The sequence below is a fragment of the Hevea brasiliensis genome, chromosome 1, assembly GCF_030052815.1.
Source record: "Hevea brasiliensis isolate MT/VB/25A 57/8 chromosome 1, ASM3005281v1, whole genome shotgun sequence".
Classification (NCBI taxonomy): Eukaryota; Viridiplantae; Streptophyta; class Magnoliopsida; order Malpighiales; family Euphorbiaceae; genus Hevea; species Hevea brasiliensis.
Window position 1 is genome coordinate 103,303,319 of NC_079493.1, and position 72,089 is coordinate 103,375,407.

Sequence of the window (72,089 nt, forward strand, 5' to 3'; positions counted from 1 at the left end):
AGACTTATGCATTACATGGCTGTGTCTACACCTCTTAGGCAAACTTATGCCTTAGATGGTTGTGTTTACATCACTTGGGCGGACTTATATCTTTGATGCCGCTTAGGTAGTCTTATGCATTGGATGGCAATGTTTATGCCTCTTGGGCGATCTCATGCATTAGATGGCTGTGTCTATACCATTTGGGCAAACTTAGGCCTTAGATGGTTATATCTATGCCACTTGGATAGATTTATGCATTAGATTGTTTGTGTATACGCCACTTAGGTTGACTTATGCCTTAGATTATTATGTTTACGCCTCTTAGGCAGATTTATGCTTTAGATGGTTATGTCTATGGCATTTGGGCAAACTTATGTCTTAGATGATTGTGTTTATGCCACTTGGGTAGACTTATGCCTTGGATGGCTATGTCTCCACCACTTGGTGGACTTATACCTTAGGTGTTCATTTAATTGTATTTGCATGGAACAACATAGTAGAAAATGAGTATTATCTTTATTAATAAAAAAGGGCAGTTTACATAAGCTGTGAGAAGTAAACTAGCCTGCTGATAATATTTCCTAAGTTTGGACATGTTACAAGCCCGAAGATATTGTTTGCCATTCATGTTAGCTAGCGTGTAGGCTTTTAGGCGAATGACTTAAGTGACCAAGTAAGGGCTTCCCAATTTTGACCCAACTTACCTATTATAGCCTTACCCTTTTCTATGCCCGCTCTTTTCATGACTAGTCCCAACCTAAAATGCTCGGCCCTTGTATTTTGAATTAAACATCCGAGTCATTTTGTGCCTGTATGCTACCATGTGAATGAACACCCATTCCCTTTGAGTTTTTAATTGATCAAAGGCAAATCTAAGGTCTTCTTCATTGGCAAAAGCTTTTGGATTTTCAACTTGAATAGTTAAGGCATGGAACTCAGTTGGGATAACAGCTTCAGCACCATATATTAAGGAAAAGGGTGTCTTGCCCATACCATATCTTAGTGTTGTTCGGTATGCCCATAAGACACTTGGCAACTCATCAGGCCATTTCCCTTTTGCTTTGCCCAAGCGTTTCTCAAGCTCTTGAATAATGGTTTTGTTTATCACCTCAGTCATTCCATCAAATTGAAGCTGATAGGCTAATGTAAGGCAAGGGTTGATTCTAAACTCTGATGTGAACCTTTTAATTGATATAAAAAGCTAAACATTTACGTTAAATCACAGTTATAACTAGTTCCTTTAAATTTTTGTGTTATAACTAAACTTTTATGATTTATCACAATTGTAATCAAAAGGGTTAAATTGAATTTGCAAAAATAAATAGTAAATTACAATATAGTCCCTAAAGTTTTATTTAATTAACAAAATAGTCAATTAATTTAAACTTTATATATAAAAAGAAAATATATTTTATACTTATTATATATAATAAATAATTTTTATTTATTATATAAAATATATTTTATAATTATGTTCACTTGAAATTTTATACTAAAAAAATACTTTTTATTAATTGAAATAAATGTACTTATTTTATTAATTAAAATTAATGTAATTGTCTTTTGAATTAAGCCAAATAGATCCATGTATAAAAAAAATAAAATGTAACAATAAATTCATAACATGTTATAAAGCAAAATTGAAAAGAATATATAATTGAAAAAATATATATATAATTCTAAAGAATGTTTCCGATATGAATTGTAACATCTATTAATAAAGTATACATGTTAATTAGAGTAAACTATATATTAGACGCATGATCAATAAATCTTCAATTATAACTAAAATTTCTTTTTTCATTTTAATTAGATAACAAATTAATTGTAAAACTAAATTCTCAAGCAAACAACAACTATACTAATTAATAATAAACTACAAAATTATAAACATCAAAACATTTATGTCGTAAGTTTTTATTTACATATATTTAATTTATGATCATACCAAAAGGTCTTCTTCATGTGCCCTTAAGTCCCTGTTTTAACCTTCTATTGAAAAAAGTGTTAAAATAATAATGATAATTAAAAAAAAAAAAACCAGTAGATAGCTTATGATATATTCGAACTGTCTTCAAATAAAAAAAAAAATCAAATGCTAAATTGGAATTTTGAATTTAAATTATGTTAAATGTTATGAAAAGGAAATAATTCCTATTATATAATTAATATAATGTTTTTATATTAAAATATATTTTAATCAACAAAAGTGATTTTTAGTATAAAATTTCAACTAAAAATAAATATAATATATTTTATATAATAAATAAAAATTTAAATATAAAATTTACGTTAATGAACTATTTTATTAATCAAATAAAACTTTAGAGATTATATTGCAATTTACCATTAACTTTTTCAAATTCAATTTAAACCTATTTGTTTAAGCTCTATAAAATTCATTTACGAATAAATCTTTTTTTTTGGCATATTTTCTATTAAAATATAATTCATTTCAAATAAAATAAATTTTGTGTTTGGTATGAGTGAAAAATTTAATTCAAAATATTATTTTTCAAAAATACCCTTCTATATCCATTATTGCATTTTTTTTTATTACAAGAACCAACATTTAAAATAGTTATGATACCATTTGTTTGTGTATCCATTTGTTTGTCTATGTCCTCATTGTATTCATCTATTTCTATTTCTCTACATCTATGTATATCTGTGTCTATGCCTAAGTTTGTATTTATGTCTGGCTATTTGTCTATGTGTGTATATGTTTGTCTATCTATTTTTGTGTCTGCATTTATATCTATGTGTGTCTGTCTATATCTATATATTTTGTGCATGTATCTATGTTTGTATTTGTATATGTATTTGTCTGTCTATCTACTTCTGTATATATCTAAGTCTATATTTGAGTTTGTGTATATCTATATATGTCTATATATATTTGTGTATATTTATTCCATATCTGTATTTATATTTGTGTCTGTCTATGTCTGTACATGTCTTAGATTTATGTATGTGTCTATATTTGTCTACTTATATTTGTATATGTTCATATTTGTATTTGTAAGTCTGTATATTTGTTTATATCTATATATGTCTTTGTGTATGTTTATGTCTGTATTTGTATCTGTATTTGTTTGTGTACTCTATATATATCTATTTTTATTTAAGTCTATGTCTACGTGTATCTATATCTGTGTTTCTATTTTTGTTTATGTTTGTGTTCGTTTCTATGTTTGTATCTGTTTGTGTTTGTCTGTATCTGTATCTGCATGTATTAGTGTATGTGTGAATGTCTATTTATGCTTGTGCCTATGTTTATATATATATATATATATATATACACAGAACAAGTAATACAGTAGTGAGCAGAGTATCGTTCCTGTGAGGAATTTATAGGCATAAGTACTAAGCTAGATAACAATTTTGACTGTTTAAATTACTGAAAATATTGAGAGATTAATTCTAAACTATTGCTACATATGCTAAGAATTAAAAGAAGATAAAGTTATAAACTTAAACTAAGAAATTAATTGACTAAATAATTTCATAATTAAGATTTTACACTTCGACCTTATTATGGACTTAACTTCACCTATTTAATAGATTGAGAATTGTTACTTTGATGGAAATTAATCCTAAAATATCTTAAGCCCTCTCTCAAGGCATCTAAAGTGTACTTTAATTAATTTGAACCCTATTTTCGTGGCGATCGATCTTAATTAAAACCTTTTAAGCTCTTTGTTAATTATGAAATTACATAAAGGATTTCAGCCTATTTTTAGGTCAGATTTTTCAGGTTCAAAAATCTTATTTTCAATACTAATATTCACCTTTTAGTTCAATTTTTTAACTAGTATCTTATATCATGACTAAGTAGGTACCAATACATAGATGCATTAAGAACACAGAATATTGAATCAAAGAACAAAACTCAAGTCCATTAAATAATCTTAGTATATATATCCATAATAAAAAGTGAATGTATTACTCTCCTAATCCTAGAATTAAATAAACTACGCATTCATTGTGAGTTTAGTAAACATACTGAAATTAAAATAAAATAATATAACAATTTGAAGAAATATAACAAAAGAACCCATAAGAAAGACTCTGCAATCTTGAACTTTTAGAACTTCAGCTGAGAGTTATTCTCCTCGATGTTGATGCAGATTTTCTCCAAGTTGCTTAGAAAAGTAGGATTTGTATGTAAACTAAAACCGGCTCTAACTTTAACTAAAAGCCCCCCCTGCATGATTTGGTCTTCTAGTATTTATATCAGGTGCCCCAGAGTCATATTTCAGAGTCTCAAAAGTCTTAAAAGTCTGTTCGGAACGAGTGAAAGGGAATTGGAATCCAAACAGAAATCTATCTGCTGCAAAGTATACGGCCCGTGTGGCACTATACGGCCCAAGGCCATGTAAGTCTCTGAACTAATTTGGGCTTCGTTCACGAGAGAGATAGCAAGTTACACGGGTGTACGAAGGTTACACGGGGCTATTAACATGGCCTGTGTATTGTCATTTCTCCACGGTTCTCCAGTTTTTTGACTTCCAAAAGGTTACACGAGATCTAATGATTTTACACGGTTTTGTTACACGACCCGTGTACTGTGGTTTCTCTATGCCTTCTTCAAATTCTCTTGACCAGGAAGTTACACAAGTCAAGCTCCATACTTACACAACCCGTGTAATATTATGCATCACCTCTTCTAGTTTTTCCTACTTTCTAAACTTTTCCAATTGACTTCATGCCTTGGATCTTCCTTAAAACACCTGAAAAGATACAAAAAATACGAAATTAAGCATAAATTAGCAAAATTAAAAAAAACTAATAAAACTAAGTAATATGTATATAATTAACTACTTAAATGATATAAAATATAATGCAATAGTATTTTTAAATATCTATATGATACAAGAATATGAGTCTGTTTAAATCAAACATTCAAATTTAAAATTTATAAATAAATTTTACAAAATTAAAATTCTTTTATATCAAGCATTATCCATTTTACTAGATAACATAGGGCCTATTTAGTATTACTATTATAAATGTTATAGAGAAAAATATATATTTTTAAATATATTAATTAAAAAATATTAAAAAATAATTTTAAAATAAATGTAATAAATTAACCATTAAAATATTAAAACAGGATAATCTAAACAAATTATTTGGAATCATCTTAACATATATGGAGTATGAGGATAATAGACCGTCATCCAACTAAGGGCTAAAGCGGCTATTCAGAAGGCAACGCGAAAACCGTCTGCTGCTGTGGCATAGTTTTGCAATTGCAAATGAACGTTTCGAATTTGGGAGGGAAGGCAAGGGAAAGCGTGGCCGTCTACCAGAGTAAAAATGGGAGGCCAAATGGCGAGCAACCTCTCGAGCTTAGTACACGAACTTCGAGAACGCATAGCGGCAACCTCTTCCACTCCACCCAGCAAAGTCGATGATGATGCATTAGAGATCAGATTTCGCGCCGTGCTTCCTAATCTCCTTCACGCCTACGTCGTCCCCTCTTCGTCTGGTTAGTAACCCTAACTTTCTGTTTGTTTCCCGCGATATTTCCCTTCTGGTTAGTAGAAATTTCCTTTTGGTGATAGAAGTTTAAGCTTAAAGCAATTTGCGTTGCGTGCAGCTAGTGAGAGAGAGGTTATTGCTGTTTTGAAGCTAATTTCTCACACTGCGAGGAATTTTCCCGGTGTCTTTTATCATGGGAAGGCCAGTGCTGTACTGCCGGTGATTGGTAGGATTTTGCCATTCTTTGCAGAACCTGCATTTCGGTGAGTGGGTTTAACATTTCTATCTAAATAATATTTGATAGGGTTTACAATTAACATTATTCCTTTGCTTTGATTAGACAATAACGTCTTCTTCAGGGTAAATTGAAAGAAAATAACTTAGCAAGATTGGGTGTGTAGAAAATTTTTTTAATCGAAATACCAAAAATCTGTTTTCAAATGGAATTCCATAAAGCATTAACACTTTGCATTTAAGAGGCTAGCAATAGTTGGGGTTGCAAATGAAAAAGAGGCCTCTTTTTTATTTTTTTTTTGGCAACTTGCTAAAAACGCCATTCCTGCAATGTAAATCAGTTAATGAGATTGAAAAGAAATAATGATTTAAGAAAGTTTTTATCAGATACTGGTATTTGTATCTTTGATATTATGGCTATAAATGTGTACATAACTCGCTAACCATCTGTTTGAGAATTATCATGTTTCAGCTCACGACATGGAGTTATTTTTGAAACGGTTGGATCTCTATTATCCTTGCTTCGTACTGGCGCGCGAGATGCATACTGTCAATTTTTCATTGATGCCATGTCAGTTGTTGAAGGTAAGAAAGAAAAATCTTTCTTTAAATGTCCCTTTATAAATAGATGTTGTGATCAATTTCTTTAAGTTGGCTTAGGGACCTTAGTTTCTGGCTGTAGCTTTGGGCATATGGACTTCCTTATAATTAGAAATTAGAATAATGAATGCCACCTCTCCAGTCTTGTATCCGTGGTGTTTTTTCTGGTCTTTATAAATTTTATTGGCATGGTATAAATATATTCAAAAGTTTACATTTCTTCACCTGTGTACAGATCTTTTGTATGTGGCATCACTTTCTGCTGAAAAGACAAGCATTTCAAGTTCTGCTGGATTAACTTTGAAATGTTTCTGCAAGTCCTTTACTGGATTTTCTGGAGATCCTACTTGTCTTTGTGATCTTCCTGCAAGTAGTAAACCAATGGATGGTGCTGGCATCTTGATCAACATTATGGACAAAAGGAGGTGGCAACCTTTTGCAACTTGGATAATTAGGCTTCTTAACAAATGCGTTACTGAAGGAACTCTATATGTGGAGGGGCTCATCAATATATCAAGTGTTTTGGCTTCCTGTTCTCTCTTATGCTACGGAGATGCTGACTTGCATATGGTAGGTGGAAACATTTCAATTATTTGTTGACTCTCTCTTGTTGAAGTTATTATATGGTTTCTGGATGTAATTGTTGCACAAATATTGTTATTGGTTTATTTGTGTGTGTACGTGTGCGTATGTGACTATTGTCTGACAGTTGCAATTTTGTGGAAGGCATGTTTTGATTTTGCACGCATCATTGGATCAGTGATAGATAGTGACATCATTCCTCACCAGAATATAATTGAGTCAATAGCCACAATTTTAAGCGAGGACAAAGAAGGGCTTCCTATATTCAGGTATATGCTTAGGCTTAAAGTAGGAGAAGTCTTATTGTTGATCTTGAATGGTGTATTGAGAAAATTACCTTGGTAGGATAATGTCTGAAATAGCATTGCAGTTTTTACAACTGATGCTATTTTTTTTGAGTCTTGATAACAAATCCTTTATGAGAGTGTTATTTCTATGCTATAGCATATTCATTGCAATGTCATGGTTGGTGAATTTAACTTTGATGAAGGTGACATCAATCTAGGGCAGTTTGCAACTATTTCACTGGTTGAATACTTGAATTGTAAATAAGTCTTGAATAAATAGTGCAGTCTACCTGTCATAAAGGTGCTGGCCTACTCTTGCTGTTTTTGATTTTTATATGTTTATGTGGTATCTTTTGTAGATTTCCATGTCTAGTGGAGCTCTGTCTTTGATGAACTATTAATTCCATTGCCATTTACTGAAATTGATATGGACCTTAAGGTAGGCTTGGCTTGGCATCATATTTGTGGGGCAAATTCTAGGTTTGCCAGTTGTACACATTGTTTAGTTCAAATGAATTAGACATATAGAACTCATTTCAAGTGAATTCTAGTTAGAATTCATTTTAAAATGAATTCTTATATTTGGTATGATACAACTTAGAATGTGAATTGAATTGAATTGAATTCCATATAATTCATGTTTGGTATACGTTTATATTTGAAGTTCATTGATCCTTCTTTTCTAAAATTTCCTCAATAAAAAAAATCATTACGTCCTAAACATTATATTGGATAAAATGTATCCTGATTATAGAATTTAAAATTAAGTTATTTTTATTTTTAGAATATCCTTAATATAATAAGTTTTTTTTTTGCTAGGAATAAGTTTACATTAATTATTTGTAAATTATGTTTAATATTTTATTTCAAAATATTTATTTTAAATGTTGTGTGTGTTTTTGCGAGAGAGAGAGAGAGAGAGAGAGAGAGAGAGAGAGAGAGAGAGAGAACCAAACCAATTCAGTTTTTTGGTTTGTTTTTTATTTTCGATTTCGGTTTGGTTAGTTTTTTTGAGAAATTTTAGTTTTTCGATTTAATTCGGTTAATTTAGTGAAAAAACCAAACTAATTGAATTGACTAATAACTATATCATTTTGAGAGCAGCTATATATATATCAATAAATAGCCCCTGCTCCTTTTTCACTTTGTTTATATTGTCTTTCCCTTTCAGTTCATGTCTCTAACCTGGCATTCTTCTTCTTCTTCTTCTTCTTCTTCTTCTTCTTCTTCTTCCATCTATGGGTTTATGCTTCCTGTTTATACACTCAGAGTCACAGATCCACACTCTAGCCTCATCATCCGCAAATTATCTGCTCTCTCTCATGTGTCTCAATTCACCAATAGCCATGGATAAGAACTGTTGTCGTTGAAAATCCCTCCTCATCGTGTGATTGCCATGCTCTAGTGTCCAATGGGTTATTTTAAAAATTTCATGCTATGTGATTGTTGAAAATATCATGCTCTAATGGGTTGTTTTGAAAATTTCATGCTCATGCCATGCAACTGTCATGCCTTGTGATCGTTGAAAATTTCATGCCTTGGTCCTCGACTCTCAGCCTTGACAATCAAACAATCAAGCGCTTCATCCCTCGGTGACTTTCGAGTCTCACCGGATCCAAATCTTCATCTCATGTTGCTCAAGCCTATCGAAATTTGTGTTTTTGTTAACTAACAAGACATGCACTTTGGATTCTTAAGTAGTGGGCGGCAAGGAGGAGCACATAGGAATGCCGACCACTACTTATGCCACTTGTGGTTGAGAGAGAGCGAGTAGCACCTTGTATAGGTTGGGCAGAGCTTGAAGAAGGTAGCCCCTCCCAAAGAAAGCCATTGTGCTCTAGCTTAGCTAGCTAGGGACTCATGGGACAAGAGAACTACCCTTTCTTTTATATTCTATTAAAGAAAAGACCGAGGGTGTTTAGTTAAGGATTGATTGAAAGGAGAGAGAAATGAAGAAGCAAAGTAAGAATTTTAACTTCTTTACCACCTTGTCTACTTAATCAAAGTCTATACTAAAACAAAGATGCGATATGAGGATCATGGAAATGGAGCAAATCCTTCATGATCGGAATCTTTTACCACCTGCTCCCTGGCAGTTCCAAACCAAAATATTAAACTTGTCCATTAATAATGGAGAAAAAACCGTTATAATATCAAGGCTGATAATATTATCTCAAATGAATCGTTGAAAAATAAATTATACCAAACATGAAACTTTTAAAAGCCAATCTTGTAGCATAGAAGCCTAGATTTTCTGTCCTCTCTAATCTATGTCATTCTATACTTGTTAGAAGGGGAGAATATAGTAATTCTATTGGTCAATATATGTGGCACATCATGGCCAATTTTAGAAGGATCCTAATTGGCAGTATAGTTCTACTAAGATTCCTCTTGTTCCATCCACTTCCATTTCTTTAATCTTTATTTATAATATAAAAGAAGAATATTTTATTAAAGGAGAGAAAAAAAAAAAGACAATGAGGTGGATAAGATATGATATCCTTCTCTAAATGAAGGCAATAATTATAAACTAAAAAAATTGAACAGAAATAGTGAAGAAATGCCATCCAATCACATTGAATAACTGTTATACAGTTATCCAAATCTCTTTGAAGTAGAAATCTATACTGAAGTGAACCAGAAAAGGATAACAAAAGCTCTATTTGGTTCCATAATAGCTGCAAATGAGAACTTAAACACTTAAAAAGTTGAGTATATTGTCTTGCCAAATAATTCATAGTGGTGCAATACACCAATGTCATAATCTTTTGGTCTTTTTCCTTACATCATAAGTTCTAAATTTTGCTTGCATAAAGCTCTCTAATGCCTTCGACATAGCTAACTTTATGCCAAAATATGGCAAAGCATCAATATATATAAATAAGTAGTACGATGAAGAAAAAGGATGAGACTTAGGGCTTGTTTAGCATTGTTGTTGGAGTTGCTGCTTAGAAAATTACTTTTTTAAATATACTAGTTAGAGAGTATTAAAAATAATTTAAAATTAAATTTGATAAGTTTAATCATAAGAATACTAAAATAATAAATTAACTTTTTCCCAACATCTAAAATGGTTGTTTTTTTTTTTTTTTCTTGAAAAGCAGTTTTGGCTCTCCAACTATAATCCCAAACAGGCACTTAGATTCATTCCCCTTTAGCACATATTTATGTGTCAGGAAACAAATGCTACATTACTTCTCCATATTTATATTTTTTTCCTTTCTATTACTTCTTTATAAAATCGATGACCATTCATCAATTTTTTTTCCCTTGCACTTAGGGCAACACTAAAGGGCATAAGGGGCCTAGATCATTTGATAGGTCAATATCTAAATCTGTAATTATCACTTTCTTGTTGCTTATTATGTGTTGTATGCTAGCATCAAATTTCTTTTGCCCTTATTATCCTTGTTTTTTATTAATATATGAACTGTGAGCTAGTAGTGACCTTCAGCACCTATATATTGTTTACGTGGCATGACATTTTTTCCTTCCATTTCTTTGGTGGGGTGCGTTCAGTGTGGAGCTTTACTTTGCATTACCTACTTGCAAGCTTCTAAAGAAATCATCCAACAATTACCTCAATTAAATTTGGCTTCCATTGCAGAAACATGATGTATGATTCCTCCATTGGTGGTTGCCTTACTGCATTGCATTCTAGTTGTCCTGATGATGTCGTAAAATTAACAGCTGCACATCTAATGAATGTTCTTCCTTTGTCAATGTACAGAACCAAAAGCCAGGAGCTTAAGGTTAGAAGTTAAGCTAGTTCTACTTTACATATTTTGCAAGCTTTTGGTCTTTTTTTTTTTTGGTTGATTAGTGTAGCTTATTTATTTAGAGATTGAAAGTTGCTAGGTTGTGTTCATGTTTCATTTTCTTTTTACCCAGGAGGCTTTGTGCATTGCTTACAAACGGATTGCTAGAACTTGCCCCCCTCATATTTGGAAGCCAGAGTGTCTGATACGTATGCTTTGTTTTCAAGAACCCTACTCTTCCTTGATTGATTGCCTTCATGTAACTCTCTTAATCCTTGGTCCTGAGCGGGTTGGAGGGAGGGTGATAACTAATGGTAATGTGTGTTTACCAGCATCATCTGAAGTATCAATTGAGAAGTTGAGGGTTGGAGAAAAGAGGCATGTTCAGGATATAGATAATATCAAGTTCAAACGCCAAAAGGTAGATGGAGATATTATGGCTTTTGCTGCTAATGTTTCGGCGGAGAGTAAGCCTACTCATATAGTTAGCTTTGAAAAAGAAGACGAAGAATATGCAGATTATATGCATACATCTCTTCTTTCATTTCTTGAACTTCTGAAACCTCCTTCTGTGAGACTTGAATCTTTAAGGCCTCATGTAGCATTGACAGCTCTTAGCATGCTTTGTATTGCTTTCTGTAGATACCAAATGACCAGTATCTCACTCTCCATCATCCAGCAAATGTGTTCATGGATCCCATGGATATGTGAGCAGGTACCTTGATTTGTGTAGTTATCAAACCTATGACCAATCACTTTCTCAATGGTGATTGAGGTTTTCTTCTTGTAGGCAAATCTTGGAGGTTCAATCACACTAAACATTTCCATCTATTTGGAAGGAATTCGCAGCATATTGCTCATGCAAAGTAAGAACATAAACTTACTCTTTCATTTATGGTACCAAACTTTCAATTGGAATCTAGGATTTCTTGATGATTAGCTGGTTTCTTGAAAAACTCTATGAATGACTATTTGTAGTTATTTTTCCCAATTATTTTTTGACATTTTCTTATTCTTCTGAATAAAGGATAGTGATTTTCTTTAAATTTGGTGTTTCTTTCTATTAAATCCTTACAAATTTCCTAGGAAAAAACTTCAATGGTAAGTTGAAATCGTTGATGGGTTTGTTGGTTATAAATATCAAATGGCAAAGATTCTCGGTAATTTATCTTGTTCTGTTATGCATATTTAACCATAAAATCAAGAAAACTAGGGACATTTATTGTATATAATTGTGGATTTTTCATATGAATCAATTACTCTTGAAGTAACTACTGTTTCCTATCTTTATCATTTTTCATTTTGAAAAACTTGTTTAGTTCTCTTGTTGGGAAAAAAGTTGGATGACCATTGTAGATTCATAAAAATATTCATGTATCACATATTTATTAAATTATTTGTAACAAGAATTAGTTATGAATTGATGGAAAATTTTGGAAGTTAATCCTTGATTGTGGGATGATTAGGAGAATTGGTCAAGTGGCCTCAAAGTAGGGCTCATCGATAAGGAGCATGTATCTTTTGTTCGACCTTTCCTAATGGAATGGGCTTGAATGCAATCCATAAATCTTTGAAGATATACTGAACCTCGATTTTACTTTTTTAATACTTGTAAAATTTACCCATCCAAGATTTGCCACATGGCATATAATCAATAGTTCTCTAAGCTATCACTTCCATTATAAATATCTATGCTTCCTCTGATGATGGATCTTTTTTTGGGGACATGTTTTTCGGATCTCTCTTTATCTCCCCTCATATTCTATTACTAAAGTTTCCTACTAGCCTTATTGTCATTCTACATAACAGTATTCCACTCATATGCCTACTAGCATCTCTTTGACAAAATCTACAAGCATTTTTCATTCCCTCAACACATGTTACCTCCCTATTTACTTCTTCACTTGTGTTACTTTGAGTGAAAAATGATATATCTTTCATAAAGGGTTGAATACAAATTTATATACACTTGCTCCTATAATCAAGCTAACTAAATAGGAAAGTATACAAACTTTGTCCCAATGATTATGCTAATTGATTTGAATATCTACTGACTGACTTTCTATTTTATAACACTCCCCCTAAAGCTAAAGTATGGAGGTTAATTATACATAGCTCGAAGATAGTCCAATGGCATAAGAGATTAGGAAATTCATATTTTTCTATTCTAGAAAGGTTATATCCTAATTTGTTTAAGAATTGCGATTCATATTAATTAGTTTGTGATGTTTGTGAATTTGCTAAACATACAAGACAGTCTTACCCTTCCATAAATAATAAAAATTTGGTTCCTTTTATGACTATTCATTTTGATGTGTAGGGACCTACTTAAATAGTTTTTTGGTTTGGTTATAAATATTATGTCACTTTTATTGACTGTTGCACTTGGTTGACATGGGTTTATTTGATGGAAGCAAGAAGTGAAGTGTTTTTTCGCTTTCAGCAGTTTCACAAAATGATTTGTGCACAGTTTGATGCTAAGGTTAGAATCTTAACTGATAATGACACAGAATATGTTAATGGTGGTTTTTGTGCTTATTTGGATTCAAATGGTATAATGCATGAAAATAGTTGTGTCAATACTGGCGAACAAAATGAGGTGTCTGAAAAAAAAAAGAAGAAATTGATTGAAGGTGTCTCAATCTCTTATGTTTACTGTGAATCTTCCAATACCTTTGTTGGAATCTCAATCCTTACATTAAATGGATTATTATTTCTTTCTCCTTATGTATATCTTGTTTTCTATTTGTATTGGTTTCCATTAAATTAGGTTTCCTTGTGTTATAGAAGTCTACCTTGTAAACAGTTTTGCATAGAGAAGGTTTCCTAGTTTGTAAGGATTCCTAACTAGTATATCTAATGTAGTGTTCTTTGCATATAAATACCTATGTACTGTCAATTGAAATTAATGAGAAAAAAACAACTTTTCCTTCATGGTATTAGAAAAAAACAACTACGGGAGTAGCTTGAACAATTGCTCCTGAAAGTTTTTATTTTTTTCTCTTCCCTTGTTTTTGTCCGAAACTACTGTACCCTAGGAGAGTCCACTAGAGTTACTATAGTGTCTCACTGCCGGCCTCTAAAGGAGACCCAGGTGCTAATCGGCCTTCCTTGAAAGTCCGGTGATGGGACTTGGAGCGAGTGGCCTTCACGCACCACTTTTGCTTTCTGGCCCCTGTTCGACGTGCTGGCACATCATTGCATGTGTGCTATCCTCCGGCAATGTCCGGCAGCCGCGCTTCATTTCCCAGCATCGCCTCGAATTGGTGATTCCATTCCTGTGGGTGATTGTTTAGTTTGGGGTATTTTTTGGATCTCCAAGGTTTAAGATCTTCTGGGCAGTTTAGTTTTTTGAACAACTTCAGTTTTTGTTTCAAAGAATCCTTCTGTTACCAAGTTTTAGTGTGTTTATTTGTTGATTGGGTAGTGTTAGTATTTGTTTTGTTGATAATTATTAAGTCTGCTTTGTTGAAAATTAGAACAAAATTTTATTATTTTATCTAATGGCAGACAATAAGGTTATTGTGTCTGATGTGATTCCGGTAATGACTAAGATTACGGAATATAAACTTAATGGTTTAAATTATCTAGAATGGAGTAAGACTGTAAGGATTTATTTGCGAAGCATTGATAAGGATGATCGCCTTGCTAAGGATTTACCCAATGATGATACAAGGCAGGCTTGGCTCAGGGAGGATGCTCGATTCACAGTGAGGTAATTAATCTAATTAATCACTGCGAATTTGTTAAAGAATTAATGGATTTCTTGGATTTTCTGTATTCCGGTAAAGGAAATATTTTTCGAATTTATGATGTATTCCGATAAAGGAACTTGTTACTCTCCCATTGGAAAAGAAGCCGGTTGGATGCAAATGGGTGTTCAATGTGAAGCATAGAGTGGATGGTTCAATTGAGAGGTATAAGGCTAGGCTGGTAGCAAATGACTTCACACAGACATATGGGGTAGATTACCAAGAAACCTTTGCTCCTATTGCTAAAATGAACACTATCAGAATTTTCCTGTCGTGTGCAGCAAATCTTTAGTGGGACTTGCAGCAGTTTGATGTAAAAAATTCCTTTCTACATGGTGACTTAGAAGAAGAAGTGTATATGAAAATTCCTCCAGGGTTTGAGAATGAGAAGACCAGAGGGAAAGTTTGCAGATTGAAGAAGGTTTTGTAGGGTCTAAACTAGTCACCTAAAGCATGGTTTGACAGGTTCAGTAAGGCGATGATTTCCTTTGGATATTGCCAAAGCAACGCTGATCACACATTGTTTATGAGATACTGTAGGGGCAAAATCACACTATTTATTGTTTATATGGATGATATTGTGGTAACTAGTGATGGTAAGGAAGAAATGACTTATCTAAAGGACCGTTTAGCACAGGAGTTTGAAATCAAAGATTTGGGAAGGCTAAAGTACTTTCTTGGAATAGAGGTTGTCAGATCAGGTAAAAAAATCTTTATTTCTCAAAGGAAGTACATTCTGGATTTGTTAGAAGAAATAGGAATGCTGGGCTGTAAACCAGCAGACTCTCCCATTGAGGCAAATCATAAATTGCAAGCTGGAGTTGGAAAATTAGTAGATTTAGGGAGACATCAGAGGTTGGTTGGCGAATTGATTTATCTTTCGCACACTAGACCAGACATAGCATATGCAGTGGCTTTAGTGAGCCAGTATATGCATGATCCTTGTGAATCTCATTTGGGGACTGTTTTTCACATCTTGTGATACTTAAAATCTGCACTTGGAAAAGGACTTCTTTTCTCAAAGCATAGTCACCTTCAGATTAAGGCCTCTGCAGATGCAGATTAGGCTGAATCTCTTGATTATAGAAGATCAACAGGTTACTGTACATTTATTGGTGGTAATTTAGTCACCTGGAGAAGTAAGAAGCAAAATGTGACGGCTAGATCCAGTGCAGAGGCTGAAATCAGAGTAATGGCTTAAAGTATCTGTGAGTTATTGTGGTTACGGAAGTTGGAGGAATTAAAACTGATGAAAGCTAATGGTTTGTCCTTGTTTTGTAATAACAATGCTGCCATCAGTATAGTTTACAATCTAGTTCAGCACGATCGGATCAAGCGCATAGAGATTGACAGACATTTCATAAAAGAAAAATTGTGGATGGTTCGATAAGTGTCTCTGACATTGGTTCAAAAGACCAGTTAGCTGATGTGTTCATTAAGGGATTAAGTTGTAAGGTGTTTTATACCTTAGTTTGTAAGTTGGGAATGTGCAGCATACATGAACCAACTTGAGGGGGAGTGCTAGAATCCCTTAATTAGTGCATTAGCTGTAAATTAGATTGTAAATTAGGGATATTTGTATTTATTAGCTCTTATTATTTTCCTATTTAGGTTCTCGCCTTTGTGTATAAATTAGAATCATTGTAAATCAATTGATTTGAGTGAAATAGATACAGAAATTTTCAATCCTCTGATTTCAACAGTAGTTTTCCTTGAAAATTGAATGTTAAGTGAGAAAAGAATAGTTTTTGATCAGCCAATTTCAGTTGTACATTGTTGGGTTTTTATCGAATAATTTTAGAAGGTGCTTTTTAGTCAATTTATATCTTAACCTCCAAAATTTTAATTTTTTATCTATATTTATGCAGTTATTCTTTGACTCATGGAGCTATCTTTTCAATTAGGAAATTTGCTATTGGAGGACAAGCTTTTAAAACTTAAGGGCGATGATGTGAATCTTATGCACATGTTACTAAAGCTTCCATGGACTCATTCTCATATGGTTGCTGGACCACATCCTCCATGGAAAGCAAAATGTACTTCTGTCAAGGTTGTGCCTATGTTAGGCAATAGTTTGAAAACAGAAAGTGTTCTGGAAGTCCTAGATTTGGGTCTTCATGATGATGCTGAAGATGTGAGACTTGAAGCTGTCATTTCTATGCCAATGATTGTCTTGTGGTCTGGTCTTGGAGTACTTGCACAAATGTTCGAAAGGCTAGAGTAAGTGAACTGTTGAAGATTGTCTATCTATTTTTGCTACATACATAAATAATTAGTTGTTACATTATTGTAATTTTGTGAGTGTAATTGCTAAGGGTTTGGTATTAGACTATCAGTATCACTTGATGTGTTTTCAGATCTAGATCAAAATAGGGAAAAGTTTGAACACAATGGAAAACCAAATGATCAGAGTGGTTAGGGAAATGTTCAAATGTGATGAAAAACAAAATGACCAGAACAGTAAGGGAAATGGTCAAATGTGATGAAAACCAAATGACTAGAGCAGCTAGAATTGCAGTAGTCTGACCAGTGCAGGTGGGCATTTAAGTTGTTTGATTTTTGCTCTGACGTTTTAAACTACTGAAGGCCAGTTCAGTGTAGGTTGGGCTGTTTAAAGTAGTCTGATTTTCGGGTTGGATCTGTGTAGGTAATCTGATTTTGGGCAACCTGGCAGCATTAGACTTGCCATGTCATCATCATTTTGAGGGAAAAAAAATCATTCAATGTGCGGAGATATCTTGAACATGTGGCCTAGCTCTTGTAGCATAGCATAAGATGGCAATAGGGGAAACTTTGCACCACTACAGCTGCTGTGTTATAGTGGAGAAAGCATCTTTATTTAACCATTTCTTACAATTGCAATTATTTGTTCTGCATTTTGTGTATCTTTTGTTGTATATTTCTGCTTGAACCTTAAATTTAAGATTTCTAAACTAATCATATGTATCAATATCATTGAATGAGTTCATTTTGTCCCTTATTGTTGACAATAAATGTGTCTCAATTATCAAAACATTATCTATTTCCTTTTTTCTTTGGTAGTATGTAATTCATTTTTTTGTGGAATGTTAATGTTTTCGAAGATCAAAACTTTTATATTATTTTTAAAAGAAAATGTAACATGGTGTAGTTTGATTGTATTTATCTTTAAAATTCAGTTATGAAATTTAGTAAGATTGATCGATTTTAATAAATGTTTGACATTCACTAAATAATTTTTTTTTAGTTCTGCTTTAACGCTAATGCTTGGACTGTCTTCTTAGTTCTTCAATTCAATGACCAAGTTGGTTTTGGCAGCATTGATTTTGAGTTGAAAACTTTGTTCACAAAAATACAGGACCTTGTTTTAGGAGACCGGTTTATCAAAAAAATTGTGTTTTAAGTGCTATATTGTTGATTGGGAAAAGCAGTCAAATTCAGCAATTTAATTTTATTGATGTACAGCTAGATTTGGGAATAAATGCTTGAGTCTATAATATGCTTATCAGCACGACAGCCTAAGAGAACTGATTTGGTTGTCTAGAAACTCAGAAACAAAGGTGGAGTATAATATAACAATACTTGTTTTATGTCCACTCTCTTTTACCTAAATTGATTGATAAAATGGTAAGTTTAATACATATATCTCTGAGCTATCATCCATTTGTCTAAAATATCTCTGCTGTCAAGTAAACATGTATTTGGAGCTAAAATTGGGAGGATAATGTGAATTTTGTGTTGGGTTGGATTATACAAATATGTGGGTCAGCATGTGTCCTTGCAACATATGTGATTATGTAGGTCAGCGATGCTCTCACTGTATTTACTGTTATGCAGACCAAATTTTGTTTATTTGCATTGAATTGTTTAGTTGCATTGAAATATTTATTTTAGGGAAGGGAAAGATACTGCTTATTGCATGTATACATATGGTATGTAGGCATTGACGTGTGTGTGTGTGTGTGTGTGTTTCGTGCTTGTATTTACACATTCAAAAGATTTAAAATTTATTCCATACTATTTTTTGGTGGATGAATTCAAATGAGGAGGTTGGACATAATTTTAGTTTGAATGAAAGTTAGCATGAATGCATGAATGTGGATGAGAGCTAATTTTTGGTAGATTTGAAATTGTCTTTTTATGGCTATTTCAAAGCGATCCTCAAATAAGATTTTTATTCGCGTTCTTGAATTGAACATAGATTCATCAATCTCATCAATCAAAGAAAACCTATAGAATATCAAATCCAAATTTCAAATTTCACATCCCTTCATCTAAACATCCGGTATTGATTGATACTTACTGCAAAGTCCATTATATTAAGTTCTCAAATTTGTTGAAGTTAAAACAAAATCCTGCCTCAAATTACTTTTGATTCTAATGGCACAGCCTGTTTGTTTCTTCTTGATTTCTGTTCTCTTTGCTTCTCTTTAATTTTTTTTTTCTGGGCACATAAAACTTTTCAATATATCTTATTCAATCAAAACTTGTACAACTGAGCGAAAAATGAATCATACATCAGGATTACTCATGATCCTTTTGTTGGCTATTGCATATTTTACTGGTCTACTTGATCCTTGATCAGCAATCATGCTTTTTCAGATGTGTGGTTTGGTGCATTACAATCATATGCCCAAAACTACCTTTTCTTTGAGTTGCTCACTCTCTTTCTTGTTTAGCAATTCATAATTTGTGACACCTATGGTGTTTAAGCTTTACATGTGTTTGTTGTGATTCAAAATTTTTTTGAAGTTTTAAGATGTGATCCTTGAAATTTCATCAATTCAAACTTAATCATACTTTTACTGGATTGTTCATAAAGAATTGAAATTTGGTGAGCTCTTGTGGGAAGCTAATTGTGTTTTGGATTGTGCATCAACAAAAAGGGATAGGAAGAGGTGCCAAGAGGGGATGGGAATAGTTTAATAGGAGATGTACATCAACCAAGTGTTTTAGTCATTTTTAGTCTATATACAATTAATAGGTTGTGGCCTTAGCAAAGCAGGCTGTGGAAATAGTCCCACCTTTTGCCATGTCACTTATTTTCCCACAGTTTGTCATTACTTGTCATTGCATATCCTATGCCATTAGGTATTTTTCAATGAAGTTTTTTTATTTTCCACATTACTATCTTTTTTTTTTTTCCTTTTTTTTTGAGAATTTAAGAACTTGAATCACTTACTTCTACTGGATGTTACTCATGGTTATATTTTCTTCTGTTGAAGTCATGGTTACATTAAAGAACTAAATATTTCAGTTCTGGCATGAGTTCTAATAAGTTTTAGCTGCCTTTCTTGGGTGTGCAGGCTTGCAAACTGTTCTGTCTAACTGGCTATTTTCACTTCTCTAAAGTACAATATAATTGTCAGGTCTCACTTATACTTTAATTATAAGTGTAGTTATTGAATGATGGTCAGGGTTTAGTGCTTCATCATGAGTCAGTGTTCTAGACCATGATGCTTGTGTGGAAAGACTAAAGAAAATAGCAAGTGATTATAGTGTTGGGAATCTCACAATAAACATATATATTTTGCCATGCAACTTTGTGAGTTGGGTTGGAGTTTACAGCCCTATCAAAGAGTAGCAGACAGCCTAATGATGTGAAAGAAGGATTCCTTTAATTATCCTTTATTTGATGGGACAGGGCTTCAATGATGTTATAGGAAGTCAGTTGATAGTTTATTCCTATTTAGGTACTATACCTATAGGTCTTTATTCCTAATTAGTTCTTCCTAATTAGATTGCATGGTTTGTGTATATAATTTTGTACTCTTTCAGTTTGAATGTATTTAAATACCTTTTCTCTTCAAGTGAAAGTGAAAGTATTGTCCGATGTAAAAAATTTGTGAATGGCATATTTACACAAAAAAGCATGTATAATAATGCTATTTGCCTCTAGTTTTTCAATTTAAGTTGATTGCTCACAAAATAAAGAAGTCCTGTTGTCAATTTAAGGTTGCCTATGCAGAGTCAAGTTTCTTCTTTATCGGTTACTGTTAGTTACAGGGGACTATTTTTTGATTATGCCATTCCTTTTCATTTGCATCAGTATTGGATACTTATTTTTAAGAATCCTGAACACCTTATGTTAGCACAGAAGTAAGATGCTCATAAGATATTATTTCTGAGCCAAGTTTGCAAAACTTGCACTTGTAGTTAAATCAATACAATGACTTGCAACTTGACGGTCTGTTTAATTATCATCTCTCAACTTACAGGTTCTTGGAAAGAGAGGAGCATGAGAGAATTAAGAAAATCATTCCCTTTGCTCTTGGTATTTTGTCATGCTTATATGGATGTTGCAGTAGTATTGATGGTCTAGATAGGGGTGAATGCAAGTTATTTTTGGATTTCAATAATGAGAAACACAGTCAGACAGATTACTTGCTGCAAGGATTCTGGTGCTTACGGTGTGACAGAAGCATTGTGCCAAATCATGAGGTATACTCTAAAATAATGCAACTGCCTGTTACGCAAAGTAGAGAAGTTGGTTTGAATTGTGATTTCTTTCATCTCCAATCCTTCTTCTTTAAACTTCTTTATGATGATTCCTTGGAAGAGGTTCAAGTTGGCTGTGCAAGAATTATTCAACGTGTTCTTGTACATGGTACTACGGATATTCTAATTAAGACAAGATTTGAATGGATTAGATGTGTTGAATTTTTACTAGTCAATGCAAAGAAGGCTGTAAGGGAAGCATTTTGCACCCAGATAAGTTCGTTCCTGGATGATTCTGTATTAAGTTGTTTATTTTCAGATGGGGATTTGTCAAGTAAAACTAAAGAACAGAAATTTTTAGATATAATGAAACATGCTTTGGAGGCAGCTAAGGACCCACAAATCTTTGAGACTCTTTTGGAATCTACTGCACAAATTATGATTGCAGTTGATATCTCCAGTCAACTTTTCTTGTATTCTCTTATCTTGTTGGTTGATCAACTTGATAATCCATACGTGACTGTAAGAATGAGTGCATCAAGGCTAATACACAAATCTTGCTTTTTCCATCTCAAAGGGGGATTTGAGCTAATCCTTTCAAAAGTTGTTCATATCCGAAATGAACTCTTTGATTATCTAACTATGAGTCTCGCAAGTCGTCCACAAATGGTCAGAGAGTTTGCAGAAGCTGTATTTGGCATTGAGACTAAAGAGCTTGTTGAAAAAATGATTCCCACAGTTCTTCCAAAGCTTGTTGTGTCTCGGCAGGATAATGAGAAAGCAGTTAATGCATTATTGGAGTTAGCCAAGTGTGTGAACACTGATATGGTGCCATTGATTGTTAATTGGCTACCTAAAGTGCTCGCTTTTGCCCTTCATCGGTCAGATAGACAGGAGTTATTCTCTACCTTGCAGTTTTACCATGATCAGACTGGTTCTGATAACCAAGAAATATTTGCAGCAGCACTACCTGCACTTTTAGATGAACTTGTATGCTTTCTAGATGGTGCTGATTCAATGGAGATAAACCAAAGGTATAAGCCTCTGAACTTGCTTTTGAGAATTTGAAGTAAATATGGAATTCAGTGTGCATCAGAATGTGTAATATATTTGTGCCTGTTGCAGATGCGTTCTTGTTTGGGGCAAAGGGTCATTTTTGTGTGCTCCTTAGTGCATTGAGTCCAAAACTTCTAAACCTGTCCATTTTTTGCATATGCCCTAAATTTAATGCTTTTGTTTGAGCGAACTAGTTTTATTATCCAAAGATAGCAAACTAGTTTTATTATCCAGAGGTTTAAACTGTTGAGTTTCACAAATCTGCAGCATTTTACATCAATTATTGAGTTGATCTTGCAAATTTCTATGGTTATCTTAGGCTACAAGGATACTTGTTATGCTGTGCCAGTTCTGGATTGGGAGTGAAAGAGTTTGCAGGTTTGAGGCCTGAAATCAGCCATTTCATGCAAAAGTATTGAAGGGTGAAAGTGAAGCTTGTTATAGTGTTTTAGGACCACTTTAATTGATCATAATTTCATGATGGCTTTTGCTTTCTTTCACTCGTTTTTCTAATGTTGTGCTAGGAATCGAGTCATAAATATCTTTAGCTGAGATATGAGAACATTGTTTTTGTTCTCTCTCTCTCTCTCTCGGTTACTCATTGACAATCACAAATGTTGCCAAGTTTTCATTGGCCATTCTCCCAATTATCATAATCTTCTTTCCCTATGCAGGTTATCACAAGTTCCTGAGATGATAAAAGAAATTGCCAGAGTTCTGACAGGTGCAGAAGATCTTCCATGCTTTTTGAGGAATCATTTTGTTGGTTTGCTTAACAGTATTGATAGAAAAATGCTTCATTCAGAGGATTTTTCGCTACAGAAACAAGCTTTACAACGTATTAAGATGCTGATTGAAATGATGGGCGTTCAACTTAATACTTATGTCCCAAAACTAATGGTTATTCTCATGCATGCCATTGATAAAGAATCTCTGCAAAGTGAGGGTCTCTCTGTCTTGCATTTTTTCATTATGCAATTGGCAAACAAATCACCATCTAGCACTAAACATGTAATATCTCAAGTTTTTGCTGCACTTATTCCCATCTTGGAAAGATATAAAGAAAACTCTTCTATGCATTTAAACAAAGTTGTGAAAATTTTGGAAGAACTTGTATTAAATAACAGAATTATCTTGAAGCAGCATATTCATGAGTTCCCTCCATTACCTAGTATTCCTGCACTAGTAGAAGTAAACAAAGTTATCCAGGAAGCGCGTGGCTCAATGACTCTGAGGGATCAATTGCGAGATGTTATTGATGGTTTGAACCATGAGAACCTGAATGTGAGGTATATGGTAGCATGTGAGTTGAGCAAGTTACTCAACTTGAGAAGGGAAGATATTACAGCTTTGATCACCGGCGAAGTTGCTGCGGATATGGATGTTTTGAGCTTTTTGATCACGTCCCTGCTAAGAGGATGTGCAGAAGAATCAAGGACTGTGGTGGGACAGCGGCTGAAGTTGGTTTGTGCTGATAGTCTTGGAGCCTTGGGTGCAGTTGACCCTGCCAAGGTGAAGGGTTTTTCATGTCAACGCTTTAAAATTGAATGTTCAGATGATGACCTTATCTTTGAGTTGATCCATAAACATTTAGCTAGGGCTTTTAGAGCGTCACCTGATACCGTTGTTCAAGACTCAGCTGCATTGGCAATACAGGAACTGCTAAAGATTGCAGGCTGTGAGGCATCTTTAGATGAGAATGTTACTGCTTCTTCACAATCACTGAAGGAGAAGAGTACTGAAAATAGTAGTGGGATGAATAATAGGGGTCAAAGATTGTGGGACCGGTTCTCTAACTATGTCAAAGAGATAATAGCTCCTTGCTTAACTTCTAGATTTCAGCTTCCAAATGTAGCTGATTCGGCATCAGCTGGCCCAATTTACCGCCCTTCTATGTCATTCAGGAGATGGATTTTTTTTTGGATTAAAAAACTGACTGCACATGCAACTGGATCTCGTGCGAGCATATTTAATGCTTGTCGAGGTATAGTGCGTCATGATATGCAAATAGCAATTTATTTGCTGCCTTATTTAGTTTTAAATGCTGTTTGTCATGGTACAGAGGAGGCACGCCTTGGGATAGCTGAAGAAATCCTATCTGTTCTTGATGCTGCTGCCTCAGAGAATAGTGGCGCTACAGTTCATGTTATCACTGGTGGCCAAAGTGAAGTTTGCATTCAAGCTGTGTTCACACTCCTTGATAATCTTGGCCAATGGGTGGATGATGTTGAGCAAGAATTGGCTCTTTTCCAATCTTTCCAGTCATCAGGTTCTAAAAAGCAAGCATCTAGATCCAAAGATCAAAGTTCAACTTCTTTGACTGATCAGGATCAACTGCTTACACAATGTAAATATGTTTCGGAGCTTTTGACTGCAATTCCAAAGCTAACCCTTGCTAGGGCCTCCCATAGGTGTCAAGCTTATGCAAGGTCTTTGATGTACTTTGAGTCTCATGTTCGTGAAAAGTCTGGCTCCTTTAACCCTGCAGCTGAGAGAAGTGGCATTTTTGAGGATGAAGATGTTTCCTATCTGATGGAAATATACAGCTGTCTAGATGAACCTGATGGTCTATCTGGCTTGGCATGTTTACGTAAATCATTAAGCTTACAGGACCAGCTCTTAATAAACAAAAAGGCAGGAAATTGGGCTGAAGTTTTGACTTTTTGTGAGCAAGCTTTGCAGATGGAGCCCACTTCAGCTCAGAGGCACTCGGATGTTCTTAACTGTCTACTGAATATGTGCCACCTTCAGGCTGTAGTCACTCATGTGGATGGTTTAATATCTAGGATTTCTAGATATAAGAAAACATGGTGCATGCAAGGTGTGCAGGCAGCATGGAGGCTTGGGAAGTGGGATTTGATGGATGAGTACATTAGCGGGGCTGATGAAGAAGGTATAGTATGCAGTGGCTCTGAGAGTAACGCTTCCTTTGATATGGATGTTGCAAAGATTCTCCAGGTTATGATGAAAAGGGATCAGTTCTTAGTTGCTGAGAAGATTGCAATGTCAAAGCAAGCTCTGATTGCTCCTCTTGCTGCTGCGGGCATGGATTCTTACATGCGGGCTTACCCATTTATTGTGAAACTTCACTTGCTAAGGGAGTTGGAAGACTTCCATAATTTTCTTGGTGATGACTCTTTCTTGGAGAAAACATTTCATCTGGGTAATATGGAATTTGCAAAATTGTTGGATAACTGGGAAAATCGGCTCAGATTTACGCAGCCATCTCTTTGGGCAAGAGAGCCACTTTTAGCCTTCCGGAGATTGGTATTTGGTGCTAGTGGTCTCGGTGCTCAAGTTGGGAACTGCTGGCTTCAGTATGCAAAGCTCTGTCGCTTGGCTGGTCATTATGAGACAGCAAATCGAGCTATTCTTGAAGCCCAGGCTTCAGGTGCACCTAATGTTCACGTGGAGAAGGCCAAACTTTTGTGGAGTACTAGGAGATCTGATGGTGCTATTGCAGAGTTGCAACAAGCTCTCTTGCACATGCCTGAGAAGGTTTTAGGCTCTGCCGCAAGGTCATCAATTACTAGTCTTTCATTGGTTCCACTGAATCCCCAAGCTGCACTTTGTGACACTCAAGCCACAAATGAGAATCAAGATATTGCAAAGACTCTCCTCCTATATACCAGATGGATTCATTACACGGGACAAAAGCAGAAAGAAGATGTCATAGCACTTTATTCAAGGGTGAGGGAACTGCAGCCAAAGTGGGATAAGGGATTCTTCTATTTAGCCAAGTATTGTGATGAGGTACTGGTTGATGCCAGGAAACGTCAAGAAGACAATTCTGAACTAGGTCCCAGACTAGTGCCATTGGCTTCTGCTGTTGTTTCTTCTGCCAATAGTGAGAAGCGTTGGTGGCATTATGTACCTGATGTGCTATTATTCTATGCTAAGGGGCTTCATAAGGGTCACAAGAATCTCTTTCAAGCCCTTCCAAGGTTGCTAACCTTGTGGTTTGACTTTGGGAGCATTTATCAGAGATGCAGCTCATCTTCAGGTGAAGATTTGAAAAAGGTTCATGAGAAGGTACCTTAACGTTTGGGATGTGCAATACTATTTTACATTGTACTTTTCTTGGCATTGAAAACCTTTCTCATGATCTTAAATTTTCCTTTTATCTTTTGCAGGTAATGAGCATTATGCGAGGCTGTTTGAAGGATTTGCCAACATATCAGTGGTTAACAGTGTTACCTCAATTGGTCTCTAGAGTGTGCCACCAGAATGAAGAAATTGTTAAATTGGTCAAACGCATTATCACCTGTGTCCTCCGGCAATACCCACAACAAGCTTTGTGGATTATGGCAGCTGTCTCTAAATCAACAGTCCCTTCAAGACGAGAGGCAGCTGCAGCAATCATACAAGAAGCTAAAAAAGGGTTCAGCCAAGGAAACAGTGGGAGCAATTTGTTTGTTCAGTTTGCTAGCCTGATTGATCATCTGATAAAATTGTGCTTCCACCCAGGACAGCCAAAAGCAAAGACAATTAATATATCAACTGAATTCAGCTCCTTGAAACGGATGATGCCACTGGGAATTATTATGCCAATTCAACAATCTCTTACCGCTAGTTTGCCGACCTATAATATCAGTCTAACTGACTCTCTCACCTCTGATATCTTTTCTGCCTCAGATCTTCCAACAATTTCAGGAATTTCTGATGAGGCTGAGATTCTTTCTTCTCTTCAACGACCCAAGAAAGTATGTGATGTAGAACTAGTTTATTACTATTGACAATAAAATTATTGAGAATTAGTTTCTCTCCCTTGTTCTTGAGAATGTGTTTCTCTACTCCCTTTGATCCTTGAGAATTTTTTTCTCTCGGTCTAATTTTCATGGTTCTACATCAGTATGTTCTTTTATGCCATTTGTTTCTGAAAAAGATGCTTCACTATGCGGGGCCTTTTTTTTATTTTTGTTTTATATGTGCATGTTCCTCTACTTATTTCCTCTTAGATACATGATTTATGACCAATTGGTTTATGCTTCATAACATGGCCCAAAGATGCAGTCCACAGCCAGCTCAGGATTTTGTTTGAGATGACCCTGAAATTTTAAAAGGTCTTCCTCACTTTTGAAAAGAAACTTCTTTCTCAAAAGTTATTTCACAATGATACCCCTGTGATTTTCATTTTGATGAATACCATAACTAGTTCTCTTGAATGGCTTCACATGTTTGTAGGTCGCATCAAACAGAATAGATTAAGTGTCCATTCTGTTCACTGGATAACTATCTTGATCAATTGAGTTGGTCATAAAGCTCCAATTATGCTTCTAAATTTAGATAGTTTTGAATCCCATATCATTTTGCTTTCTTGGCATAGATCTTTTCTGTGCATAACATGAATTTAGTTAGTCAATCTATATCCATGACCTTAAGGAAGGGAACTTTCTGATAGTCCACCTTGTAATACGTTGCATATCATTTTTGTAAATGCTGACCTGTTACACATATGCAGATTGTTCTGTTGGGTAGTGATGGTATTGAACGTCCATTTCTCTGCAAACCCAAGGATGACCTTAGGAAAGATGCTCGTATGATGGAGTTCAATGCAATTATTTCACAATGATACCCCTGTGATTTTCATTTTGATGAATACCATAACTAGTTCTCTTGAATGGCTTCACATGTTTGTAGGTCGCATCAAACAGAATAGATTAAGTGTCCATTCTGTTCGCTGGATAACTATCTTGATCAATTGAGTTGGTCATAAAGCTCCAATTATGCTTCTAAATTTAGATAGTTTTGAATCCCATATCATTTTGCTTTCTTGGCATAGATCTTTTCTGTGCATAACATGAATTTAGTTAGTCAATCTATATCCATGACCTTAAGGAAGGGAACTTTCTGATAGTCCACCTTATGTCGTTGCATATCATTTTTGTAAATGCTGACCTGTTACACATATGCAGATTGTTCTGTTGGGTAGTGATGGTATTGAACGTCCATTTCTCTGCAAACCCAAGGATGACCTTAGGAAAGATGCTCGTATGATGGAGTTCAATGCAATGATCAACAGGTTGTTATCAAAGTATCCTGAAAGCCGCCGAAGGAAACTCTATGTCCGTACTTTTGCAGTGATTCCTCTAACAGAAGATTGTGGTATGGTTGAATGGGTGCCTCACACTCGCGGCCTGCGCCATATTCTTCAAGACCTTTACATAAGCTGTGGAAAATTTGATAGGCAGAAGACTAATCCTCAAATTAAACGGATTTATGATCAATGCCAAGGTAAAATGCCAGAAGATGAGATGCTGAAAAACAAGATCCTTCCGATGTTCCCTCCCGTTTTCCACAAATGGTTCTTGACCACTTTTTCGGAGCCAGCTGCTTGGTTTAGGGCGAGGGTTGCTTATGCGCACACTACTGCAGTTTGGTCAATGGTTGGGCACATTGTGGGGCTAGGAGACCGCCATGGTGAAAACATTCTCTTTGACTCTACTACTGGTGATTGTGTTCATGTAGATTTCAGTTGCCTATTTGACAAAGGCTTGCAGTTGGAGAAGCCTGAACTGGTGCCTTTTAGGCTAACCCAGGTAACATTTATTTTGCAATTTTAGAGTAGCCTCTAAATTTATGCACACACACACCCACACACACACAGGCACACACAGACACACACACACACACACACACACACACACACTCTCCAATAGTATATCTACCCAAGTGATCTTTAAAAATATATTCAAGGCTAAATTAAAATACCAAATTGCCAATAGCATAGCTACAGTATCTTTTATTGATTTTCTAGTTTTGGATTATTGCTTGTTGCATGTGGTTTTTTCAAACCTTTTATTATTATTATTATTATTATTATTATTATTATTATTATTATTATTATTATTATTATTATCCTGCAGAACATGATTGATGGTATGGGCATCACTGGATATGAAGGCATCTTCTTACGGGTGTGCGAAATCACACTTTCAGTACTGAGGGCTCACAGAGAGACTTTGATGAGTGTTCTTGAAACTTTTATTCATGATCCGCTTGTGGAGTGGACAAAATCTCATAAATCCAGTGGGGTGGAAGTTCAAAACCCACATGCACAGGTTACCATCTTTAGAATTTACCTGTCATTGATGTATTGAATTTGTTTTTATTTATGTAGGGGATCTAGACAATCTCTTGGTTGCTCAGTTCACTTGGCTAGGAAAATCTTAGAGCCAATATTTCTAACCATATGCTTTGGTTTCAACCAAGTGATTTGATTTCTGTCTAATTGTCAATGTGTGTTGTGTTGAGTATTGCAGCGAGCCATTAATAATATTGAAGCAAGGTTGCAAGGAGTAGTTGTTGGTGTTGGAGCAGCACCCTCTTTACCTCTAGCTGTGGAAGGTCAAGCTCGCCGCTTAATTGCTGAAGCTGTGTCACACAAGAATCTTGGAAAGATGTATATATGGTGGATGCCGTGGTTTTAGAAGTTCTTACAGGAACAATTTAGGTCAGGTAAGGTGTGTCATTTTCTTTGACTCGCCTAGTTTTGAAGGGATCTGTATCTGCCTTGCCATTTTTGTTATATATATGATCACGAAACTTTGCCCTTATGACAACTTCAAATTGAGTAAAAATCAGTGAATTCGTTATATGGTTACAAAAAATCAATCAGATCACATTGGACCAATATGTTAGAATGTTAATTGAAATGCTAACAAGACAGTTAAATTTCTTTTTTTTTTTGACGTTTTTAGTTCCATTTGACACAAACTTAGACACTTTAAACTTTGAAATGTATTTTCTCTCTAATCTACATTTCCTCTTCCCTTTTCTTAAGTTTTGAGTTCTCCGTCTCTGCCTCATAACTCAATTGTCAAATGGTCTCCGCCACTTGCTGGTTTGTTTAAACTGAACATGGATGCTTCTTTTGTTGGATGCTCTTTCGGTGCTGCATATGATTTTTTGTTGAGAAATGCTTTGGGTATCCACTTGATGGTGGGGCTGTTGTTTTTTCGTGCTCAGTACCTCGTGGCGGAAGGTCTGGGTCTAAGGGCAGTGATTAAATTTGCGATTGATAGAAGTCTTGACCAGTGTTCTATAGAGACTGATGCTCTGCATGACCCTTGCATTCTTCCGCTCCTTACCTCGTTCCTTGGGAAGTGGAAGCAATCATTCATGAAATCAAATTGCTATTAATTGCTCATCCTCTTATTTCTGTTGTATGTGTCCCCAGAACTGCAAATTCTTGCACGGACTGGGTGGCTTCTAATATTCGAAAAGGTTGGATGTTACCTGGCTGGATTTCAAATCCTCCAAGTAGTTCAAGTGCTCTCTTACAAAAGGATATGTTGTAATTTGCCTTTCATGAATGAATTCATTTCTGATAAAAAAAAAAAAAAAAAAAGAAAAAAGTTAACATTTGGGTCAATTTGAATTATAATAAAAGGTTTAACAACTCATCAGCATCTTGATTTATATTTTCTGCAATATTTGGGCCAAAGAGTTGTCTGAGTGATTTGATTGCAGCTATCTGGCATGTTCGGTAAATTTTACGTGTCAAATTGGAAAGGTGACTTTGAAATTAGATTTTTGTTGGGAAGGAATGGATCTAGGATTTCAAAGGGAGCAAATCTTGTATGCTGCATGAACTTCCAAAGATTTGCTAGTGTTTAATATTTCTAACTGGATGCCATTGAAATCCCTAAGGCCTCTCGACTGCATTGAGGACCAATTTTTAGTTGTATATCTTTCATGTGATATGGTAGTCTCCCAGCATTAAAATTATGAAAAGTATATATTCCAAGCAGGTTTATCGTACGTGTATATTGGTGAATACAGATAGGGTAAGCATTTGGTAAACCAAGCTGAATAGAATTAAATTTTCTACTAATCAAATTTTTTTATTGATTCTAAAAGAATTGATTAAACTGAATTAAAATTGAAAAAAAAAAAAAATTTAACTGAAATAGAAAATAATCAGTTGGTTATCGATTATAATCGAATTAATTAAAAAAATATAATATATATTTTATATAATAAAATAATTAATTATAAGAAAATATATTTATAATTTTTTATTTAAAAAAATAATAAATATAATTTATTAGTAATAAAAGAATAATTATAAATTAAATATTTATTAATAAAAGTAAAAAATGATAATTATAAATAATATATTATTAATAAAATTATAATAAATATATTAATTAAATTAAATTTCATTATTTCAGCTAGCTTAATTGTTAAATTAAAGATAGCTAAACAAATATTAAAAACTAAAAATTTTTAAAATTATTAAATGAAAATTAAATAGAATTAAATTTATTTTTATTAAAATAATTAAATTTTATCGAATCGATAAGATGCACGGGTGCATTGATTAACAATTCAATGGTGAATTACACCGAAGTATTTAGGTATTATTATTATTTATTAGTTAGACTCTTTGTTTTAAGCAATTCAAAATTGTTTTGTCCTTTCATTTAATTTTAAAGATTTTTACTGTTATTTATTGTGAAATGACCAAATTAGTCTTATTCTAATATAGGACTTTCCTTGTCCTCAGTCCTCAACCTCTCTCCTACTCATCTACCTTCCCCCTCTCTCCCCTCCCTTAATTAACTGCATAACATCAATTCCACAGAGAGTAATGCAATACATTGAGCACAATAATAGGCTTGGAGGTTGTCATAGAATTGAAGAGTGGAGCAATCACACCAATGCTGTTGCTTTGATATGAGAATGGAATCTTAGTGAACCGGTGCGTTTTGATAAAGAAGGAACACTGGAGTTGGAGAATGGTGGGAGATTATTGTTGAGTTTGTTAGAGGTTTTTATGGGTTGTTAGATTGATTTGCCACGTGTACTCGAGCACTTAGCTCTTTAGCTATATATTAGCTCATTGTAAATAGGGTTATGCATGGTTCTTAGGAAAATCGAATTGAATCGAATTGAAGAATCATTTCGAATCGATAGGAACTATATCAAACCAAATTGAAATTTTTTTTTTATACTTTGATTTGGTTTTGATTTTTCATTAAGATTCAAACCGGAATCAAAACCTTACCAGAACTGCACCGAATAGAGAATTGAATTTATACTTATGTTTTTTTTTTTTTTTTTTTTTTTTTTTTCAGATGTATTATATATTTTCAATACACACACATGCACACATATACAAAATTATGAACTAAATATAACTTAATATTATATTTTATTTCTCTATATTTTTTCAATAATTTTAGTTATAAATACATTAAATTACCTTATAATTCTTAATTATAAATATACTATTATATTATATATATGTTAATTTAATTATATTTGTATCTTATACCTAAATATTATATAATTAATAAATAGTTAAAATGTATATTATATAATATACTTATACTGTTATATTATGTCATATATTTAATCATAAATTATATATGCACTTTATAGTTAAAGATTATATAATTTAGAAATGGTAAAAAAATATGTTATATGATATATTATGTATTAATAATCCAATTCAAAACTTAAATGTTAATTTAAGTATAACTTTTTAAAAAAATAATTACATAAAATTGTTTTAAGAACTAAGAACTGAACCAAACCAAAACTGAAGAACTAAGAACTAAGAACTGTACTGAACTGAAACCGAAATAATGAAGAGCTGAACTGGAATCATACCGAAATTTCAGTTCAGTTTCGGTTTCTAGGCAGACCCAAATCGAACCGAAATCGTTTGTAAGCAGACAATTGTACTATCTTTTGGGTGTTAATGAATCTTGATTCCTCATGCTCTATTTTGTTCTCTCTCTTTTTCTTGGTCTTTCTTTCTTTTGTAATTTTCTTCTATCATTTGGTATCAAAACATTTCGATCCTCGGAATGGCTAGAAATACGCATTGTCATGATTGAGAACGAAAGGTTATGGCAATGATGCAAGAATTAGAGGCAAGGCAGGAAGCTATGCATAAGAAGGAAATGGATGAACTTAAGAGCTTATTGCTGCTATTAGTTTGTAGAATAATGAAATTAAGGGTAGCAAAGGGAAAATTGAAGGTAGACGAAATGTAAATGTTGGTGAGGGAATGAGAATGGTTCATTAGATTTGGAACCAATTTGCAAAATACTTCTTTAGGATTGCAAATGTGGCATTGGCAAATGGGGTGAAAGTGGTGGCTACCTCATCTCTTAACGAGGGTCAGCAAACTTAACGATATGTTCTTAATTAATTACGATTGATAATTTGGGGGTTTGGGAGTCACAATGTTGCTCCTTTTTATTGATAGAAGGAGCGTTCAATATCTCACCATTTTTAATTTCCCAAAGACACGAGTACATGGGATGACCCCACGGTGAATTGATGTTTTGTTTATTTGATTTGTTACATATCTTATATAATTTTTCAGCTTTGAATTTGGGATTCTAATCTTAAAGAGATGTTATTTGAGTACCTAAAGATTTGTAATAAATAAGGAAGATTCTCAGCTCTCATGTTATGTACATCGGCATTTAAATGTTAAAATTTTGATTGAAAAGATTTCGGGAAAGGGTTTTCTCTTAATCTTTTAAAATATTCTTATTAGAAGTTTGGCTAAGAGAATTCGGGTAAAGATTCTCCTGATGTCTTAAAATGTTTTTATTAGAATTTTAGCTAAGAGAATTCGAGTAAGGACTCTCTCCCGATCTCTTAAAATTTTTTTATTAGAACTTTGCTAAGAGAATTCGGGTAAGGACTCTCTCCCGATCTCTTAAGACGTGTATATTAGAATTTTGCTAAGAGGATTCGAGTAAGGACTCTCTCCCGATCTCTTAAGATGTGTATATTAGAGTCTTAGCTAAGAGAATTCGGGTAAGGACTATCTCTCGATCTCTTAGGATGTGTATATTAGAGTCTTAGCTAAGAGAATTCAGGTAAGGACTCTCTCCCAATCTCTTAAGATGTGCTTATTAGAATTTTATTAAGAAGATTCAGGTAAGGACTCTCTCCTGATCTCTTCTAATTTGTCAAAAATGAATTTTAAAAGGTCTCGGTCATGAGACCGAACATATTTGACCCTATTAGATATGAAAACATCGCTCATATCACCTCCTGCATTTCACATTATCCCAGACTTTTATTTTCGATCTCATAATTTATTTACCTAACTTTCCTTAGCTTATTACAACTCTTCATTTTGAGTCTTTTAGACATCTTATTTCGAAGATGTCCCATTCGAGCCTAATTTCGAATCCCGACCTCATTCTTGTTTCCCTAAGCTAGCCTGAGCGGCTAACCTCTTAATTTTTCTACCCTATTCCTAATCATTTTTATCCTGATCGGGAATCTCCACATTGCCTTCTCCCATCCATACTCCTTATGGTACTAACAAGATGTCAGTATCCTAAAATTTTATACGACATAACATAAAAAAATTAAGGACAATGCAAGAATAAATGGTAAAACTCATGAACGTCACAAAAGGTGAAATAAGTCCAACTTGACGTGAACTTATTTTGAAGATTTGTTACGATAAAGAATCTGACGAAGACTATGTCACGAACGTTTGAGAATGATTAGTCGAGCACTTACCTGTAGAAAAGGCTGAAGCAACGAGTAAGCTAGTACCAACGTCTTTGTGTATGCGGAGCCACCAAAATTGAGACAGCAAGGTGACTTTGAGGGGTTATAAACGATTGAAATGAGATCTTCTTGATAGGCGGTGATTGACTTTCAAAGGCCGTGCGAGGATGTCTAGGGTATGGATTGCAAGCTTTACAGCTTTTGCAGTAAGATCCTTCAGAAAACTTGTTTTTAAAGTCTCTAGGAACCTTGATAGTTTTTTATTGAAAATAAAGCTACAGCAAAATTCCAGGGTTTTTCCTTGATAATCATCGCTACCTCCATATCGTTGCATACAGGTATTTATAAGAGATGGGTACTCAAAACAGAGGACCAGGATTCCAGCAGGAGGAGACAAAAGGCCTAGATTCAAAAGGACGTAATCCAACGTCTTGAAATTAAAGAGAATCAAAATTAAGGGTTGGGATTCAGTTCGGAATTTCTATCCTTTTCGCCCCTTAATCCAACGGTCAAGGGTCTTGCCTTACAAAATGGATCCAAGGGTTGGGAACAAAAAGGTCCGAATCTGTCATTTATTTTTTGATCTGAAGGCCTCAAGCCATCCTTATAATTATAATCAATGGTGTAAATCGAGATGTATTGGGCTACTTTAACCGTTTGGAATCTGACAGCTAGGAGTGCGTCCTTACAAATGAGATGTGTGGTGAAGATTGGATCATGCCTGCAATGCTTTAACTGACTCGGATCTGACGGTGGAGGGAGCTAGTTTTTATGAATTAAAGGTCATGATTAGAAGCTATTCAACTCCCTGAGTTCTTCGATCTCTATAGGTCGTCCTTCCCTTTTCCGATCTTCTCATTGTGACTAACCAATCTTAGGATTATTTCTCCGATCTCTATTTTCTTTTACATTTGGTCCCTTTTACTTCTCAATCTCTTCCTATTCTCTGACCTCCTTCTCATCCCTTCTCTGTGTCGGTCAAAGCAATAAATTTTTCGATTTCCGATGAGCTGCCTCGAGTTCTATAGGCATTAAATGTCAAAGGCCCTATATATATGTGGGAGAGAAGCCCGTCATTTTCACCCTTACACTCTTTCCTTCCCTGGTGAATTTCTAATGTGCCGCTTCGTAGTTCTTAACTTTTCTGACAAAATTTCTTGTCATGACAACTGCTTTAATCTTTTTCGGATTATCTTCTTCTCCTGTCATTTGAAAATGGATGATTTTGGTGATCACAGAATTGTTAGAGCATCGCCTGATGACAGCGAGAGAATCGAACTAATTTACCGATCAAGTCCAAAATGACTACCGTGCCGATCTCCAATCGGTTTACCGGTATGATCTGCGGACCGATCTCAAACAAGGGGACTGCTAATTTCAATCTTGATGTCGGTGACCACCTCTTGAAGTTCATTTGGCTCTTAACCATGTCGGGTGTCTCGATTGCAGCTCGCTTCTGGTCAATGACATTGACAATGACACCGCTCAATATCATAAGAGTCATAGTCACCCAATCTGAGATGTACATCTATCCAGTATTTATTGCTGGCTTTCTAATCAAACACATCTTTTGATTCAGCCATAAGACTAGGCTTTGACATAGGCCTACTGTGCAACACTTTGGGTTTGGGAGCAGTCTGAGTTAGGTAGAATGTAGTGTAAGGAAATTTGTAATTGCTGATCTTGAGAGATCGCCCAAATGATGTAATCTGGCCCTTTAGAAATGAAATGAAATCTATTATTGAAATTTGGATATGCTTGTTCTATTTTTATTATTGCATTAGTTATTATTTCGATCTCCGATAACTGTGCCCGATCTGATCCCTAGACGAATCGCCATTCTGCCTATCTGTTGGTTCGAAACCCTGTTCTATCTGATGATCTTTGTTAACTAATCATCTTTGTCCAACCTTTTACTACGTTTCTAAAATTTTCTTTTGATGTGTTATCGAAACGGCTCGGTCCCACTAACCGATGCGTCCATTGGGGCTTCGTGAGCATTTAATGCTCAGGCGGGTATAAATAGAGAGGGGGTTAGCCATTTGCTCCCTTATGTCATTTTCAGACTTTCTTTTAGCGACTTCGGCACTCTCCTTTATTTTCTAGAGTTTTTCGGTGCTGATTTATACTCTGATAAGAGCTTTAATCTTTTTTAGATCAATTTCATTTTTATTCTCTGAAAATGAGTGGTACCGATGGTCAGAGAGCTGCCAGTCCTCCTTTTGTTCACATCTCGTGGACATCGAACAAAAGTGAAGTGGCCAGACCAAGTGAGCGACCTGAACCTTCTAAACAAGCATCGTCTTCAAGGAAAGAGAACTTACTCGTGAACGAGTTGCCATCGATTCTCAAGGAGACCGATCTCCGGTCTATTAGCCAAGAGTATAACCTTCCGACTGACTCCTTCGAACTTATCAGATGTCATAGCGATCTCTAAGCCGATCATTTCTTTGAAGAAACTGACCTGATCATGGTATATGAGGAACAATTGAAAGCCAGGCTATGATTTCCCCTGAACGAATTCTATAGAGCCGTTATGAAGTTCCATCATGTCTATGTAACCCAGGTGCATCCGAACTCCTAGCGGACTCTGGTGGCTTTCAAAGGTTTATGCCGAGCTAAAAAGCTCGAGCCCACGACGAAGGTTTTTGTCAAGTTGCATAGGCTCGCTCGACGAAAAGACGATGAATATTGGTTTTTCCAAGCCAATCCGAACTGCGAGCTCTTCACTAATCTCCCTTCCTCGTTGAAGAACTGGAAAGATCGATTTTTCATATTGAGAAGCAAGGACCCGAATGGCTTTAAGGGCATTCCGTGTAGTTAGCAGTATTTGGTTCCTTCAATTCCAAAGAAGATCGCCCTGAATAAAGATGAGGATGCCATGTTGAAGGAATTGAAGGATCAAGCGGCCACTCACAAGTACTCATGTTTGGATGCGGTTATGGCCAAACTGAAATGGTGGTTGATGCAAGTGATCTCCCGTGAGGACTATGAGCTGTAACTCTCTAACCTCGGCCCCGGGATCGGTATAATCTAAATCTTCAGTCTCCTAACTTTGGTGATCTCACTAACTTGTTTTTTGTGTAGGTATGGCGGCAGGCAAGAGTGCAAAAGAGAGCCACAAGCGAAAGAAGGAGCTCGCTCAGAAAGTGCGGGAAATGAAAATGGCTACTGCTGCTGTTCAGACGTCAAGGCGGGACCTGGTAGAAGTACTAAACTCTCCATTCTGACCTCCAGAGCCGCCAGCCTCAGAGGTAGAGATCATTCATTCTCCACCTAAACAAGTCGAACCTCCACCTCTGCCGGTCTCTTCAAGTGTAGAAGGGGGGCCTTCCCGACTAGTCGTGAGGACACTCTCTCGAGGTTCTCAGGTCCTTATCCATTCTCTGGAAAGGAACCATTCAGTTCGGGGTAATCCTGATCTAGCTAAGGTCCTGGGCGTCACCACCTGTTTTCAAGAAGATTGGAATAGATTGGCCCAGGATAGCATTGACGATCTCCTGGCTCAGACGATGAGCTTAGGTTTGGAGACCATTACGAACTAATACATAATCAGAGAAAAGGCCCATCTCTTGAGACAGGAGATTCTGAAAGCGATCCAGGATGCAGCTTCCACCAAAGCCCAACTCTCAACTGCTCAGGACCACATCGCCTAGGTAGAAGATCGGGCGAAGTCTTATGAGGAAAGGATAGCTGAACTAGAGAGGGAACTTGAAGATGCTCGGGCCTACCGATCTGCCAATGTCACTCGACTTACTGAAGAGATCAAGGCAAAAGAAGAAGAGGCCCTAGCGAGGGAGGCTGGTGCTTATGTGAATGCTCATGGCAATCTTCTGGCCGAGCTCGTTAAGCGCTATCCTGAGGAAGACTTCTCCTAGATAGAGGATCTCGTCCCAAGAGCTGAAGAAGACAGCAAGGAGGAGCCTAAGAGAGAGAGAGGGAATGACGAAACTGAAAATGTACCTGAAGAGCAGGTTAAGGGAAACCCTCCTGCCAAATGACTTATATATTTTATATTTTGAAATGAATCTAAGTCTTTTCATGCTCAATTTTCTTGATGAGATCTAAAGACATCCAAACCAAACTTCCTGAGTACTTAATCAATTGAATACAGTTGAACAATAAACCTGAGACCGGTTATTAATCATAAAACATCAAGCCACTTCAAGAGATCGGAAAACCATTATACATGAACATGAGATCGGACGGTGCTATGACTGAATATCAACTGAAACCTTGAAACATTTGAAGAGTGATTTGGTAAAATCGTAAACATTTGAAAATGACTTGAGCTTATTAGGGTCAGAATCATTATTTAGAGATCGGATAAAACCTTAGCTTTGCTAAGAAATGTTTGAACAATTCGAGCGAGATACCTAATCACAAAACTATATGCAGATTTGGAATTTTGAGGTATTTGAATATAGAGAGATCGGAAAACATTAGCATGTAAGATTGAATGGTCTGGAGATCCAATATCAATCCGAACACATTGAGTAAAGGCGAGGAGATCAGAAAGTAATCTAACTTGAACGTGAGATCGAGTTATTTCGAAGACAAGCCATTGCTGAGTTCGGAAAAGGGACCTGTGATTGAGTCATCAATTGAGAACGGATAACATTAAGATGGATAAAACATAATGAAATTTCAATTTTAAAAGAATATTGCATTTGAGGGTCGACCAAAATATGGTGTCTACAATTGCCTCTCTTTACATAATTTCTATTAAAGAGAATGGAATTTTCTTGTATAGGAATCATGTAAAGATTTAGAGCCATATTTTGGGCAGATGAGATTTTGAAGTAAAATGTTGCAAATTATCGCGTTGGGAATTCAAATCAATTTGAGTCTTGGATTCAAAGGTTGATAACAGAGAAATACGAGAAGTTAAAAACAACTTGGACTTTGAATCCAAAGATTGAAGACAAGAATCAAAGTACTAAAAGTTAAAATCAACTTAGATCTTGAATCCAGAGGCTGATAACAGGGAATTAAAATGCTGAAAATTAAAATCAACTTGGATCTTGAATCCAGAGGTTGATAATAAGGAATTAAAGTGCCAAAAATTAAAATCAACTTGGATCTTAAATCCAGAGGTTGATAATAGGGAATTAAAGTACTGAAAATTAAAATCAACTTAGATCTTAAATCCAGATGTTGATAACAAGGAATTGAAGTGCCAAAAATTAAAATCAACTTGGATCTTGAATCCAGAGGTTGATAACAGGAAATTAAAATCAACTTGGATCTTGAACCGAGAGGTTGATAATAGGAAATTAAAATCAACTTGCATCTTGAACTTAGAGGTTGATAACAAGAAATTAAAATCAACTTGGATCTGGAATCTAGAGGTTGATAATAGGAAATTAAAGTGCTGAAAATTAAAATCAACTTGGATGTTGAATCCAGAGGTTGATAACAAGGAATTAAAATGCTAAAAATTAAAATCAACTTCGATCTTGAATTTAGAGGTTGATAACAGGAAATTAAAATCAACATGAATCTTGAAGCCAGAGGTTGATAACAGAAAATTAAAATCAACTTGGACTAGAACCTAGAGGTTGATAATAGGAAATTAAAGTGCTGAAAATTAAAATCAACTTGGATCTTGAATCCAGAGGTTGATAACAAGGAAATTAAAATCAACTTGGATCTTGAACCCAGAGGTTGATAACAAGAAATTAAAATCAATTTGGATTTTGAACCCAGAGGTTGATAACAGAAAATTAAAATCAACTTGAAGTTGACTTAAATAACTATAAGTTTTGTGTATATACCTCAAACGCTCACAAAGCAAATCTGATGCAGGGTTTTATTTCAAACAAAGTTTACTTAATAAGATTCCAAAGATAACCGATTGATAGAAAAGGCCAGAATGAGTTTCCAGGCTTGGCCCATGATTTTCTCCGGCACCTTTTTAGCTCTTTCCTTACCATTTCTGACTAGAAGTGCTCTTTTACGTTTTCACTCCTAGTTTTTTTTTTTTACTCTCTTTTCCGAGACGCCCTTTCGAATTTTTACCCTTCGCTCATTTTACAGAAAGCTCCGCTTCAGGTTTCCGCCTCTTTTCCCTCATTTTGCTAAGAGCGCCCTTTCGGGTTTTCACTCTTACTCTTTTTTTTTTTTAAACTCTTTGCTGACTTTGCAGGAAACGTCCTTGCAAGTTTTCGCCTCTTAGATGTACTAATTGCCTGATGATTATTTTCCTTCCTATAAATCTCAAAGTAAAGTATATGAAGTTACCTGTGTTTAGATTCTCATCTTATAAGAAAGCTTTCAACAAATTAATAGCACATAAACCAAGGTAGACAAGATATGCACAAATTTATTCATGGTATAAGAAGATAATCATTAAAAGAATAAAGGTACAATTTTGTGGCTAAGAGTACAGAAATATATCTCACAAACGTCCTCAGTAAACTTTGAAGTTCGTCAACTACCATCATTTCAAGTGACCTCCTAAAAAGCGTGCTGTGTGTTTTACTGTCCCTTGATCTCGGAATCATCCTTGTTTCTTTGCCATCTTCAACAAGAAGCGCCCTTTTGGGTTTTCACTCCCTTTTTTTTTTAACTCTCTTTTCTAGGGCATCCTTTCGGATTTTCACCCTTCGCTCATTTTACAGAAAGCGCCCTTTCGGTTTTCGACTCCTTTCTCTCATTTTTCTAGGAGCACCCTTTCGAGTTTTCACTCCTATTTTTTTTTTATGCATAATATCTTTTTACAGCATTCGCATTCATCGGGCTCGGCAATTCTTCCCCATCCATATGGGTTAAGATGAGTGCACCATTAAAAAATGCATTTATAACCACATAAGGTCCTTCATAAGTTGGTAACCACTTGCCCTGGGAATCACTTTGATTCGGAAGGATCTTCTTTAGAACTAGATCTCCTTATTGGAATTCACGGGGACGTACGTTCTTATCGAATATTCTGGCCATCCTTCTTTAGTAGAACTACTCGTGGCATACTGCCGTCAGTCTTTTCTCATCTATCAAATTTAGCTAATCTAACCTTGATTGAACCCATTCCGTCTCATCTAGTTCTGCTTCTTTTAGAATCCTTAAAGAAGGAATTTCTACCTCAATTGGCAAAACAGCTTCTATCCTGTAGACCAGCGAATATGGAGTTGCCCCAGTTGATGTTTGTACTGTAGTTCGATAGGCATGAAGCGCAAAGGGAAGCATATCATGCCAATCTTTATAAGTAACTATCATTTTTTCGATTATCCGCTTAAGATTTTTATTGGCAGCTTCTACAGCTCCATTCATCTGGGTTCGATATGGCGATGAATTGAGATGCCGTGTCTTGTATTGATCACACAACTTTTGAATCTTCAGACCATTCAGATTTTTGGCATTATCAGTGACAATCTCCCCAGGAAGACTATACCGGTGGATCATATTATTCTTGAAGAATTTTAGAAAGGTGTTCTGAGTGATGTGAGCATATGAAGTTGCTTCAACCCATTTAGTAAAATAGTCGATGGTTACTAAAATGAATCTGTACCCATTGGATGCTTTTGGGTTGATTGGACCGATTACATCGATACCCCACATTGCAAAAGGCCATGGTGAGACGAGATTATAGAGCTGATGAAGCGGGACATTTATCTGATTAGCATAAATTTGGCATTTGTGACACTTTCGGAAATACTCAATGCAATCATTTTCCAAAGTGGTCCAGAAGTAACCCCGCCTTAAGATCTACTTTGCCATCATATACCCATTGCTATGAGTAGCGTAGTTCCCCTCATGGGTTTCAAATAGAATTCTCTTTGCTTCTTTGGCATTTACGCACCTCAATAACTCACCGTTGGAGCTTCTCTTGTACAAGATTTCTCCACTGGGAAAGTATCCCATTGCTAATCTTCTGATCATTCTCCTTTCGTTTCTGCTTGCCCTAGGAGATATTCCCTATTTTTGATGTAAACCTTGACATCATGATACCAGGGTTTGCCATCTATTTGTTCTTCGATCATAAGGCAGTATGCTGGTTCACTCTTTGCTTTGATTTGTAACAATTGTGTTATTTGCCCTTCCTCCGTATGAGTCGTCACTGCTAGAATAGCTAAGGCGTCAGCAAATTGGTTCTTGTCCTGGCTCAAGTGAGTGAAAGAAATCTCTTCAAATTCCTTGATTAGTTCAAGGAGATATTTTTGATAAGGGATTAGTTTCGGGTCTTTAGTTTGCCATTCCCCTTTGACTTGGTAAATGATTAGAGCTGAATCCCCGTACACCTCTAATTTCTTTATCTTCATTTCAATGGCTGCCTGTAAGCCACTCACGCAGGCTTTATACTCCGCTACATTGTTTGTGTAGCTGAACCTTAGCTTAACAGCTATTGGGAAATGCCTCCCATCTGGGGCAACAAGCGCTGCTCCAATCCCATTACCAGCTAAATTGACTACTCCATCAAAATACATTTCCCATACATCATTTGGACCCTCAGCATCATCGCCCACTGCATTAATATATTCATTTGGGAATTCAAAATCCAAGGGTTCGTAATCATTGATTGGGTTCTCAACCAAGAGGTCAGCTATCACAATCCCTTTTACTGCTTTTCTTGTCATATAGACTATGTCATGTTGAGAAAGTATGACCTGCCATTTTGCTAATCTCCCAGGTATGAAAGGGCTTTCAAATACATACTTGATTGGATCCATCCTAGAAATGAGCCATGTTTTATTATTCAACATGTAATGTTTGAGTCGATTCGCTGTCTAACCCAAAGCACAATAGGTTTTTTCCAGGAAAGAGTATCTTGACTCACAGTCGTTGAATTTCTTGCTCAACTAGTAAATGGCCCTTTCTTTCCTCCCAATGTCATCATGCTGTCCTAGAACACAACCCATCGAGCCTTACTGAACTGGCATATATAGAATTAATGGCCTACCCATCGCCGGAGGAACCAATACTGGCGGATTTGACAAGTACTGCTTAATCCTTTCAAAAGCCTCTTGACAAGCTTAGTCTCACTTGACGGTATTATTCTTCTTAAATAGCTTGAAAATTGGTTCAGCCTTTGCGGTGAGATTAGAGATGAATCTTAAAATATAATTCAACTTTCCCAAGAAACTACACACATCCCTTTCCGTCTTTGGGGACGGCATCTCTTGGATGGCTCGAATTTTGTCTAGATCCACCTCTATTCCTTTCTTACTTACTACAAATCCCAACAGCTTTCCTGATCTTGCTCCAAGGACACATTTAGCCAGGTTTAGCTTCAGCTGATACTTTCTGAGCCTTTCGAACACTTTTCTTAATACCCGTACATGGCTTTCGGTCCCCTTGGATTAAATGATCATGTCATCCATGTAAACTTCTACTTCCTTATACATCATGTCATGAAATAATGTGACCATGGCACGTTGGTAAGTAGCCCCTACATTCTTTAGCCCAAAGGGCATCACCTGGTAGCAAAAGACTCCCCATTAGGTGATAAAGGCAGTCTTTTTTTTGTCGTCATTGTCCATCACGATCTGATTATACCCTGAGGCTCCGTTAATACATGAGCATCTCCCTAATCCTGCCGCATTGTCTACTAGTACATCTATATGTGAGAGAGAGAAATCATCTTTCAGACTTGCCTTATTGAGATCCCTGTAGTCAACACATACGGTAACACCCTCACAGTAGGTAGTCCGTACATTCTACTGTTTCGATGACTAATTTCTGTTTGGACAGTCTGAATGTTTGAAACTACACTTAAACTATAGTGAAGAGGTATGAATTGATGAAATAAATGTTAAGAAAATAGAGGAAAAATTTAGAGAAAATAAAATAAAATTTAAGAAAATTTATTAATTGGTATAAAAATAATAATAATAACCCGATGAGCACCACGAAGGGTATTTTGGTCATTTCACCCCAAGAGATGAATTTTGACCTAAATATCAAATTAAAATTTGAGAGAATGAAATAATTAACATAAATTAAATTATTGAATTGAATTAGAAAAGAAAGAAGAAGAAGAAAAGAAAAGAAAAGAAAAGAAAAGAAAAGAAAAAGCCTATGACAATTTAAAAAAAATTAAAGTACACAAAAATAGAATATATATAAGACATAAGAAGATAAAACCCCACCAACCCATCTTCTTCTCCACTCCACTTCTTCTTTCTCCCTCTTTGAGCAGGCTGCATTGGTTCCTCCCTCCACCATCGTTGTTCAAGCTTTGAGCTTGATTTTCTCCTCTCTCACTCATCAAAACCTTTAGCCCCCTTCACTAAAAATCCTCCCCACTCCATAAGGAAGCTTTAGATACCCATTAGAAGAAGGGAAATTGAAGTTTGCAAGTTGGGTCGCAAAGGTAAGTTCAAAAATACCACTCCCTCTCTTCTTTAAATCTTGTAAGAATGATGAGATGAGTAAGTATTTCATGAAAATGAAAACAAATAAAAAGGAATTGAAGAACCCTAATTTCGGCAGCTATGAATCTTTTGAGGTTTGATGCTTTCGGCAGCCATTATTATTTCAATTGTTAGTTATTATTATTATAAATTATGCACTACTAAGCGCTATGCTTAGCGCGGTGATTTTTCATCGCGTAGGTATTGGAGACTAGTCCGAGCAGCGACAAGAATAAAGACTGAAGAGTGCCTCGACGGATCACTGCATCCACCGTCTAGAGTGGCCTCAGTCTTTTGTATTTTATTGATAGGACCCATATATGTCTAGATTTTTCCTTTTTGTTCATTGTACACAAAAACATGATGTATTTCATTTTGGATTGTAATTAAACTTTGAGATTGTAATGAAAACTTGTAATTTATTATCTATGAATTTCTATATGAATGCAATAGATGATACTTTTTGAGATCTCATAAATAATTGTGAATGATATGATAAAAGAGAATATGATATGGAAATGTGTGAAATGAATATGAACATATTAACAGGTGATTAGTGGAACCCACTAGATGCTAATAAAAATAGAGGAGGCTCTGTCCGGGTCTCCACAGAAATAAGTTATAAAAAAAAAAAATTGTACACATGGATTACATGCTTTTAAATGATATTAAAGGTTTACAATGGACATAATAAGACAAGATAGGATGCTCCAGCACTGAATGTGACACTTTTTGCTCGGCTATACTGTAGATGGGTAAGGGGCGTCACATTTTAGTGGTATCAGAACAGAGGTTTACGTGGTCCTAGACCTAGATAGTTAGAAATAGATCGAGTGCATCACATGCATGGGCCTTTAAATAGAGTTGAGGTGACACTAATGCAGATCTATTCTTTGTTTGTTTTATAGGATCGATAACATCTGATCCTTCATAGCACGGACCTCTAGGACCAATAGAGGAGGAGGTAGAGAGTCATGCACCCGCACCTGCTCCTAGTAGGGAGCGAAGCAGTAGAGCTGAGTTATCCTGTGGTACTGCAGGGAGAGCACAACAGGCCTTCCTAAAACAGATGACTCAGCTGCTCCGTCAGGTCACCAGAGCTATACCACAGCCACAGCCACAGCCACAGCCATCCCCATCTGTATAGCCACCACCGCCCCCACAGCCATAACCTGTACACAGATCCTCACAAGAGAAACTGCGGAAGTATGGGGCAGTTGACTTCAGGGGTAAGAAGGAGGATGATCTAACCACAGTAGAGTATTGGCTGGAGAGGACAGAGAGGTTATTGTGGCAGTTGCACTACACTCCAGAGCAGCAGTTGGAGTGTGCTCTGTCACTGCTATAGGAGGATGCTTATAGATGGTGGGTGACAGTATTGAGAGTGGAATAGCCTACACAGATTACCTGAGAGTTCTTTCTGGCTGAATTTAGCGAGAAATACATCAGTCAATGTGTACTTGAAGGCCAAAAGAAGAGAATTCCTAGCACTGAGATAGAGGTAGCTTACAGTCTCCGAATATGAGCAAGAATTCATGAGACTTAGCTGATATGCATTGGAGTTGATGCCCATAGAAACTGATAAGTACATAAGGTTTGAGGACGGACTGAATGACAATATCAGGCTGATAGTGACATCTCACCACTTCACCTATTTCTCTCTGTTGGTAGCATCAGCCCTTAATGTGGAGAGAGTCAGAAATGAAGAGCAGTCCAAAAAGGATAGGCAACGCAAGAGGGGTTCTAAATCTGGTCAGTCCGATTCAGCAAACAGTGGTAGTAAAAAGCCCAAGGAGTCTCTAGGTCAAACTCAGGGCCGAGGTAAGAGGTAGAAATCTCAGTTTGCTTCGTGAGGAGGAGGACAGTTTGGTGCATCAGTGGGTAGTTCTCCGGGTACAGCTACATGTGGTTCAGCCCCACCACCCACTTGTACACATTATGGGAGACCCCACAGAGGAGAGTGCAGATTGTTGACTGGTGGATGTTTCAGATGTGGGTCTACAGATCACTTCCCGAAGGATTGTCCACAGAGGAATACTAGTATTCCCACTGCTCCACCTCAGATGGAGAGGTCTGCCCCAGAAGCATAGAGGGGTAGAAGACCTATGAGGCTTGATACAGCAGGAACATCATAGAGGCCTACTGCAGAGACAGTTTAGAGGCAAGAGACTAGGGTAGCACCTCGTGCTTATGCTATGAGAGCTCATGTGACACCCCTTACTCGTCTACAGTGTAGCCGAGCAAGTTATGCCACTCAGTGTGCCGCAGCACCAATTTATATTTCTATTACAATTTATCCCTTTTAATTCATTTATTTTCAATTTTGATAAATCTGAATTTTTTAGCAAATTTTATAGAAAATCCGACAGAGTGTCAGCTATAAATTGGAAAAACAGTTCTTCTGAACCTGTTTAAAAACACTTCCAATATAATTTCCAAATCCAAACTCCATTATACACATTTCAAGTCAATCTCAAAATCTCAATCTCAAATCACAACACTATTTTGAGAAAATTTTCTTTTCTGTTCATATCATCACTAAAAGCACATTCATAAATATTTCTCAACATAATATATAGGAAATTTCAATAATATGAAATTTTATATATTTACATTATTACATAATTACAAGAGTTGATAGTTACAATCCCAAAACTAATACATAATACAAAATGCAAAATACAAAATGCTACCCAAAATCCTAATGTCCTACTATATGCAGTGCAGATGTGAGATGACTCTGGACCCCGGATGCAGCTCTGAAGGCTCACCCTGTCTGATGTTTACTGGGCTCCCCAGCTAGGTCTCCAGTACCTGCGCGTGGCAAAAGCGATGCGCTAAGCAATTCTGCTTAGTGGTGACAATATAAAATAAAATAAAATAAAATAAAATAAAAATAAGTATGCAGAATGTATGTTTACATTTTTTTGGGTAGACTTAATTTCTGATATTATTTGCAGTATTGTTCAATTAAAATTTGGTAAGGTTTATTATCATCGCCCGAGTAACCCATACTAGTTGACTAGACTGGATAAATGGGTAAACTGGCACTGGGTACTAAGTACCTCGGACCATCACACCATCGGTCACATTGTGTCTCCCAGTGTGCAACAGAACAGCTAATAAGCTGTAATAATTATCAGGGTTAAAACCCAAGTATATCAACTCAAATAACACAGCCAAAGGCTATTATGTCACAGAATGGCATAGGAAGTCATAAAACACAGAATGTCATGAAGCCATATGCAGTACTGCTAACAGAACCCTATTGGCATGCCAAACTATCCAAACCAATCTTGTTAGGTATACTAGGGCATATTACACTTTTAAATTTCACAAATTTTGAATTTCAAGTTTGAATATTACTATTCATTTCATTAGTCAACTAAAATGTTGACTTTTGCATAGACAATAGATACATTGGTTTTAATACTCCCAACATACCACATTTTGCATTCAAAATTTGTTGGTATTGGTTGCCAATACCATTTCTAAGCTTAATGTTAATTGGGCAGAATTTTTAGTTTTCATGCTTTGTATTTACTACTCCATTGGTCATTTTTGCAGTGAGAATTTGGCAAAATGATCAACATGAAAGTTGTTCCTTATTTTGTCTAGTTGTATTTCCTTTTTTGAATCACTCCATTTGGGGTTTGTAGGTCAAGTTATGGCCCAAAAACCACAACTGGCCGGATTGAAAGTTTTTCCAGAATTTCTAGACTGACCAAATCTACAGTATTAGGAACAGTGACTGCAACTCATTTTTTGATTATGTTCTGGTCATAATTTGAATTAGGTTTCTTCACAAAAGTTGTTGGTCTATATCTCAGCTTGTCGCTGGTAAAATTTCAGGTCAATTGGACCTTTCTACACTGAGTTATGGCCAAATGACCAAACACTGTTCATTTAGTCATTTTGCCCAGGCAAACTACAGGTCACCCAGATTAGGGCAATCTTTTGGTCCACTTGGTTTCGTTTTCTGGGCATGGTTTCTTCACCAAAGTTGTGCCATTATGTGTCTAGTTTCATGTCTAATTGGTCTTGCACCAATTGGACCTCTACAATTCAAGTTATTGCTGCCCAAACCTGCTGGACTCATGCCCAGTCCTGTAGGTCACCAAGGGCAGCCACACCAAACTCCAATCCCACTACACAATTCACTTCATTTTTTATTTAAACAGAACCAAATGGTCACTAATTGACCATTGAAACCTACTTTCATCATCACGTGGTCAAGGTCTCATTTTCCACCCCAAACCCTAAATCACACATTACAATTCATGCATTATCATTGCATTTCTTCAATCCACTTACAAGATGCATATTAAGGGTAGCCACAATAACATGTTAGCTCCATAGAATTCATCACAAGCATACCCCAACCAAGGCTGCCGAAATCTAGGGTTAGCATACCAATGGTATTCAACAATTTTTCTTGGTAATTTATACTCATTCAAAGTCCTTAACATGAACTTAAAGTGAAATTCAAAGTTAGGTCACAAACCTCTATGGAGTGAGATTTCCCACTTGCTAGAGTTCCTCTTTTCCTTTTCTTTTTGCTCCCAAAAGACTTTCCAAGATGTAAGAACACTTTTTTGTGTTATTAGGTTAGGGTTTTGTTGGGTAGAAGCTAGGGAAAATCAAGTTTTGAAAGCTTGCTAAGGTTGGCTATGGTGGGAGGGTGAGACGGCAAGAAGAAGAAGGGAGAGAAGGTTCTAATTATTTTTCATTTTTCAGCCCATTTTATCTCTTTTAAATAAAGTTATGCCATGTGTCAACATTGGGTTGGTTGGGAGAATCTTAATGACATCATTATGATGTCATAAGTCCATTTTCTTTCATTTTCTCATATTTTCTTGTCTATTTAATTGCAATTAAATTTTTAACAATATTTATTCATATTTTATGTCATAGAAATTATTTATTTAATTGGACAAGTTGGTCAAAAATCATCTCTGAAGACGAAATGACCAAAATACCCTCCATTTGGCTTAACGAGCCAAAATTGTCTGTATAGATTGAAAAATTTTTCTAAGCATTTTCTTGGCATTCTAATGCCATAAGAACCTCAATAACCCTTCTCTGGAGTCTCAATAATTATTTTATAATTTTTTCGTCGGGTCTAGGGTTGCTAACGGCCTTCACCGTCACTTCCCCTTCGGGTTACTCATCCCTGGGGTTTCGGCTCGTTTAACCTTAGTGTATTTGGTTTCTAAAATTTTTTCTTAATTTTTATGAGCATTATTTAGTTTCATTATAACTCCTCACTATAGTCTATTTATAATTTCAAACATTCTAGCTGCCCGAACCGACATTGATCATCGGAACAGTAGACTGTACGGACAAGCTAAAGTGAGGATGTTACAGCTCAAGATGAGCCAGTGCTAACTAATGTCATTAGAGGTACATTTTCTCTTTATGATCTGTTAGTATGTGCATTGATTGATCCGGGTTACACACATTCATATGTGTGTATCACACCACTAGTTGATAGAGGGGTACAGATAGAGGAGTTAAAGGAGAACATACAAGTCACAAAACCTTTAGGCCATAGTGTCATGGTGAAAAAGATCTACAAAGGTTGTTCTCTGAGGATATAGGGTTATGAGTTTCCAACTGGCTTGATTGAGCTACCATTCCATGAGTTTGATGTGATATTGGGAATGGATTGGTTATCACGTCATTAGGCGATGGTAGATTGTCGGCTAAAGAGGATGTCACTACAAACAGCAGATGGGGATGAGATTACAGTTGTGGGTGAAGGAACGAGTTGTCTTTTTACTATCATATCAGCCACAACAGCCAGAAGAATGATAAGAAAGGGTTGTGAGGCTTTCTTAGCACATGTGATTGACACCAGGATTTCCTCTTTAGAGAGTTCTTCAAGCTTGGCCCAGCAAAGACTTACACGGGTCTCCATAATTTACAAGGGTTGTAGTACACGGCCTGTGCACTGTGTTTCTTCCTTGGCTCTTTAGCTTTCTCCTGGCAGTAGATTATACGGGTCTGTGGCTTTGCTTACATGACTCATGTAAAGTGTATCAGCAACACTTCTCTTTCCTTTGGTCTTTCCGAGCTTTCTTCTTTACTCCAATGCCTTGGAACTTCTTCCAAACACCTGGAAACATACAAAAAACATAGAATTTAGAGCTTGGCAATGGAATTTACAAAAGTTGATGAAATCAATGATTATGCATGATATTACTTATCTAAATATTATGAAATATTATACAAATATACTTAAAAACATCTATTTAATACAAGTGCATCAAATACACTCAAACTCAAAAGTTTGCTTGTCATTGAGAAAATTGAGAACCTTTTTAGAACACTTTTTTAGGCGAAAAACTCATAAAAATAACCATAAACTCAATATGCAAATAATTAAACTCCTTCAACTTTTATACCAACTCCCTTCCTTCAAGGCATAAGGTCTTCAATAGTTGTCTGCTCAATGCTTCACTCCTTTTTTGGGGTTTTGACTAATTATTCCTCTATGCAAGGCTATTAATAAGTCACAAATAACCTATTTTATTAGGATAAACTTAAGAAATACTTACTCTACCAAATTTTTCCTCTATTATAGAAATTGCTGAGAATGATTTAATTCCAACTCCATAGGCACATCCCAATTTCCTATCTCCACTAATGTGGCATATACTTTCAAAAGATCAAAAGGTCTTCAGAAGGGTTGTAGTGGGGTTAAAAGAAACAATAACTTGGTTGCTAATAAAAGGTTTTTAGGGAATGCATATATGAGGATAGTATTCATGCACAAGGTCGTAAGTATACCAAGTTTATTCTGTTGATTTTTGCATGGGGAAGAAGGGTTTACAGTGCTAAGCATACTGTCATGATGTTTATTTTTGGGACTCTCTTCTTTTTTTTTTTTAATTTATTTATGTCCCTTTTGTTCTCTCCCCTAAACTCATTACTTTTGTTGGGTTGGAAAGGTAAGATTTTCCTTGATTTTAATTTCACACTTGCACTCTTCTTGGTATTATTATCTTCTCCTCATGTTTTCTTTTACATTTGATATACTTATCCTTTATACACTAGACTTCCTCAAAAGGGTGAGGTGAGTGTTTAAGCTAGAGGTTAGGTAAATATGTGTGGGTAAAAAAGAAAAATTATACAGGTGGAAATATAAGCTCAAGTTGGCTGCAAGGGTTATATTGTAACTAAGGGTGGCTTAAGGCTTAATGGGGCTAAATGAAAGAATTCCTTAATTATCTCTTTTTTAAACATATGCTAGGATTTTGCCTCGATAAGTCCAAGAGACATGTTCTAGAGTTGGTGAGGAATTTTTAGGTTTGTTTATATTTCAAAAATTTTCTCCTGATTTTGCAAGTTCAATATAACAAGTTAATAGCTATGAAGGAGTTTAACTAGTCTAGCTCCACTAAGGTGGTTAGGTTTTTCATAGACAACAAATTAAAGCCTTTTTGCCTGTCCAGATAAATTCATTCCTTAATCCCATGGAGTCCAATTATTAGCAATTAATATTTGTGGTTACGATTATAAGTTTAAAAACATTTCAAAAGTTCAAAATTTGCAAAATTTTCTAGATTTTTGATACACAAGTATAATATGGATATAATTAAGCAATGCAATGAATGTAGTGCATGGAATGCATCTGTATCCCCAACTCAAAGCTGACATTGTCCTCAATGGCAATAAAATATGCAAAATTAAGATATAGCACACAATTTAATGAGAAAGCATATTATGTATTAAAAATTGAAAGTTTGGACAAAAAGCAAGTTATAGAGACCTATAAGCTCATTGTAGGACTAAGGCATATAAGTTTTTATATGAAAGAACCTATCCTATAGTCCTAACTCTAAAAAGTCTCTGATGGCGATGATGGTCCCTCTCCGTCGAGTCTCTCCATTATGATATCAAGCTTTTTGTGGGCTTCCTGGAGGCTTTCTTCGAGCGCTTGCATCCTGTTGTTTATGGTGGTCTCCATGTGCTGAAGGTATGCCAGGACAGGGTCTGTCGGTGGTGGCGTGTGGGGAGGCACTCAAGTAGGGGACTCATGGTGGAGTGGCTCTTGGGCTTCCTCCTGTGCTTGTGATGGCTCACTAGGGTCTTCTTACGCTTCGTCCTACCTGGGGATGACGTTCCCTTTAGCGTCGATCAGGAAATAGGTGTTCCCAACCTTCTTACATATCCTCATGGATATGCAGATGGTTAATTTGATCAATTCTGGCGATGCCAGGGATAGAGCGCAGCCTGTGATTCTCCGGGATAAATCCAAAGTGGAGTGCTATGGCTTTGATGAGCCCGTCAAGCACTATGCAGCCTGTCGGCTAGTGAGATATGCAACGGAGGTGGTTGCACAGGAAGAAACCCATGCTACAATGTTGTCCGATGACCATACACCAAAGGAAGAAGAGCTCATTGGCGTTTACCATGCCTAAGCTATCACCGCGGCCCGTGATGGTGTGGGCGGCTAACTGGTGCATGTAACTCAAAGCAGGGCTAGTAATGCCAAAGGATTTGGACTTGCTAGAGTTATAAACGTTGGTGTTTGGTGCTATGGAATGCCAAAAATCCACGCTATTGTAGATCATCCTATTTTGCGGGATCTCTTGGAATTCGGCACTGTTAAAGCCAAAGATTGCATTGAACTCATCCATGTTTAGCACCTTGTCGACACCAAGTAGTCAAAATTTGATCCTCCCCCTATCTTCTCGATCTGTGGGCCATAAGGTATCCTTGAAACTGCCAAGAAACTCCAGAGTAGTGTCTAAGTAGGTAGGAAATTGGAGTTGGGTGAATCTGGTCCACTCAATGTTATTGAGCAGCCTATCAATTTCCTCGCGTAGGCAGAGTTACTCCAATAACCCAAAATCCATATACTTGGTGGAGATAATCCTCTTATTGTTAAACCGCGCACATAAGTCTCGATGAGTGGAATTGCTGAATGTCCAGGAGATGGAGAACTCGGGTGTGTGTTGGCTGTGGAGGTTGTGGTTGAGGTATGGGTTATGGATGGGGTGCGGGTTATGGTTGGGGTTGAGGTGGTGGAGGTAGGGCTGGCCTTGTTGTTGGGCACTGGGGCGATGGCTGAAGAGGTGAGGGTGAGGAGTCTCCTCCTTGCCTTAAGGAAGAGCCCATTTTTCTTGCTAGTCTCTTAGCAAGTACCATTAGTGATTGTGGGAGGAGAAAAGGCTAGGGTTTTGTGTGGGAAGAGGAGATTTGAGAGGTTTTTAAGGAGAAGGAGGCTTGGAGAGGAAGAGTCTTTAAGTGGGAGGGAGTTTAAAGGTGTTAGGAGCATTTAAAGGGTCATTGTGACCCTTCATTTCGCACCCCAAGTATCGCGTCTACAATATGATACACGAGGCGTGTATCACTACAAGGGTCCCGACTTGCGAACGCGTGTAACCTTCTATCCAGAATTTCCCTTTTCTGCCAAGTTACATGGCCCATGTAAATTTGTTTGGGGACCTGTGTAACTTCCTGCCCGAAAGTTGCTTTGCTAGCAAAGTTACACGGCCCGTGTAAATGTGATTTGGGACCCATGTAATTTTCTGTCTCTCTCAAACTTAAAATTTCTCTCTTCATTGTCGAAGCACACCCCGTGTGACATTACACGGGGTCAACCTATGTAAGTTGTTGGAGCTTGTGTAGGTGTGGTTTCGGCGTTCCAAAAGGTTACACGTGGTGTGTAAAACTATATACATAGCCCGTGTAAAGTTCTGGCTTTCCAATTCTTTCTGTATGAAAATTTTATGCTAAGGTTTTCCTACCACTATGAATGAGATGAATGTAAAAGTTAGCAACAAAGTTACTTCCTTGATTTTGTGCAGTCTCCTTTTGGGTGGTTTTAACTTGACATCTCCTCTCCTCCCTTACCTTCGATTCCTTGCTTTTGCAGAATTATGAATTGGGGTACCTATAGAATAAAACATGAGTAAACCAAAAACAAAAATAAAATAAGAACTAAAATAAAGGAAATTTAGAAATTTTGGGTTGCCTCCAAAAGAGCGCTTGTTTATAGTCGTTAGCTCGACTTTGCCTTCATTGTTCATGATCTATCTGAAGAGTTGTCAAAGGAGCAGTTGGCTTCCTTCTCTATGGGTTCTCCCTGAAAATATGACTTCAGCCTTTGCCCATTCACTTTGAATGCACCTAAGGTTTCGCTCCAAGTCTCTACAACTCAATGTGGGAAAACTTGCATAACCTTAAAGGGCCCAGACCATCTTGACTTCAGCTTCCCTGGAAAAAGTTTTAACCGTGAGTTGAAGAGCAGGACAAGGTCTCCTTCTTTTATTTCTTTTCTTACTATGCATCTGTCATGCCATCTTTTGGTCTTGTCCTTGAAGATCATGGCATTCTCATACGCATCCTGCCTGATTTTGTCCAACTCATTGAGCTGTAGGAGTCTTTTTTCACTAGCAGCTTTGAGGTCAAAATTCAAGGTTTGAATTGTCCAGTAAGCTTTGTGTTCAAGTTCGACAGGGAGGTGGCATGATTTCTCATAAACTAGCCGAAAGGGTGTTGTTCCAATTGGAGTTTTATATGCAGTGCGGTATGCCCACAATGCATCATCTAACTTCACAGACCAATCTTTCCTTGAGCAGTTTACTGTTTTCTCTAGGATATGTTTCAGCTTGCCATTTGAAATTTCTACCTGACCACTAGTTTGAGGATGATAAGGTGTGGCCACCTTGTGAGTCATTCTATACTTTTTCAATAGTGTTTCAAATTGTTAGTTGCAGAAGTGACTTCCTCCATCGCTGATTATTACTCGTGGTGTGCCAAATCTTGTGAAGATATTCTTCTTAAGGAATTTTGTGACCACTCTGGCATCATTAGTTAGTATGGCTATTTCTTCTACCCATTTTGACACATAATCGACACCAACTATAATATACTTATTTTCAAAAGAAGATGAGAATGGACCCATGAAGTCTATCCCCCACACATCAAATAGCTCTACTTCAAGTATACCATGTAGTGGTATTTCATTCCTTCTTGAGATGTTATCTATTCTTTGGCATTGATCACAAGCTAGCACAAAGGATCTCACGTCCTTAAATAGATTAGGCCAATGGAATCCCACTTGCAAAACCTTGGCTACTATCTTTATGGTGCCAAAATCTCCTCCATATGGTGATGAATGGCAATGCTGAAGAATGCTCTCTACATCTTCCTCTGATATGCATCGTCTTATCAACCCATCATTACATCTCTTATATAGCAGAGGTTCTTTCCATGTGTAGTATAGCACATCATGCAGGAATTTCTTCCTTTGCCAGTAAGACATGTTGGGTGGCCAAACCCTGCATACAAGAAAATTCACAAAATCAGCATACCATGGGGCTTGGGATAAGGCTAATAGGTATTTATCTAGGAATGAGTCATCTATTGGCAACTCTTTAGCTTCTTCTAAGTCCTCTTGTCTCAATCTTGAAAGGTGATCAGCTACTACATCCTCGGTCCCCCTCTTATACTTGATTTTAAGGTCAAATTCCTGTAGGAGTATGATCCTTCGAATCAACCTTGGTTTGGCTACCTTCTTATTCAAAATGTACCTGATAGCAGCATGGTCTGTGTATACAATGACTTTTAATCTAAGACGATAGGATTTGAATTTGTCAATTGCAAACACTACTACTAGGAATTTCTTTTCTATGGTAACATAGTTGATTTGTGCATCATCAAGTGTTCTGCTGGCGTAGTAAATGGCATGGAGCTTTTTATCTTTCCTTTGTCTGAGTACTACTCCCATAGCATAGTCACTTGCATCGCACATTATTTCAAATGGTAGCTCCCAATCAGGTGGTTGCATAATAAGTGCTAAGATTAAGGCCTCTTTTATCCTATTGAAAGAAGCAAGGCAATTTTCATCAAAATCAAAGGAAATATCTTGAATTAATAAATTAGTAAGTAGCTTAGCTATTTTGGAGAATTCTTTAATGAATCTTCTATAGAAGCTTGCATGTCCCAAAAACCTTCGCACTCCTTTGACTGATGTTGGTGGTGGCATCTTTTCAATAATTTCAAATTTTGCCTTGTCAACTTCAATCCCTCTTTCTGATATCAGATGGCTAAGAACTATGCCCTCCCTTACCATGAAGTGATATTTTTCCCAATTCAGGACCAAGTTCGATTCTTCACATCTTGCAACACTTTGGACAAGTTAGCTAGGCAATCATCAAAAGTAGTTTCATAAACAGAAAAATCATCCATAAAAACTTCCATGATATTTTCAATATAATCGGAAAAAATGGCCATCATGCATCTTTAAAAAGTAGCAAGGGCATTACAAAGACCAAAAGGCATCCTTCTATAGGCAAAGGTTCCATAAGGGCATGTGAATGTGGTCTTTTCCTGGTCTTCTGGGTGAAAAAAATTTGGAAAAATCCTAAATACCCATCTACATAATAAAAGTGGGAATGTTTTACTAGCCTTTCCAGCATTTGGTCTATGAAAGGGAGATGAAAATGGTCTTTTCTAGTAGCACTATTCAACTTCCTATAATCTATGCACATACACCAACCAGTGATTATCCTAGTAGGGATAAGTTCATTGTTTGCATTTTGAACGACAATTGTCCCACCTTTCTTGGGCACTATATGTACTGAACTAACCCATTTACTATCAGAAATTGGGTATATAATGCCCGCATCTAATAGTTTCAGGATTTTTTCTCAACTACTTATTTCATGGTTGGGTTAAGCCTTCTTTGGTGTTCAATGGTGGGCTTGCTGTTTTCCTCTATAGGTATCCTATGCATGCAAATTAAAGGATTAATCCCTTTCAGGTCTTCTATTTTATACCCTATAGATTTGCTATAGGTCCTAAGCACTTTTAACAATTTTTCCTCCTCTATTTCAAATAGGCTAGCATTGATAATAACAGGATATTTAGATTTTGAGTCCAAAAATGCATACCTTAGTGAGGAGGGGAGAGGTTTAAGTTCTACCTATTTAGTATTGTCCTACGGTTTGCTTTTGGGTTGCTCCTCCTTTAGCTCCTCCACCTTGAAAGCTTGAGCTAAGTGTATGGGTGGATTAGTTGCTAAATATTATGCACAGGCTACAATCTCTGTGTTTTCATTATCTGCCGTGGGGCTATGCATAATGCATGCTTTAATAGGATCTTCAGGATGTGCTTTATGGAATTTCTCTTCAACTTTCTTGTTAAATATATCAACCTTAAAGCATTTATCAGGTTCAAGTTTGTGCTTCATCGTGTTAATCAGGTTGAATTCCACCTCTTTATCTCCCACTTTGAGAGTTAACTGGCCATTTTTAATATCTATGATAGCTCCAGTGATTGCTAAGAAAGGTCTTCCCAAGATTATAGGAATTTGGACATCCTCCTCTATTTCCAAGACAACAAAATCAACTGGGAAGAAGAAGTTTTCCACTTTGATGGGGATGTTTTCTAGAATGCCCACAGGGTATTTGACAGATCGATCAGCCAGTTGAAGTGATATTGTTGTAGGTTTAAACTCTCCTACCTCCAGCTTTTGACATACTGATAAGGGCATTAGACTTACACTTGCTCCAAGATAACAGAGGGCCTTATCTATCCTCATGTCACCTATAAGACAAGGTAAGGAGAAGCTTCCTGGATCTTTCAGCTTTGGTGGCAGTTTGTTTTATAATATGGTACTGCATTACTCTGTAAGAGCAACAGTCTCATAGTCTTCCAGTTTTCTTTTCTTTGAAAGAATCTCTTTAAAGAACTTAGTATAGGATGGCATCTGAGAAAGTGCTTCTGTGAAAGGAATGTTAATGTAGAGCTTTTTCAAAACTTCTAGAAGCTTTCCAAACTGCTTGTCCAATTTGGCTTTTTGGAATCTCTGAGGAAAAGAAGAAGCTGATATGGCTTTGGTAGTTTCTTCTTCTTCTTTGCTTCCTCTTCCTGGTCCTTTTTGGCTTCTTCCTCTTTCTACTCTGTTTAGTTTTCATATTTATCAGGGGCTTTCTCGGTTGATTCTTCCTCTGACTATTCTAAAACTCTTCCACTCCTCAATGTAACTGCCTTACAATGCTCCTTTGGGTTCATCTCCGGTTGACTAGGTAGCTTACCAGTAGTCTTGCTTGAAGAACCTGCCTGCTGAGCAATTTGATTTTCAAGCATCTTATTGTGGGTGGCAAGTTGGTCCATTCTAGAAGCTAGCTACTTGATCATTTCATTTTGCTGTTGTTGGGCTGCTAGGAAGCCCTCCATCATGGGTTCCATAGTCAACTTTGGTTCAGGTTGTTGAGCTTGAGGAGGTGGTGGTGGTTGTGTAAAGTTTTGTCCTCTGTTCTGAAATCCAGGGGGCGCTGGGGGTCTATACCCTTGCTGCTTATTCATGGACTGATTTTGCGAGTTGGACCATGAGAAATTGAGGTGGTTCCTCCATCCAGGGTTGTAAGTATTTGAATATGTGTTGTTGAGCTGTCTCTGATTGAAGTTTCCTCCATTATTCACATAGTTCATCTATTCTATGAAGGATTTGTTGAAGTTGTTACATTCCAAAGTCATATATCCTCCTCCATAGCTGTCGCAGTGTTGGTTGCTTGTTCCAACAGCATTGGCTTACATTCTGTCAAGCCTCTTCGTGAGCTGGTCAAACTGAGCATTTATCATACTTAGGGCATCCACTTTCAGGATCCCTGCTATCCTCCTTGTATTCCCCCTTTCATTTGACCACTCGTAGTTGTGATGCGCGACCCTCTCCAGAAGTTCAAGTGCTTATGTTATTGTTTTTTCCATTAGGTCACCTTCTGCAGCTGAATCTACTGTGCTCCGTGTAGAGGGCAATATCCCATTATAGAAATTCTAAACTAAGAGCCAATCCTCTATGCCATGGTGTGGACAATCCCTCTACAGGTCTTTATACCTCTCCCATGCATCATAAAATGATTCACCTTCCTTTTGTCTGAAGGTGTTAAGTTCAACTCTCAACTTTGCAGTCTTTGCAGGTGGGAAATACCTTGCTAGAAAAGCTTGTAAGAGGTCTTCCCAAGCGGTGAATGTTCCAGCTGGTTGAAAAAGTTTAAGCACTTCCTTTCTCTATCTCAAAGGGAGAATAGAAATGCTCTGAGTCTTATAGCTTGATCAGAGACTCCATTCATCTTGAATGTGTCACATAGGACAAGAAAGCACTGGAGGTGGTAATGTGGATCTTCTATTAGTGAACCCCCAAACTGGGTCTGTTGAATCATCTAGAGCCATGCCAGTTTTAATTCAAAATTGTTAGCTTCCATTGCGGGTCTTGTAACACTCGGTTGGAATCCTTGTATAGATGGAGCTCCGTAATCTCTCAGGAGTCTTGGCCTGTTGTTGTTGTCGGCTATGATTGGAGTTTCTAGATTTCCTTGATCTTGTTCTTGGTGTCTCCTTTCTCTCTTGATGGCTCTTAGACTTCTATCTATCTCGAGATCCAAGTCCAAAACTTCCTCCTCTGGCTTTGTTTTGGTCATGCACCAAACCAAATACCTGAGAGAAATTAAAAAAATTAATTAAGTAAATTTAAACAATAATAATAAATGCCTAAATCAGCTAAAGTGCCTATTGCCTAATATTGCTAAAAATAAATTTTCCGGCAATGGCGCCAAAAACTTATTTGCTAGTTTTTCAACCCCGCAAGTGCACGGATCGCTAACAAGTAATAAAGTAGTGAGTGAAGTATGTTCCCACAACGAATTTAGTTAGCAAGTACCAAGCTACACAACAATTCTGACTGTTTAGGCTACCGAATATAGATGAAGAGTGAATTAAATCTATTTTGGATACTGAAAATAAATTTTGAATTAAACTATTTATAAAAGAAATTTCAGAATTAAGATTTCACACTGTAACCTTACTATGGATTTTAATCTTGTCTATTCATCAGATTGAGAATCATTGCTTTAATGGAAATTAATCCTAAGATATCCTAAGCCCTCTCTCAAGGCACCTAAAGTGTGTTTCAACCAGGATCAAACCCTATTTTCATTAGAGATTAATCCTAATAAAAACCCTTTAAGATCTATGATTAATTATGGAACTCCACAAAGGATTCCAGCCTATCCCTAAGTTGGATTTCCTAAGTTCAATATTCTGATTTTCCAACACTAACTTCACCTTTTAGTTCTTCAATTAGTATCTTATATCATGTCTAGGTGGGTACCAACACATAGCATGCATTAAGAACACAGAATATTAAATCAAAGAACAAAGCTCAAATCCAATAAATAAAAACTCAATATTGATCTATAATAATAATTACAAGCGTTACTCTCCTAATTCCAGAATAAAGAAATTACTCACTCATGGTGAGTTTAACAAACATGATGAAAATAAAATGAAAGAACATAAAAAAGTCTACTTAAAGAAATAGAACAAAAAAACCAAAGAGGATTTTCTGTAGCTTTGAACTTGTGGAACTTCGGCTAAAGATTTCCCTTTTATGCTGATGCTTTTATTCTCCAAGACGGCTGTGAAGAGTATGTGTGTGAAAAAATATCAAAATCTCTCTATTTTTAAATCTCCTCTTTTGTGTTTTCTGCTGCTCCTATTTATATTGAATGATCTAGGGTTAGGTTTTTTAGAGTCCTCAAGGCATCAGGAGTCTCTTCTCTCTACAGAAACTAAAACTAGAACCCAAATCAGGAAACTGGCTGCCACATAATACATGGCCCGTGTGTCACTACACGGCCCAGGGTCGTGCAACTTACTGGAGCTTGAATGGTTGCATATTGTATTGGCACAGGAGATTACACGGGGCATTGCTAGTTACACGGGGCATTGATTACACGGCCCGTGTTCTTTTGCTCTTCAGAGAGTTCTTCAAGCTTGGCCCGACATATACTTACACGGGTCTCCATAATTTACACGGGTCATGGTACACGGCCGTGCACTGTATTTTTTCCTTGGCTCTTTAGCTTTCTCCTGGCAGTAGATTACACGGGTCTATGGCTTTGCTTACACGACCTGTGTAAAGTGTATCAGGAACACTTCTCTTTCCTTTGGTCTTTCTGAGCTTTCTTCTTTACTCCTATGCCTTGGAACTCCTTCCAAACACCTGGAAACATACAGAAAACATAGAATTTAGAGCTTGGCAATGGAATTTACAAAAGTTGATGAAATCAATCATTATGCATGATATTACTTATCTAAATGTTATGAAATATTATACAAATGTACTTAAAAACATCTATATAATACAAGTGCATCACCTTTTGATTGATGCTAAGGGGAATGTCATTCCCCAAGTAGTACCAGGAGGGAGAGAAAGAGGCGAATCCTCTAGTGCAGCATAGCAGCAATAGCAACAGGAGGAACTAGACCCCATCTTGCAAGGTTCCCCAACCAGAGTCCCTCCCTACACACCACCCCTTGCAGACCCCGTGCTTGCTTTCCTGCAAAGGATGGAGACCACCATTGATGCTCGGATGCGGGTATTGGAGACCACTTTTGAGGACCGGCTTTGCACAGTGGAAGAAAGTCTCTAAGAAGCCCACAACAAATTGGACATGATACTAGAGTGCCATGACACAGATGGCCTTTCCTCCCCTTTCAAGACTTTTTAGTCATAGGACCACTGATTAGGCCATTTCTGTATTGTATTGGCTTAGGTCTTAATTTTGGCATCTACGTCCATGATTATCAATTTTTATTCTGCTTGCTTTTGCTCTTTTTACTAACAAATATCATGATCTTTTCAGACATTTTGCTTATTCTGTTTTCCATTGAGGACTATGCCAATTCTGAGTTTGGGGGTGCACTCATGCATTTATGCATTCACACATTGCATTTCATTATACTGCTTAATTATATTCATATTGTACTTGTGTATCAAAAATCTAGAAATTTTTACAAATTTTGAATATTCTGGACTTCTTCAAAAGGCTTTTAACTTGGAGTTATAATCAAATTTTTGATGAGCTAATGATTGAACTCCCTGGGATTGAGGAATGTCCAGATAGGCGAAAAGACTTCAATATGTCATTTGTGAAAAGGTAATTCACCTAAGTGGAGTTAAACTAGTTAAACCCCTTCGTAGCTATTAATTTGTCACATTGAACTTTTAAAATTAGGAGAAAATTTTTGAAATACAAGCAAACCTAAAAATGCCTCACCAGCTCTAGAACATATCTCTTGAACCTATCAAGGTGAAATCCTAGTATACGCTTGATGAAGAGATGATTAAGGCATTCTTTAAATTTAGCATCTTTAAATCCTTTAATTAAAATATATATCCCTTGCAGCCAACTTGAAGCCTATATCTATCCCTTAGAATTCTTTGTTTACCCATAATTACTGACGTAGCCCCTAGCCTAAACACTTACCTCACCCTTTTTGAGGAAGCTTAATGCATAGAGGATAGGTATACAAAGTACAAAAGAAAACATGAAGAGAGGGTGTAAAACTTAAGAAAAGTGTAAGTGTGTAATCAAAATCAAATAAAAATTTGCTTTTCCAACCAAGCAAAAGCAATGAGTTTGGGGGAGAGGACAAAAGGGACACATAAAAAAAAAAGTCACAAAAAAAGAATCATAAAAGCATGCTTGGCACTATAAAAACAAGAACCCCTCCACTCTGTACAAAACCAGTAGTATAAACTTGGTATACTTAGTACTTTATGCATAGATGCTATCCTCATATTTGCACTCCTTAGAACCCTTCATTGGTAACCAAATTATTATTCCTTTAGCCCCATTTCAACCCTTTTAAAGACCATTTGATCTTTTGAAAGGTGCATGCTATATTGTGGAGATAGGAAATTGAGATATGCATATGGAGTTGGAATTAAATCAAACTCACCACAATTATATTCAGTAGAGGCAACTTAGGGGAGTAAGTGTTTCTTAAGTCTATTTTGATGAACAGGTTATTTGTGACTTATTAATAGCCTTGCATAGAGGAATAATTAGTTGAAGCACCATGAAGGAGATAAGGCACTAAACAAGCAGTTGTTTAAGTCTCTATGCCTTGAAGGAGGGAAATTAGTATGAATGTTGGAAGGAGTTCAATTGTATGCAAATTGAAATTTTATTTATGTCTCCAAGTTTCCCCTAAAAAGTGTTTCAAAAAGAGTATTGATTTGCTTGAGGACAAGCAAAAGTTTGAGTTTGGGGGTATTTGACACTTGTATTATATAGATATTTTTAAGCATAATTGTACAATATTTCATAGCATTTAGATAGGTAATTGCATGTGTATTTGATTATTTCATTAGTTTTTGTAAATTTCAATGATGCACACTAAAATCTATGTTTTTTACACATTTTCAGGTGTTTTGAAGGAAATTCAAGGTATAGGAGCAAAGGAGAGAGCTTGGAAAAACATAAGGAGCAAGGCAAGCTGTTGATGCATCTTACACGAGTCATGTAAACTTAGACTCAGACCCATGTAACCTCCTGCCTAGTGAAACTTGAAGAAGTATAGGAAAGCCAAAGCACACGGGCTATGTAATATGGGCCGTGTAACCCTCAGAGACTCACGTAACTTTCTGGCACCAAGGCTTGAAGAAGCAAGCAGAGTATTCACAAGTACACGAGCCATGTAAGTTGACCCGTGTAAAACCTCCAAGACCCATGTAACTTATTGTCCTCCATCCGAAGAGAAGCCATCAGCTCTAGAAACTTACACCCCCTAGGCCATGTAGTGACACACGGGCCTTGTATTACATTCTAGCAACTTTCTAAATCCGATTCTAACTCCTATTTTGACATACCAACTACACTTCTAATGCCTTTGGGACTCTAAAGCTTAACCCTAAGATGCCTAATATAAATAGAAGCCAGCAGGAAACATAAAAGGGAGAGCTTTTTGGAGAGACACAGAAACACAAAGGGAAAAGTTTTGAAAGAAGCCTTCCTAAGGAAACCCTAGCCATCTTGAAGAAGGATCACATCGGTGCTAAGGACAGACTTCTCAGCCAAAGTTCCACAAGTTCATAGCTACAGAATCTCCCCTCGGTTCTTTTGTTTCAGTCTTCAGATTTATTTTATGTGCTTTCACTTTTATTATATTATGTTTGTTAAACTGACCATGAGTGAGTGATTCCTTAAATTTTGGAATTAAGAAAGTAGCACTCTTAACTTTTCTTATGGATATATATTGAGTTTTATTTAATGGAATTGAGTTTTGTTCTTTAATTCAATCTCTTGTGCTCTTAATGTATACTATGTGTTGGTACCCACCTATTCATGATCTAAGATACTAATTAATGAACTGAGAGGTGAATATTGGTATTGGAAAATCAAGATTTTGAACCTAGGAAATCTGACCTAGAGATAGACTGATAACCTTTGTGGAATTCCAAAATTAATTATAGATCTCAAAGGGTTTTCATTAGGACTACTCACCAACGAAAGTAGGGTTTAGCTCTAATTAGAATACACCTTAGATACCTTGAGAGAAGATCTAGGATACCTCAGGACTAATTTTCATTAAAGAAACAAACACTCAATCCATTGATAAAGCAAGATCAAAACTATAACAAAGTTAAGGTGTGAAATCTGAAATTCCAAAATTGTTCACAAAATTAGAATTCTCTTTAAGCTTTTAAATTTACTTTTTTTAATTTTCAATAGTCACTCTGTTTTAGTTTAGAATTTACCCTCACATAACTTTCGATAGCTTAAACAGTTAAGATTGTTGTGTAGTTTAGTACTTACTTCCTTAACTCCTCGTGGGAATGATACTCTACTCATCACTTTATTACTTGTTAGCGATCCGTGCACTTGTGGTGGTTGTAAAACTAGCAAACAACTACCTATACCTGTCTCTTCCCATTCTACTCCTTACTACTGTTCTGTCATTATTGTTTTACTGCAAAGTGATTATGTTGGTCACACTAAAAACATTTGCCTAACATTCATAACGAACTTCTAACTACCTTCTCACTATCTCAAAAGTCTAACCTAAAAGCTATGTGTCATTATCTATCATTCTCTTCTCTCATCATGCCTATTTGATTCATTAAATTGACTTTTATTTAATTTACTACTTACTAACTTCTTTTCTCTATCTGATAATATAATTCAGAACACCATTGCACACCATCTAGCTTTTGCTCATTATTGTTGTATTCCTTGCCTAACCTTCTCGATACTGTTAACAAGTTAAAGGAATCTTGCTCTATTGCTATCCACTTCACCTTAGGAATGGGGAGCAAGTAGAGGCTGATCCAATCCTATAACTTTAAGCTCCACATTCTAGCCCTTAACACTGCCCCAACTATGACCTGCTCTAAGACTTGCAATTCTAGGTTATATATGTTGACAACTGTTCTCACTGATATGGTCCTATCCTAGGCTTTTTAATTTTACTTTTCAATTCACCTCATTTACCTTGTCCACACTAACACTTTGATTATTGTATTTCTTTGTTTTTTTTTTTTTTTTTTTTTACTATCTCTATTGCGTCATCTATGCTTTTATGTTACTTAGAATTGATCCTCTGACCATAGTACCTAAGCTTTTTACCCCCTAATCACTAAACCTTAAATATCCTGCATCCTTCTTATAATGACTTTTCACCAATGTCTATTCTGATTCTGAAATTCATGCCCTTAACTACTTTAAGGAAGGGATCTATATGAGTTCCATCTTCCATTTTACTTAATCAATCGAAACTTAGGGTACTAGGTACCCAATTCCCATGCCTAAGTTCAAAAGAACTAGATATGACATCATTTGACTTTTGTCGACACCATATTTTGGCCGATCCCCAGAATCTATAAACTTCGAAACCGATCCCTAGCACTAAGTCTCTCCTTGCCATTTAACCACAGTTCCGATCTCTCTTCACAGAGAATTGAGTCAATGCTAAGCCTTACCGGTCTCTCAATCATTCACCGATCTCTCAAGCCAATTATCAAATATCCTGACCAGTTAACTATATTCCCGATCTCTCTTGTCAAACGAAATTGAATTAACACTAGAGCCTTGCTGCCAGTATTCATGGTCGACCTCCCTTTTAAAAGTTTAGGAATAATCAAGCTAAGGTTCCAATCCGGTTTAATGAAGATCCCGATCTTAGATGTTCAAGCCAAATTTTCAATTAAGTTCCGTTTAGCATTGGTTCCTTACCAATCTCATGCATGTTGTGTTTTCCGATCTCTCACACTTAGGATAATAATCGCTTTCAGTTATTTCAATATACTCAGACAATCAAGTTTTTAGAAATTTTCCGATCACAACCATTCATTGAACAAAAGAGTCATTTCATTTCATTTCATTTCAGAATTTATACAAGTTATTCGGCTGGGGGATCGCCCCCAGCCTGATCTACATTTTGCTCACCCTCTCCCTCCTCCTCACTATCCTCACCCTCGCCCCCGGGAGCCAGGTCGGCCATCCAAGAGAAGTCCTCCTCTGGGTAACGCTTCTGGAGTTCGGCTAAGAGGTCCTGGTGAGCATTCACATAAGCACCTGCTATTCCTGTCACCATTTCTTCATCTTTCGCCTTAAGCTCCTCGATAAGTTGAGCGACCTGAGAAGCTTCGTTGGCCCGAAGCGCCTGGACTTCCCCGAGAGCACGATCCCTTTCAGCCAGAACATGAGACTGTTCGGCCAGCTTGTCTTCATAGAACTTCGCCCGCCCCTCAACTTGAGATATGTAATCCTGAGTGGATAGGAGTTGGGATCGGAGAGAAGCCACTTCCTGATTCTTCTTCTCGATCTCCTTACCCAGGCGATGAGCCTTTTCCCGAACTATGTGCTGGTTCACCAGACACTCCACATTCAGGCTCATGGATCGAGTCAGGATATCGTCAAGGTTGTCCGGAGACAGTCTGTCCCGATCCTCCCGAAGGCAGATAGAAGACCCCAAGACTTTGGCAAAATCAGGGTTCTCCCGAACAGTCCGATTGTTCTCCAGAGAAGCGATCAGCACTTGAGCGCCACGAGAAGAGGGCTTCGAAGAAGGTCGAGAACGACCCCCTTCCGTGCTTGGAACAGCTGAAGGAGGTGGAGGTGGCTCTTCCTGTTGAGGAGGAGATCGGACAGCTTCAGTGATCGGCGGCCCCGAAGGTCGGGACGGGCCTCCTTGCGTCTCCCCTGGTTCATGACCGGGAGTTTGAAGTAGGGCCGAACGCTTCATCTCCTTTATTTTCCGGGAAATCTCTCTGTCCTTCTTCCGCTTCTTGGAACCCTCACCACCCGCCATACCTGCGCAAAGAAAAGGTCAGTGAGATCGCTAAGGTCCTGAGATCTGAGATGTAGAAAATACCAATGTCGAGGTCAGAGAGCGGAAGTTCGCGATCTTGGCCGGTGATCAGCTGTATGGTCCAATGGTGCAGCTCGACAGTCACCGCATTTAAACAGGAGAACTTTTGAGTGGCAGCCTGATTCTTCAGTTCCATCACTATGAGGCTTTCCTCCTGGTTCAAGGTAATACGCTTCGAAATCAAGGGCCCTTGGTGCCACCAGCTACGAGGGAAGTCCTCAAAGCAGGTCGGATTTTTGCTCCTCAGAATGAAGAAGCGGTTCTTCCAATTTTTAAGGCTGGAGGGCAGATCGGTAAAGAGCCCACAATGAGGCTTCGCCTGAAAGAACCAGTGCTCGCCGTCCTTTCGGCGAGTTAGCCTGTGCAGTTCGGCGAACACCTTAGCCGTAGGTCTGATCCCCTTAGCTCGGCATAGGCCTCGGAAGGCTACTAAGATCCGCCACGAGTTGGGGTGGACTTGAGCAATACATACTCGGTGAAATTTTAAGACCTCCTTGAAGAAATCGTCCAGAGGGAACCGCAGACCGGCCTTTAACTGTTCCTCATATACCATAACCAAGTCATTCTCTTCAAAGAAGTAATCAGCTCGGTGATAGCTATGACACCGGATAAGTTCATACGAATCAGGACGAATATTGTACTCCTGGCCAAACGATTGCAGATCGGATTCTTGCAAGATCGATGGCAGCTCGTCCAGGGGAAGATTCTCCCTCCCTGAAGAAGGTGCATGCCTTGATGGTGCGATCCGTCCCCGAGCTGGAACGGAGACCCAAGGAGGTTCTGGTTGCGCGCTTGGCCCGACCACCTCTTCTTCGTCAGACGACCACGAGAACTGAATGGAAGGAGGGCTCGCCGCTCTCTGACCCTCGGCACCGCTCATTTTCAAAGGAAATAAAGAACTTAAACTAAAAAGAAGATCAAAGCCCTTACCGGAGTCTGATCGGAGTCGGAAGAACTTGAGAAAACGAGAGAACTTTGAAGTTGTGAGCAAGAGACTGAAAATGACATACAGAAGCAAATGGCTAACCCTTTGCCCCTATTTATACTCGGCCGAGCATTTAATGCTCACGATGCCCCAGGCAATGCATCGGTTAACAGGATTCGCCAGCTGTTCTGACACGTCTCTCAAATTCCATAAAGAGAATGGCTAATTAGAGATCGGCATATTAAGATAAATGTTTCGAATTGTGGATCAGTTAAGGCTTGTTCAGTTAGGAACCAGATCGGATAAACACATCAGAGATCGGAAATAATCAATGCAATAATAACAAGATGAGAATTGACTTTTATTTCCAAAAGATCGGATTACATCATTTGGGGCGATCTCTAGGGATCGGAATTATAGAGATCGGAACATGGGGGATCAGCATGAGAGATCGGAATAGGAGCATGGGAGAGATCGGAAGGCAAAAAGAATAAGACAAATCCCAAATAACCGTCATCAGAATCAGAGCCGAGGTAGTTAAAGCGTGGCAGACGATATCTCCACAGCACGCCTAAGAATCGCCCGCAATACTGACAGGTGCCAGGGTATGTCATGACAGTCCTGTACATCACAATCTCCACCGTTGATTTCACTTGTAAGGACTAACCTGGAGCCCTTGGATCAAGAGAAGAGACGACAAGACCAGCGCCTTTCGCTTTTAGCCCTCAGATCGCTCCGGACAAGAGGATTTGAGACCGTCAGATTGAAAGAAGAAAAAGACAAATATTCTGAAGAATAATCTCACTGCTCATTCGGTTCTCTTTAATTCTCAAGCATCCGATCATGTCCTTCAAAATCTTGACCCTCCATCTCCCTCAAAATAAATCCTGACCCTTCATGGGGAGCACCCGATTCCTATAAATACCTGCATGAAAAACTGTTCAAGGGACGGGCAAAAAAAGAGAGGTAGTTATTATAGCGGAAGAACTCTGAAACTTCATTCAGTTTGTTATTCTGCTACTTAGAAGTGTTGATTAGAAAGACTTTTGAAACTAGTTTTCTGAAGTTTTTTTTCTTGAAAAGGATTCTGAATACTGGAACTCTACATTTTCAGTTTGTTCATTATCTGGTCACACTCTCACTTTCAGCCCTTTATCATCTCTGTTTTCATTCCCATTGTCCAAGCTCAACTTCATTCCACTCGGTTTTTATCTTAATCTGATTGCATTTTAGCTAAGCACCCTTTAGTTCACGACGAACATCAGCCCTCAGGCTAATCAATCCGCTGTCTTATCACTATTTGTCTCCCCGTAGTCATTTCAATAGATTTGGCTCCTTACAGGTAAGAGCTCATATTGCTGTTTTATTAACTGTTTACGTTTACTTTTTGCACTTTCTTTGTTCTTCATATGTATGCGATTTTCTCCAAGTTCATTTTGTGCCAAAGAACCCCAAAGAATGTTATTCTCAAGTTATCTCTTTAGTGATCAGTCCATCATTTTATTAATCTTCGTCATTTCTGAATGCAAGTTTTCTAGCTCCTAGTAGCGTGTAAGTGGTTGGGTAAAACGTAGGTAACTACAACTTAAGGGTCTCTTTTAAGAGAGAGAGCCTGAATAACACGTCAGGAAAATAGCCACAATATTAGGCTGACGTAAACGGCAATTCGGCAAGATGCCATAAAGTGGAATAAAACCAAAGCAAACGAAACAGAATAGATCGGACATTAATAGGTATTGGTAAGATGACTACATGGAAGGTCGGTAAATCAAGTCTAGTATCCCCCTTTTAGTCACAAGGTATCAAGAAGCCTTATCCCCAGCATCTTTGAATGCCAGAATCCTTAGCTTTAGGCTCTTATGACATGTAGCTGAAATTAAAATTCGGGAGATTGGAAAAGTCCCTTTCAGCCTCCTGTTAATCTAACAGAGATCGGAGGAGAGTTCTTATCCGGTCTCAACTCAAAATTTTAATAAATATTAAATAGAGATCGGAGGAGAGTTCTTATCTGGTCTCAGCTCAAAATTTTAATAAATATTAAATAGAGATCGGAGGAGAGTTCTTATCCGGTCTCAACTCAAAATTTTAATAAATATTAAATAGAGATCGGAAGAGAGTTCTTATCCGGTCACAACTCAAAATTTTAATAAACGTTAAATAGAGATCGGAGGAGAGTTCTTATCCGGTCTCAACTCAAAATTTTAATAAGCATTAAATAGAGATCGGAGGAGAGTTCTTATCCAGTCTCAACTCAAAATTTTTAATGATTTAAAAGAGATCGGAGGAGAGTTCTTATCCGGTCTCAACTCAGAATTTTAACAAATATTAAAGAGTTCGGAGAAGAGTTCTTATCCGATTCTTAAATTAAATTTTAATAAAATATTCCTTTCAAATAAAATTAACGTACAACAGTAACTCACTAAGGTTGTCTCATTTACTTATGTATCTGGGTGATCCAAATTTAGTGAAAAATCAAATGTTCCTTTAGTCAAAAGGATTAACATATCCATTCAAGCCCTCCTAACTAATGCAAAATTAAATCTACTTACCCTTATCAAGGGACGAGGTGGGGTGCCTAACACCTTCCCCACCCGTTTACGGACCCCGAACCTAGAATCTCTGTTTTGAAGTGGTTTTATTTCAATTTATCTTCACAAATAGTTTTCTTTAGTTTCCCTCAAAACTAAGGTGGCGACTCCTCACTCTTTCCCACTTCGGTGAGGGTTCGTTCAGGCGACCGCAAAATCCCTTGCGACAACTTTCTATCACACTATAGTCCCATCTAGGACATTATTCCGTAGGTCACTACACTAGTAGTAACCCTTTGTCTCTCTTGAAAAGACACTACCATATTCTGCAGCACAACTGACTGCAAGAGAGGTACTACATTTGTCATATGGCCATAATAATGTAAAGCCATCTACTCTCTTATACTACATTTGTCATATAGCCACAATCATGTAAGGCCATCTACTCTCTTATCATAC

The 72,089-nt window shown here is 36.8% G+C and overlaps 3 protein-coding genes and 1 non-coding gene across 6 annotated transcripts; 2 read left to right on the forward strand and 2 right to left on the reverse strand.

The window, feature by feature from the left end:
• The first annotated feature begins 5,149 nt into the window (after positions 1–5,149).
• On the forward strand, positions 5,150–29,838 carry LOC110653950 (serine/threonine-protein kinase ATR). 3 transcript variants are annotated; one of them, XM_021809767.2, is made up of 15 exons: positions 5,153–5,476; positions 5,588–5,732; positions 6,176–6,288; positions 6,539–6,873; positions 7,030–7,154; positions 10,780–10,924; positions 11,064–11,645; positions 11,721–11,796; positions 16,587–16,902; positions 20,880–22,133; positions 22,830–26,187; positions 26,289–26,858; positions 28,071–28,694; positions 29,022–29,216; positions 29,418–29,838. In XM_021809767.2, exons 1-15 carry the CDS (start codon positions 5,305–5,307, stop codon positions 29,583–29,585), a joined length of 8,178 nt encoding a protein of 2,725 aa, XP_021665459.2. In that variant the 5' UTR covers positions 5,153–5,304; the 3' UTR covers positions 29,586–29,838. The 3 variants fall into 3 exon arrangements, with proteins under 3 accessions (XP_058002260.1, XP_058002257.1, XP_021665459.2); XM_058146277.1 differs by lacking the exons at positions 28,071–28,694; positions 29,022–29,216; positions 29,418–29,838 and adding an exon at positions 27,617–27,742 and having other exon boundaries at positions 5,150–5,476; positions 22,830–24,139; positions 24,218–26,187; XM_058146274.1 differs by lacking the exons at positions 28,071–28,694; positions 29,022–29,216; positions 29,418–29,838 and adding an exon at positions 27,617–27,742 and having other exon boundaries at positions 5,150–5,476.
• Positions 29,839–41,655: 11,817 nt separating this feature from the next.
• LOC131183237 (uncharacterized) lies at positions 41,656–43,226 on the reverse strand. The gene is made up of 3 exons (XM_058153623.1): positions 42,601–43,226; positions 42,367–42,496; positions 41,656–42,264 (listed from the first exon to the last, which is right to left on the reverse strand). Exons 1-3 carry the CDS (start codon positions 43,224–43,226, stop codon positions 41,656–41,658), a joined length of 1,365 nt encoding a protein of 454 aa, XP_058009606.1.
• Positions 43,227–58,044: 14,818 nt separating this feature from the next.
• LOC131183238 (uncharacterized) lies at positions 58,045–58,560 on the reverse strand. Its single transcript, XM_058153631.1, has one exon. It carries the CDS (start codon positions 58,558–58,560, stop codon positions 58,045–58,047), a length of 516 nt encoding a protein of 171 aa, XP_058009614.1.
• Positions 58,561–59,817: 1,257 nt separating this feature from the next.
• On the forward strand, positions 59,818–59,924 carry LOC131169677 (small nucleolar RNA R71). The gene has a single exon (XR_009140574.1). It is a non-coding gene; the product is annotated as a small nucleolar RNA R71 (small nucleolar RNA).
• Positions 59,925–72,089: the final 12,165 nt, after the last annotated feature.

Excerpts from the sequence above, each read along its gene's own strand:
- LOC110653950 (XM_021809767.2), top strand. The coding sequence starts at position 5,305 with ATGGGAGGCCAAATGGCGAGCAACCTCTCGAGCTTAGTACACGAACTT. Across the intron at positions 6,874-7,029 it reads GAGATGCTGACTTGCATATG|GCATGTTTTGATTTTGCACG; the intron begins GTAGGTGGAAAC and ends ATTTTGTGGAAG. Across the intron at positions 29,217-29,417 it reads TTCAAAACCCACATGCACAG|CGAGCCATTAATAATATTGA; the intron begins GTTACCATCTTT and ends TGAGTATTGCAG.
- LOC131183238 (XM_058153631.1), bottom strand. The coding sequence starts at position 58,560 with ATGAGGATAGATAAGGCCCTCTGTTATCTTGGAGCAAGTGTAAGTCTA.
- LOC131183237 (XM_058153623.1), bottom strand. The coding sequence starts at position 43,226 with ATGACAAGAAAAGCAGTAAAAGGGATTGTGATAGCTGACCTCTTGGTT. Across the intron at positions 42,497-42,600 it reads CAAATAGATGGCAAACCCTG|TGGAGAAATCTTGTACAAGA; the intron begins GTATCATGATGT and ends ATACTTTCCCAG. Across the intron at positions 42,265-42,366 it reads ATAGCAATGGGTATATGATG|ATAAATGTCCCGCTTCATCA; the intron begins GCAAAGTAGATC and ends TATGCTAATCAG.